Here is a 50650-nt window from a genome sequence, read left to right as displayed (position 1 = left end):
AACGATGATGGAGAACAAGTAACTGTAGCTGACAAGCTGTCGATATTTCAACCACTTGGGCATGCATTTGGTAGTTGCCGATTAAGGCTATTGACAGATCGAGAGCAAGATGCAGCACACATCCAGGCATTGTGGAGGTGAATCATAAATCCAGGTTTGGAACATATGAACCATTCATATTAGCCTCGCAAGCTCAACAAGTTTATTATACTTCATATCCGAGTATAAAAAAGTCAGATAGAAATGAATGGTGGGCAGTTTGCAAGGTGAAATCCAAACTATACCCCGAGTATGATCAGTTACAGGAAGATAAGTTAGCTGAAGACAGTGATTACTATCAATCAGATGATGTCTATGACTTCGCTTATGGTCACGATGTTGCGCATGATATGCATGTCATATCTCCATTGGCCGATGAAGCATTCATAGAGGAATGTGATCCAAATGATGTACCAAGTGGATGGGCAAACAATGAAGAAGAAGAAGAAGAAGAAGAAAGTCAAACTAGTGACGAGGAAGAATTCTCAAGCTAGTGAGCAAAATCTTATACTACAAACCTCTATTTAAATGCATTGTAATACTTGATGTGAGTTGTATTGCAATACTTGGTGTGAATGATTAAAAATTTTATTTGAATGTATTGTAATACTTGATACAAATGATTCGAATGCATTGTAATATTTGATGTGAATGATTTCAATTATCTGAATGTATTATAATTTATGCAACGAATGATTTGAATTAGTGCAATACTTGATGTGAATGATTTGAATTATTTGAATACATTGCAATGCTTGATGTGAATGACTTGAATGCATTGTAATACTTGATGTGAATTATTTGAATGTATTGTATGACATATGTTATTTGTTAGAATATGGTTTGTGGAGGTTATAGTGGTCGCTCATCCAGTAGTAGTCAGGCTCAACCTTCATCTTCACGGGCTCCTGTGATAGGTATATCATATAACTAATTGGATGCTTGATTAGTTCAAATGCGCATTCTGAGAATTTCTAATGTATTTTTTTACAGATGATGTTGCGCCTGTACACGACCCACCTACACCAGTTGATCACACAAGTCAACAGCCAACACAGGAAACAGGGTCTTCTCAGGCTGGCACAAGAAGACTCATTCGAATAGTGTATATCGATAATCGACCGTAAGTATTTTGTTTTCAATTATTGCATATCTTTTAAATATTTTATATTGATATTTACTGTGTAACAATTCATGTGCAGCACGAGGTTTGAGCCACAAGAAGTAGTACGGGAGATTAGGAATTCACTTCTTCAACATCTACCAGGACCAGTTGCTCAATGGAAAGAGTACCCAAAGGAGGTGTTAGACAGATTGTGGTCCTCATTCATGGTATACAGTTGTTCCTCATAGTTAATATGTTTCATAGTTAATTTATTTAAGCAATGTCTATAGAATGACTGAAAATATTTGTAGGCTTCGAATCGCTTCGCAACTACGGTGGAAGAAAATGATGCAAGGAAGGTGTGACAGAAGGTGGCTGTCAATCGATTTGCAGACATGCTGCACACTATGAAGACTGCAGCAAAAAAAACATCTGGCGTAGTAGATGATCCATTACTGTGGAAGGGCCATGGTCCTATTACTATCAGGAGAGATTACTGGGATGAAATGTGCGATAAGTGGGCGGGAGATGCATTTAGAAATCGCTCTGCGAAGGCTGCACAAAATCGATCGAAGATGCCCGAAGCCCATCTACACACAGGTGGATCTAAGACATTTGGGAGCCACTTAAAGAAAATGGTAACTCATCAATATATAATATTAATTTTATAAGTATTGTTGCAAAATTGTGTACTAAATCTTTTGTCATTTAACTTCGCAGGAAGCAGAAAAAGGAGGCAGTGTACCATATAAAGATGTGTTTGTAAAAACACATAAACGGAAGACCACGGGAGTCTTCGTATCAGAGAAGGCGAGAACGACAACGGTATGTATTAATTCTATTAATAATCATTGCAATATATATGCAAGTTATCATAATGTTATCATTAATTATTAATGAATACTTTAAACATTATTTTATAGGAGGCATATGAACAACAGATGGTAGAGCGATATGGCGATGATGCTACTCAGCATCCATCATTTGATCCTACAGCATGAGTGACTGCAGCAGGTGAACCCAAAAAAGGTCGCGTGTTCGGGTTTGGGAGTAATATGAACACTTCACCAGTTATTGGTTCTTCCAGTTACGGCTCACCGACTTCTTGTGCCGACATAAGCTCCAAGCAGCCGACTATTCTTTCCGGTGATGATGTACGCGAGATCATTAATGAATCACTGAATAACTACTTTCAATACACCATCGCCCCCTTTCTCCGAAATGAGATCAAGGCCGTTGTTCAGGATAGGGGATCTTCGATTCCAGGTCCCTCTCAGGTATAATCACATATTCAGTTTTTTGTCTGCCTTAGAACACATATGAGCATAATCGAATCACATATATAACTTTTTGCCTGCCTAAGAACACATATGAGCATGTTATAATCACATATAAAGTTTTTTTGCCTGCCTTAGAGCACATATGAGCATGCTATAATAACATATAAAGTTTTTTTATTGCATTAAAGCACATATGAGCATGCTATAATCACATATAAAGTTTTTTTGCCTGCCTAAGAACACATATGAGCATGATAGAATCACATATAAAGTTTTTTTGACTGCATTAGAACACATATGAGCATGCTAGAATCACATATATAGTTTTTTGACTGCCTAAGAACACATATGAGCATATTATAATCACATATTCAGCTTTTTTGACTGCCTTAGCACACATATGAGCATGCTATAATAACATATAGAGTTTTTTTACTGCCTTAGAACACATATGAACATGCTATATATCATTTATGATAGAATCACATATAATTTTTTTTGTTTTGCCTGCCTTAAAGCACATATGAGCATGCTATAATCACATATTCAATTTTTTGACTACCTTAGCACACATACGAGCATGATCGAATCACATATATAGTTTTTTGCCTGCCTTAAAGCACATATGAGCATGGTAGAATCACATATAGAGTTTTTCTAGATGCCTTAGAACACATATGAACATGCTATAATCACATATTCAATTTTTTGACTGCCTTAGCACACATACGAGCATGATCGAATCACTTATATAGTTTTTTGCCTGCCTTAAAGCACATCTGAGCATGGTAAAATCACATATAGAGTTTTTCTAGATGCCTTAGAACATATATGAACATGCTATAATCACATATTCAATTTTTTGACTGCCTTAGCACACATACGAGCATGATCGAATCACATATATGGTTTTTTGCCTGCCTTAAAGCACATCTGAGCATGGTAAAATCACATATAGAGTTTTTCTAGATGCCTTAGAACACATATGAACATGCTATAATCACATATTCAATTTTTTGACTGCCTTAGCACACATATGAGCATGATAGAATCACATATATATATATAACTGTTTGTCTGCCTTAGAGCACATATGAGCATGATAGAATCACATATAAAGTTTTTTTGACTGCATTAGAACACATATGAGCATGCTATAATCACTTATTCAGTTTTTTGACTGCCTAAGAACACATATGAGCATGTTATAATCACATATTCAGTTTTTTGACTGCCTTAGAGCACATATGAGCATGCTATAATAACATATAGAGTTTTTTTATTACATTAGAGCACATATGAGCATGCTATAATCACATATAAAGTTTTTTTGCCTGCCTAGGAACACATATGAGCATGATAGAATCACATATAAAGTTTTTTTGACTGCATTAGAACACATATGAGCATGCTATAATCACATATTCAGTTTTTTGACTGCCTAAGAACACATATGAGCATATTATAATCACATATTTAGTTTTTTGACTGCCTTAGCACACATATGAGCATGCTATAATAACATATAGAGTTTTTTTACTGCCTTAGAACACATATGAACATGCTATATATCATTTATGATAGAATCACATATAAATTTTTTTTCTTTGCCTGCCTTAGAGCACATATGAGCATGCTATATTCACATATTCAATTTTTTTACTGCCTTAGCACACATACGAGCATGATCGAATCACATATATATTTTTTTGCTTGCCTTAAAGCACATCTGAGCATGGTAGAATCACATATAGAGTTTTTCTAGATGCCTTAGAACACATATGAACATGCTATAATCACATATTCAATTTTTTGACTGCCTTAGCACACATATGAGCATGATAGAATCACATATATATATATAACTTTTTGTCTGCCTTAGAGCACATATGAGCATGATAGAATCACATATAGAGTTTTTTTATTGCCTTAGATCACACATGAGCACATGATAGAATCACATATAGTGTGTAATTTATTTCATTATATTTTATTTATCAATACTGACTGTTCTTTTCTTGTGTAGGCTGCTAGCGATAATCAGCGTAGTGGAGCTGAAGGGACAGATAAAGACAATGAACAAGAAGACGCACAAAATCTTGACGATAATTAGAGGACTGTGTTGAAGAAGTTCTATTTTTTTTATGTTTCCTAATTGTAATTGTTGAATTGTAAATAATTAAACTTCTTAATTTTAAGGTAGAACGATTAATTGTTGTAGATTCTTGTTATATGAAATTTTTTGTGTGGTTTGTTTTTTATTTACAGGAAATATAAATTGTACAGGAAATAGAAATTGCTCGGTATTTAATTTTCAAATAATTTTTTTTAAAATTTTTTTCGTGTTTGCGACGGAACCATCCGTCGCTATTTATATTAATCTAGCGACGGCATAGCGACGGAAGTAAATCTGTCGCCAAGCCGTGGTCGCCATTTAGTACCGGCGGATTGGCGACGGAATATAGCGCTCGTTATTCTGTCGCAATTAGCGACGGACCTGGCGACAGAATAATTTCGTCGCCAGTTAGCGTCGAAATATTCTCGACGTAAGCATACTGTCGCCTCGTTGTTGCTAATCCGTCGCTAACCATGTTAGCGACGGATTAGCGACGGAATGTGGTCGTCGCTAATCTACTGCTTTGTTATAGTGCATGACTAAAAAGGGGAAACTGTTGATACCATAATATTTGAATATCTACTCATAAACCAAATATAGATCAATGTAAACCAGAAATCCCTCATGTTTCCCCTAACAATGAACATGACCCTCCTAGAGTATTCGTGAACGAAAAACTAGAAATTGTTCATGATCACCATGCATAACAATGTAACAAATTAATTAGTGCAGAACCACCATGACAAAGAGACATGCACAAAGAAACATGACAACATTCAGAAAACTATGGAAAAGCAGGACAATTGAAAAGAATTGATGTAAGAAAAAATATTGAAGAAACACACATCTAAAACCTATGAATATATTAAAACTGTAATGTTGTAGCTTCTACCATGAGGATGTTACAATTTTTGTCATTTTCATATTAGATAACATGATTGTGTAAAAGAAGAGAAAAAAAAAAGAGGGAAAGAAACTGTTTCCTATTTGGCAAGAAGAGAAACAGGCCATGCAACTTCATATTTTTAAGCAAAAAAAAAGAGGGGGAAGAAAAGGGTTACTACTATTAAAGCCTTCCTGTATTCTAGCCTTACCTTTTAAATGTTAATATCTTAGCTCTTACTAATAATCGTATGTAATGAAAACTTACCCAACACACACAAAGACACCATAAACAGAAAAGAAATGTGTTAGAACAAATCCGCATGCAAATACCTGAAAAGACAGAAAATTTTCAGAAAAAAACATTTTAAATAGATCAATTTGCGAAGATCTGTTACTGAAGATACTTCCACCATAAATAACTATAATACATTTATGTGTTTGAAACAATTTGCGTTATTTGAATTCAAAATAATGAATTATTTGAACAACATCAAAAAGTTAAGTAGCTGCTTCATCATTTTTTCAAAAAATGACAGCAGTAGAGGACATCTCCTGCAGCTAGGGGCTGTCAATGGGTCAGATATCCAAACCATGTGTGTGCACCCAAAGCCGCCCATATAACATCTAATTGAGTTCAGTTCAATGTCGGGTTGCATCAAGCCAAGAAAATGGAAGCCCAAAATTAGTCCACATAATCCAAAGGCTATACCTAGACACAGGTTTAGGTTGGATATTCTATGCACTGATGCAGACGCGCGCGCACACACTCGCACACACACACACAGAGGCATTGTTCTATCTATCAGAGCCGATCCAAACATTTCTTCACACAGAAAATGTTCATCAGTGTGTCCTGTCCTTTCAGCAAATACCAGAAGGCCACATCAACTAAGTTTTAACTAAATCATTAACATGGTTGATTGGAAGCAAGCTCCCTGGCTTGCCATACAGCATGTTAAGATTGAAAGCTTTTTATGTCCACACAACCTTGCCAGCATCAGAGGCATATCCATCCACGACAAACCTAATCACTTCTTTTCCAATCAGTTATCGTCTATTTGGTCAGACGATCAACAACTGCATCTATTGAGGAGAATGATCTTAGGCAAAGAATGGAAAAATAAGAAAAAATATATCTTAGGCAAAGAAGCCCTAATATGATAGAAAGAACACAATAGACAATACAAATATCCAACAAGTTGTTGATGTTTACCATCCGAAATGTTGCCAATTTGGTCCCCCCATTTGAGGTACTCTATTTGCTTGGTGGTTATAGGATTCTGACAGATATTTATTCTTTTCTTCTAAATTGCATTACCTTATACCTAAGGCATCAGTTTATGAATAGATATTCTCATATATTGAATTTTTATTGAATATTTTGGTTTTATGCAGAGCGGGCCATCTGAAACTAACGCAACCCTTGAATTTGCTGTGAATACTCTTGAGGTAAGGACCTTTTGTTCTTCTCCCGCTATTAATTGCTTCTTCTTTTCATCATAGTGACTGCCCTTTTCTTCATGTTTGATGATTTCATTCTAAGTAGAGGTTGGGAACATATTTGTAATTGGTCATAGCCGATGTGGAGGAATTAGGGCCCTCAGCCTAATTCATTTTAATTAAGTAAACAAGTATTGGCTAGCAAGCTTATGTACCTAATATTTCATTATTTTGTTTCTCTAGTTTTAGGCTCAGCCTTATTTACTTTTATGAAAAAAAGTTATTAAAAGTTAAGATGTGTTATGAGTTGGCTAAATGAATTATCATTCATCAAGAACTTGATTTTTTGGACTGACACTGGACTTTGCTTCCACTGCCTCCTCTGATTGCCAACAGGGGGCTTTGCCCCCTGCCTTGTTCTTGTTGTCATTTCATTTTACTCGATCCTTTTTTGCAATGAGATTTGGCTTATATAACATTGTCATATTTTTTTTTCGTTGCGTAGGAATGGATAAGTTTATAACGAAAAGGTCAATCTTTGATAAATCTTCTGTAACTCGAGAAGGAGAACCAAGTCAGAAAATATGCAAAACAGAAAATGATGAATCAGAGTTACCTACAGACCCTGCACTTCGTCCTTCTATTTCTAGTTATTATCCTAATATCCAAGATAATGTTCGTAGAGCATATATGATCCGAGGTCCTTGTCAACCTCGAGATTGTATGTTTCAACTAAACCACCAAAAACGAAGGTTCATTCCAGCTTGGTATGATGAGTATAAGGATTGGTTGGAGTATAGTACAAGTAAGCATAAAGCATATTGTTTGCAATGTTATCTTTTCAGGCCAAAAAGCACAGAGAAGATTAGTGTAGAGGCATTCGTATCTGAAGGATTTGATAACTGGAAAGACAAGAAGATGTTTGATAAACATGTTGGAAGCTCTGGCAGTTTTCACAATTCAGCACGAATGAAGTGTCAAAATTTGATGCAACAAAAACAACATATTGATTCTATACTTTATCAACAAAGTGTTCGACAGAAAGATGAATATAGACTTCGCCTTTGGGCAACTGTTAATGCAATTAGATACTTGTTAAGTCAAGGATTGGCATTTCGAGGGCATGATGAAGCTGAAGAATCTCTTAATAGAGGAAATTTTATTGAGTTGTTGAAGATATTTGCAAAGATCAATGATGACATAAATAAAGTTGTATTGAAAAGTGCTCCAAAAAATAACAAATTGATATCTCCTGATATACAAAAGGATATTGTCAAGGCTGCTTCTATACAAACCACAAATGCTATTATCATGGAACTTGGAGATACCTTTTTTTCTATTTTACTTGATGATTCTCGTGATGTATCAACTAAAGAACAAATGGCTATTGTTTTACGGTTTGTTAATGAAAAAGGTCGAGTGGTTGAGCGATTTCTTACTCTTGTGCATGTTCTTGAAACAAGTTCTCTGTCACTCAAACAAGCAGTTGAAGAAGCATTCTGTAAGAATAAATTAAGCATATCAAGTTTGCGTGGATAGGGTTATGATGGAGCAAGTAATATGAGAGGGGAGTTTAATGGATTGAAAAGTCTTATATTACATGAAAATGCATCTGCATATTATATTCATTGTTTTGCACATCAACTTCAATTGGCATTAGTTGGTGTTGCTAAAAAAAATTCATTGCTTGATGTGTTTTTCAATATATTAGGCAGGTTGTCAACTTTTTTCTCCACTTCATGCAAGAGATCTGAGCTTATTTGAGAAGCAAAATTTATGCGAATTGCCGAAGCACTTGCATTGGGTGAACTTGAAACAGGACGAGGATTAAATCAAGAAATAAGTTCCAAACGACCTGGTGATACTCGGTGGGGTTCTCATTACGATGCTTTGGTTAATTTACTCAGTATGTATTCTTCTGTTATTCAAGTGTTAGATTTCATTGCAGAAGATACATATTCAGGAAAAAGTTCAGATGCAATTATTTTATATCATCAGTTGCAAGATTTTGAATTTGTGTTTTGCTTACATTTGATGTGTAAAGTTTTGGGAATAACTGATGATCTTTCACAAGCACTTCAGCGAAAAGATCAAGACATTGTGAATGCTATGAGTTTAGTCACTATATCAAAACAGTGCCTTCAAGGTCTGAGAGACAATGGATGGGACTCTCTCATAAACAAAGTGTTCATATTTTGTAAGAGATTTGATATTCTGATTCTTGATCTAGGGGACTCATATACACCTCAAGGACGACCAAGACGTAAGGTTGAAAAGATCACCACATTGCATCATTATCGTATTGATGTGTTTTATGTTATTATTGATTTTCAACTTCAAGAGTTGAATGATCGTTTCACTGAAGCAAATACAGAGCTTCTCCTTTCAATGACATGCTTGAGTCCAAAGAATTTTTTTTCTGCTTTTGATAAAGATAAGTTGATTCGTCTTGCTGAGCTTTACCCCAAGGACTTTTCTAAAGTAAACATAATTAGACTGGAAAATCAATTGGATATATATATTGCAGACATGCGAAACAGTGATCAGTTTTCAAGTTTAAAATCTTTAGCAGAGCTAGCAGAGATGATGGTAGCAACTCAAAAGCACATTGTATTTTCTCATGTGTATCTATTGATTAAGTTGGCATTAACTTTGCCAGTTGCAACAACAAGTGTTGAAAGAGCATTTTCAGCTATGAACAATATCAAAAGTCGTCTACGTAATAGAATGAGAGATGAATGGATCAATGATGCTTTGGTTACTTACATAGAGAAGGAGACATTTGATACCATCAGTGATGATGCAATTATGAATTGTTTTCAAAATATGAAAAATAGAAGATGCCAATTGTAAAATTTTCATGAATTTAGTTGTTTGTATTTCTTAAGTGAACAATTTTTATTTTAGTTTAAAAGTACAATTTAAGGTTTTATCTTATTATGTTCATAAATTTAGTTGTTTGTGTTTGTAACAATTGTTATTTTAATTCAAAGGCTTATTTAAGTTTTATCTCTCCACGAATGACTGTTCCTCTAGCAAATTTTTTTTGGCTCCGTCACTGGTTCGAATAAATGGATCGTCCTTCAAGACCATAGCATTGTCCCCGAGACCCGAAGTCTACCCACCCAAGGAAAAACTTCTGGCTCCGCCACTGCTTTAGGCTATATGGTCAGGGACGGACTCAGAAACTTTTATTGGGGGTTCAAACATGAACCATTTTTTTTTATAAGTTTTAAACAATCCTAATGTAGGTCCGTGCATATGGTCCACAATTTTTAGCTACACCTAGACCCGTAGCCCGAACCCGCATCAATTGGGTCGGGTCATGGGTCTATTTTGTAGAACCGATTGATAAGGCCCGAACCGAATAAGAGGGACAGCTCCGTCATTTAAAAAACGAAGGGATACTTTTGGTAATGGTGCCTTCTTCATAAACCCCTCCTCCTGTGAGTTGCGTCGCAAGTCTTAGGAGGGAAGAGGAGTGCTTCGCTGCTGCGGTATGTTTAGCTTTCCCGTTTTTGCTCCTCCAAATCCGACCAAATTCCTCGATTTCTTCCGTTGAATTGTTTTCTTCCATTTCTAGTTTTTCGTCTCTGCATTCTTTTCCTGATTCTCTCGTTTTTTTTTTACGGTTTTGTGACCAGATATTCGCTTTCTACTGCTTTTGACGAACGGGAAGATGTTTCTCACTAGGTAAAAAGATCTCCTTGACGCAAATCCTGAGTTGGTTTCGTGAAGGAAATCAATGAACTTTTTGATTTTTAAAACACCCGTTTTGATTCAATTATTTCTGTTATGTGATTCTTCTTTTCTTGAATGAAAAGGACCGAGTACGATAGAGGTGTAAACACATTCTCTCCGGAAGGGCGATTGTTTCAGGTCGAATATGCGATCGAGGCGATCAAGGTGAGTTTTTTTTTTACTGGGTTTATGGTAAATTTTGATTATTTTTGTAACCAACCTTTTTTTCGATCTGGGAGGGGTTTAGTAGATCTTGGTGGGCTTTCTTCGTGTGTTTGTTTTGATTTTAGTTTGTAGATGGTAAATGGATCCACTGGTGATTGATTGTTGTATTTGGGTTGATTTTTTTTCCTAATTCTTCTCTAAATTGGGTGTGTATCTTTGTTGTTTCACGAAAAGGGTTCGCTTGAAGTTAATTGTCAATTTTAGATTATCGTGTTCACATTGAGAGTTGTATTGAACTCTAAATTTGGTTTAATTTTGAGTTTGATTGTTCAACGCCTCCTCCTGCATGCATTCGAGTGTATTTGCAACAGATTTATTGCTTTTAATCTGACTTTTTTTTTTCTGGTGTAGTTGGGTTCAACTGCAATCGGAATAAAGACTAAGGAGGGTGTAGTGTTGGCCGTCGAGAAGAGAATTACTTCCCCGTTACTGGTTGGTCCTGCTTTCTTAATCTTAGGTTTTGTTATTATTCTTGAATCGTGGACTTTATTTTTTTGTGTCAATTTGCATGATATCTGGGAGCAATAAAACTATGGAAAGAAAAGGGAAATATGTTTTCTTAGAAATAACTGTCGCTTTTGGCTCCTCATTTTGAAATGATTGTTGGCATCTCTCTAGTCTCCACTAAATGGTAAAGAATATGCAACGGTACCGGTGATTCGCTGAGCAGAAACATGATTATTTAAAAGATTGAATGCTTGAAAGTTCCTTATTTTCACATATACGTAAGTTTCCTACTTGGGCCTAACAGGTGAACTGGCTAGAGTACTAAGGTTGCAATATTTTAACCAAGGGATTTCAGGTTCAAATCCAATGATGGGCAATCAGCAAGCTTGGCTATTGGAAATAATATCTGGTTTCGTAAGGATAGAAAATTGTCAGCTGTGAACCACAATCTCATATAAGTGAGCAATATATGATTTAGGTTTACTAAAGGGTTAGCTGTCCCTTTTTTTTGTGTCAAAACCGGTGCTTATATAAGGTGCTGTGACGAGGTTCCACTATATTGCAACATGTTGAAAGATATTTAATGGATATAAACGTGCCATTTCAGTGAAAAAAAAAGGTTTTCTAAATCTCCAAATGCAACTGCATATTAACGTGCTAGCCCAAATAATATGGCCAAACACCAAAATGATAGAAGCATAGATGCTGGTACAGGAAACTATGAGATTTAGACTTTGATTTCAACTGTCAAAATGGCCTGATATTTCTTACGAGGCTGGAGTCATTCAAATGCGGATTTTGCTTCAAGGTAAATACAGACCCTCTTAGCATGTGAAACTTTAATGGAGATATGGCACGTTGTTTGCTGTCCATCACTGTCCTGGTTTTTGGGTGGGCATAATCTCTATTTGCATCTGTGAGGGAATGGAGAGCTGCTCAGTGCCTCAATGTTGGACTCCTTGCATAGGACTAGTCCTTCACATAGAGTCTCCTTCATTGGGTAATCAATCTTTGGGTGCTTAGTCCCCTAGTTCAACCTTCTCTGGAACTGTGGCTGGTGGAATGCAGAATTGTAGCATAGGGCTTCTGTCTTACTGTCATATTGGGACTAAGGGGGGTACCATTTGCAAGCTATGTGATTCTCAACATTTTCTGTCTTGTTACCAGTGTTATTAAAAACGCGCCTCAAGGCGCAAAAAGCGCGCCTCGCCTCAAGGCGAGGGCCTTTGTGCCTTGAGGCGCAGGCTTGAGGCGCAAATGCACAGAGGCGTACGCCTCAAAGGCCTTGAGGCGTACGCCTCGAGGCGAGGCGCGCCTCAGGGTGAGGCGTGCACGCCTTATTATTATGGTCAAATGAGGGTCAAAGCCCTCATTTGACCATAATTAAAATCTTGCCCCCGACCCTAACGAGGGTCGGGGGCCCTAAATAGTCTCTCGCAGCCCCTCTGTCCCTCGTCTCTCACAATCTCTCCCTCTCTCTCGCAGCCTCTCTCCCTCTCTCGCAGCCCCTTTCCCATCTCTCTCTCTCTCTCTCAGACTTTTTTTTAATGACAAGGAACTCTCGCTGAGAACTGGGTCACTTAATGGGGGGATCCCACTGAAAGGTAAACCCTGGGTGGGGTCACCAACACCCAAGCCATTACAGAGCTACCGGGAATTCTGTGAGGTCAGGGGTACCCTTTACCGACCCCTTAGATGTTGTTCAGCCATGCAAAACCACCGATGGTTCTCTCAGAGGGAACTTGTGCTTACTCCATTGTCCATTTTGTATGCTCTAGATGCTGTTTTTCTAGAAAATGGATGGCTCAAAAAAAACTGTGGGATCCATAACAGTAAGGGAAGAAGCAAAGCAAGGAAGGAGAATATGTAGTCAGTGCACGTCTCCTTGAGTTGGGACGTTGCAAGTTCGAACCCCAAATGGTATGGTTGTATTAACTGGTAGGGGTCTGCCTAACCCCAACTTTCGCTGTCGATAAAGAATAAGTAGTTATAAATTGAGCAAGCAGCTGCTGAATTTGTTCAAGCAACTGAGAGTGAGCAGCTGTCATTGGGTCAGAGGAAGTCACTCTCAAAAGCATGACTTAGGACCAGTAGAGCAAATTTTCTCATTCCCAACAGTATTACCTGTGGTGGATGGTGCAGAAATAACAAATTTCTTCTTTTTTCAAATTGAGACGTATACATCATTTGTTTCAATTTCAACTCCTTATGATAGAATTCACCTTATGGTGCTCATCTCATTGTCAGAATGGTATAGAGTAGACCACCTCACTGCAACCAACACTAAATCGTATGCAACTCTACTTTATTTGTCTCTTCAGCCATAATCTCAACTAAGGTCTAAGTCAAAGAAAAAAAAGCCACTATAAACTATAGCAATTCTTACATTATCATGTTGCCTTGATTTCCTCCAGTTGATGTCTCTCTCATTGATGTTTTGCTTCAGTTTTTTCTCTCAACATTGCAAATATTCTGTGAAGTATGATTAGTTATTGTTGATATGAAATTCTGTGCAGAATTCTGTCTCCTAGTTCTGTTTCCCGTGAATTAATGTACCCCAGAAAAGATACTAATATAAACTAAGGTTTTGTCTAAATTTTTCTTTCTATAAAAAAATATAGACATTATTTTTTTTATACTAATTATCTCATATTTTTTTCCGTATTTATTTGAGATTTTTTATTTCGTGTTGGTTGGTGCTTCATCAATAAAACATTTCTTATTTATTTATAATTTTAGATAATTTTTATAGTTTTTTTAAGATTTAAAAAAAAAAATTTTTTGAGGCTTACGCTTTGCGCTTCAAGGCTTACGCCTCGCCTCAGATTTTGGTGGAGCGCCTCGCTACGCCTCAACGCTTTTCACAACACTGCTTGTTACCATTGGCAAGCTTTATGGGTATCAGTTCTTGACCATCCCCCCTCATTTGTGTAACATGTGAGGGGAGAGTCTCGTGCTTAGCACGTCCAAGAACAACATGGGCCAGCCTTTCCCATTGCCAAGTGAAATGCTTACACGGTTGAAGTATGAAACTGTGACACCCAAATTGTTTTTCTTTTTTGAACACTTTTTTTTTTCAAAAGCAAGCTCAGCTGAAGACTTTTTCCTTTAAGACCCGTTTTTGAAACACAGGTTCCAAACTAGGACCTCAAATATTTAAATACTTTGCACATCTTTGCAAAATCATCATTTTCTTTATGTACCATTACGACACCGGTTATAGGTCAATATTACTATGTTCACATGTACCATTCTGGCATTGATGTTATGCCAATCCTAACGTACCATTTTGGCACCGGGTCAATACCCAAAACATTTTCATTTCATACACAAGGTTTGTCACAAAAATACTATTCAATATTACTATGTTCACATGTACCATTCTGGCATTGATGTTATGCCAATCCTAACGTACCATTTTGGCACCGGGTCAATACCCAAAACATTTTCATTTCATACACAAGGTTTGTCACAAAAATACTATTCATTCATTTCATAATGTAGGAGTTTGCAAACCACTATTAGACAGGGCAGATATCTGTGTGTTTGTATTTGGATCCAATCTATATATGTGTAACATGTCCAGCATGTATTGGACATAGTTGTAACTTATTAGGGTTACTTGTAAAAACCATGTATTAGGTTTTGTGTTTTATATTAAAAGGAAGAGATCACGATTTTTCCTTTATGGAAAATGTGATTAGTTGCAGCCTCTTTTCTCTTTCCTCCCTGTAGCTTCTTGGTTGTCGATTTTGGAGAATTCTAACATGGTATCAAAGCAGATCTGACCCGAGGGCTAAAAGTTTTTCAAGCAGGTGTGTCTCTAAAAGATCTTCTCTTTCTTATCTCTTTTCTAAACCTTTACTCTTCTTCTCCTTATTTCATCTCTAAACCTTTTCTTCTGGCCTCTATTCTTCTGATTCTTTTTATTTCTTATCTAGATCCTTATTCTTCTAATCTCTTCATTTAGAGCTGACGTTTCTTTATTCTTTTCTGCTTTGGGTTTGCGTCAAATTTTTCTGAAACTGATTTGGGTTTGCATCAAATCAGTTTTTACGACATTCTTATTTCTTCTTTTCTGTAACAACAGATCTGTGTATATCGGATTTGTTCGTCCGATCTGTGTATCAGATCTGACGTGTAACAATCTTTCCCAGATTTGTGCATCTGATCCGACGTCTGGTTATATTCTCTCTTTTCATTTGTAATAACAGATCTGCGTATGAACAAATCTGATTATTTTTTAGATATATGTCATCAGTCTTGTTAATCGGCCACTTGATATAACCAGATCTGAAGTCTGAAGTCTGAAACTTTCAGATTTGTTTTCTTTACATAACACTCGGCTTCATCTGTGTATACAGTTCTGTAGACCTGTCATTCATTTGTATTTATCATTGCTGTGTGCAATTTCACATAAGAATTTGCAGTTTGCACTCTTGATGAAGTCAGATTAGATTTGTCTAATCAGATAGATTGTTTTTGGTTTGTGCTTTCTCCTAGTTAAAAAAAGGAGACGAGCCTCATTTTGTTGCATCGTGATCTGCGAAACTTTACATATTTATTGCACACGCAAATATTGTTTTTCTGTTTTAAGTCATGGATTCTTCTTCTCAATCATTTCTCTCATCTAATTTTCTTGGCGAACTTATTTCTGAAAAACTTACCAATTCAAATTTCTTGACCTGGAAAAGACAAATTCTTCCATTCGTTAAGAGTCAAGGTCTTTCTGGACACCTAAATGGATCAATCCCAGCCCATCCAGAATTTATCATACAAGAAACTAAGGATGAAAATGAGGTTGATTTTATACAACAAATGTCAAATCCCCAATACGAGAATTGGATGAAGTATGATCAAACTGCAGTTGCTTTTATCATCTCTACTATCTCTCAGGAGGTATTCATGGGAATTCCAGATGAGTGTTCAGCAAAAGAATTGTGGGACAGACTAGTGAAGACATATTTTCAGATATTAGAGGCTAGAATTTCATTCCTTCAGCATGAATTTCAACTCCTTACCAAGGGTTCCATGTCTGTCATTGGAGTACTTGAACAAGGTCAAGAGCATCCGTGATCAACTAGTCGTTGTAGGGTATAAAGTGACAGATAAAGACAAAGTTAGGCAAACCTTGAATGGATTGGGGCCGGAATTTCATGTCCTTTCGACCTCACTGCTATGTCTACCTGACTTATCGTCATTTGAGGACTTGCAAGCAAAACTACTTCAATATGAGATGACTTTGAAGGGGATGTCATATGAGATTGGTGGACAGGTTCTTGCTAATGGCATTTTTTTTGGTCAGGGACGTAAGCATAGCAATTCTAGTGGTGGTAGAGGACGAGGTACTCAAGGGGGGCGTGGGTTGCTGCCTACCCCGAATGTTACACCTATTTTCTATGTGAAAAATGTACCCACATGTTTTCTCTGTAACAAGCGAGGTCACATCAAATTCAATTGTTGGCACAATCCACAGAATAAAGGAAAGTTTCAAAAGGGAGAGAGCTCGTCAGGATGAAAGGAGAACTCGTCAAAGTTTGGTGGAGATGTGAAAGAGCTCCTCTTGGCCACGTTGTCTGAACTTGATCTGAAGCGCGATGATAAAGGAGTGTGGTACATTGATTCAGGGACAACTACTCATGTCATAGGTAATGCAGGTAAATTCTCTACTTTAACTCCCTATTTTGAAAAAAGTAACATAGTCACTGGAGATGGGCCACACCATCCCATTACTCACATTGAAAATGTTTCTATTCCCTTGTCTAATTTTCCTCCCCAACTTTCAAATGTCCTACATGCCCCAAATATCAAGAAAAATATCGTTTTAGTTTCTAAGCTTGTTGATCATACCAATTCTTCTCTTGAATTTACTTCGTCTTTTGTTTATGTCAAGGATCTATAAATGAAGGAGACGTTCGCTAGAGGAGAACACCGTGGAAATATGTATGTCTTCCAGGAGGATCCTTCTACTTGTGTCCGACCTATCTTGAAGTCATCTCCTCAGTCTATGTCGTCAAAGAGTATTCATGTGTTTAGTTTGGAACCTTCAAATAAATGTAATAAGCCTGATTCTTGGCATTCACGTCTTGATCATTGTAGTCGAGTCTTTGTTGAACGACTGGTATCTAATGGACTTATTCCTGAATCTAGCTTGAATCCTAGATCATATGATAAAATATATTCTAGTTGTCAACCGTGTAAGAGTCATGTTCTTCATTTCCATTCAATAAATGAGAGAGCTTCAAGGCCTTTTGAAATCGCTTGTTTTGATGTGTGGGGGTCAGCCCCTGATTCTTCTAATTCTGTTAGCATATATTATGTTATTTTTATCGATAATTTCTCTCATTTCACTTGGATATATTTCATGAAGAATAAATCAGATATCTTTCATATTTTCTGTCGTTTTCATGCATTTATTAAAACTCATTTCTCTTGTAATATTTTACATTTCCAATGTGATGGTGGGGGCAATACTCTAGGAAATTTATCAATTACCTCCAAGATAGTGGAATAAATCGTAGAGTATCTTACCCGCATACGCCTCAACAGAATGGGGTTGCAAAACGGAAACACCGTCACATTATAGAGAGCGCTATGAGCATGATGCACAAAAGTCATGTTCCCATAGGATTATGGACAGAGGCTTTTCATTCTGCTGTTCACATTATTAATCGTATGCCCATAAAGATTTTAGAAAATAAATCACCTTATTTCATTTTATTTAGGAAACATCCTAATTATGATGAACAAAAAACTTTTAGCTGCATGTGTTATGTTCATATTGACTCTTCTCTGCGAAACAAATTTCATGCTAATGCAGATTTGTTGGATATGCAAATCATCATAAAGGGTAGAGATGTTATGATCCTGATAGCAGGCAAATCAAGATATCTAGAAATGTAGTTTTTGATGAAAATGATTTTGGAGATGGAGAATATGTTTCTGCTTAAACCAATATGAATGCGTTCTTTTATGATCCATGGCTCAGTGCAGAGCTATTTTCTGATACGAATAACGAGTGCTCTTCCTCCTGTGCTCAAGGGATATCCTGTCAAGATGGAAACAATGGAATGCAGGAACTTGAAATAGAAAATCCTCTAGAGATTAATAAGTTTGCTGGGCAGGTTTATAGGAGAAGAGAGAGGGGCTCCCTTTTGACTCTGAATGATACTGAACAAGAAGCACTTACCTCTTATTCGCCCAATGACACCACTTCTTCAGTTTCTACTACAGAGGTACTTTCGATCAGACGATCAGAAAGAGCCTGGCATCCTATTGAAAGGTGGGTTAGTTATGAGAATTTCACCATGGATTTTCAACTATTTTTGTCACAGATTGAGAAAGAGACCGATCCTAGGCATTTTCATCAAGCTATTAACTCCAAAAAATGGATTCAAGCCATGGAAGCTTTGTATCAATGTCAAACATGGACAATTGTTCCTCTACCTTCATATAAGAATGTTGTTGGGTCGCGATGGGTTCACAGGATCAAATACAAACCAGATGGGAGTGTTGAGCAATATAAAGCTCGCCTCGTAGCAAAGGGATTCACACAAGAATTTAGACAGAATTATGATGAAACCTTTAGTCCAGTTGTGAAAATGGGCACAATTCGCATTGTTCTTTCATTGTCAGTAGATTATGGTTGGAGAATAAGTCAGCTAGATGTGAAGAATGCTTTTCTTCATGGGGACTTGAAAGAAGAAATATACATGGAGCAACCACCAGGATATATAGGAGACTCAAAGGAGTAGGTCTGCAAATTAAATCGAGCACTCTATGGCCTGAAACAAGCGTCTCGATCTTGGTTTGAAAGTTTTTCCCTAAAAATTCAAAGACGGTTTTTATCGATCACAATTGGATCATTCTCTTTTTATTCTTCGAGGTAAGGAGTTTACTACCTTGTTGATATATGTTGATGATATAATTATTACAGAAAGTAGTGAGAACCATGTTCAAGAGACTAAAGATCTTTTGAGTCAGAGATTCAAAATGAAGGACCTTGGAGTCCTTCGATACTTTCTTGGAGTAGAGGCGGATAATCAAGGAAATAAGCTTACTTTGACCCAGCATAAATACACCCTGGATCTGTTAAAAAAGGCTAGAACAAAGGGTTACAAACCTCTTGCTACTCCTAGTGTGCTCAATCAGAAATTAAGTACACAAGACGGAGACTTGTATCATGATCCCACCAAATATCGGAGTCTAGTGGGGATGCTTCAATATCTTACATTTACCAGACCTGATATCACATATTCAGTCAATCGAGTCTCTCAATTCATGCATGAGCCAAGGACGAGACACATGGATGCAGTAAAAAGGATACTGAGATACTTGAAGAGTACTGTTGGAGATGAACTTTTGTATACCAAAAGCAGATCCATAAATACTGCTCATGATATCATTGCTTACTCAAATGCAGATTGGGCCAGAGACCCTGATGATCGAAAGTCAGTTTTAGGTTATGGTGTTTTCATTGGTGCCAATCTTGTTTTCGGGAGTAGTAGAAAATAAAAGGTAGTGGCTAGATCTAGTACGGAAGCCGAATACAGGGCGATGGTTGCTGCTACGACAGAAGTATCATGGACTAGACATTTGTTAACAGAGTTAAATGAGCCGATTGCTAGTTGCATTCTTCTTTGTGACAACCGAAGTGCTATTCAAATATCTCTTAATCCTATTCATCACAGTAAGACCAAGCACATTGAGATTGATTAGCATTTTATTAGGCAGAAGAATGAGGACAAAGAGATTGAGCCTCGTTATGTTAGAACAAAAGACTAGGTGGTTGATTTGTTCACTAAGGGGCTCACAAAATGCCGTTTTTGGTTCTTAAAGAGCAAGTTGTTCATGATTCAAAATCATGCACACCTTGAGGAGGACTATTAGACAAGGCAGATATCTGTGTGTTTGTATTTGGATCCGGATCTGGACTGGATCCAATCTACATATGTGTAACATGTCCAACATGTATTGGACATACTTGTAAATACTTGTAACTTATTAGGGTTACTTGTAAAAACCATGTATTAGGTTTTGTGTTTTATATTAAAAGGAAGAGATCACGATTTTTTTTCTATGGAAAAACATGATTAGTTGCAGCCTCTTTTCTCTTTCCTCCTTGTAGCTTCTTGGTTGTCAATTTTGGAGAATTCTAACAACCACAACATAGACCAAAATCAACTCCCAAAAGTAATCCCAGGTTTAGTGCCACATAAATAATTGAGTCTTTCGTGTTTTACTATCCGCTCGCCTATAGCACCGGAAAACATCAAAGTGGGATGAGACTACAACATGTCTCGGTATGATCCAACACTCAACACGAATCACAAGACTATCATAACAAGCATCTACTGTTGGAAAGCCCATCATGGCCAAACTCAAATCCTAACACGAGTGAATCGACCCTCAACCACACTCAACATATCAAGAAAGTATAAGAGGTGTCGACCCTATCATTCTCGGGGTCGATCTTCACTAAGGAATCAAACATGCAACTTGACTAGGAGGAAGAGTCGACCTTGCAAACACAAGGGTCGATCCTTAGATCTAAACCACAAACTGAAACATAGAGGAGTCGACCCTTCCAACACAAGGGTCGACCCACAGGCTACGTAGCACAAGTTGGGAGTCGACTCTCATACACTGGTGTCGACCTCTAATCCAACAATCTTAAATTCAAAAGATAACTCCAAGTTAATCTCAATATAGACTTCCAAACTCAAGCCATATATAGGCGAGTACAAATCAATCCAAGAAAAGACAAACCAACAAAGGCTCGTTGGTATATGATGACACAATTCAATCACCATAATCTCACAATTATATCATAACATACATCCATGCATCATATTCTCGTGGTTAAGGCAACCCGAGCTAACGCTTCACGTATCGTACCATCACACTACCAATATCTTGGCCAAGATACAACTACCGTAATGAAAATGGCATACAACCAATAGAACAACATACATTCTTGGTACTTGCACCCTAGGTCAAAGCTCACAGTACTTCTCAGGTACGAGCCACAAGAACGTCTACATACTCTAGGCACGGACAACAAAACACCACAAGGTACCACCCCGATACCTAGGTCTAGGCCAAGATGAGGCACACACAACACTCAACAAAAAGGCCAACTCAAGATACCTGATCAGTACCATGGATCAACACCCACCACAATTCAACAAGATCACAAGAGGTGTCGACCCTGTCCTTCTAGGGTTCGACCCTCAACAAACTCCCAAGTTAAACCATAATGCTTCTTTTCACAACACAATGCACCCTCATGGCACTGACATCCAACCAACATACAACGTAACCCGCTAGGTACTAACATCAAGCTAAAATACAAACCATCACAACTCCAGTGTAAAGCCAAACTTGCACCATTCTGCACTGGCATTGTCATAGAGCCAAATCTCAACGTACTATCATGGCATCAGCATAAAGCCAACTCACATTGTACCACTATGGCACCGACACAAGGCCAACACACACATTGTACCCTTACGGTAGCTACATAAATTCGACACTCAATGTACCATCACGGCACTGGCATAAAGCCAAACTACCTCGTACCCTTATGGGTACCGACATGGAGCCAAGTCATATACGAGTCAACACCCTTCTAAATCCAAGTTATTCATTTCCAAGCATCAATCAATCCAAATTATGGATTATCATACTAGCAATATCCATTACTGAATTAGCTTCACACATTCGGCATATACACCATTCAACATGTTCATATGCAAAAAGTGCTCTAATGCACAAACCCGATCTTCTTGGACCACCACAACTTAAATCCATGCATCATCACACACACTATAAAACAATCAATCATACTCATGTGTTGATGGTATGTTCTCGTACCAACCAGGTCCCCTTTGAATCGAGCACAACTCTAAATGTGCTTTGTGCGCCAACTAAGTCCTTTTTGGACAACTCCAACTTCAAATCTAAGCTTGTACATATCAAAATCCCGATACATAGCTAGGTTTGGTCCCACGGACCCACTCCACACTAATATCGGGTTGGATCCCTCACATTTCAAGCTTAAAAGCATTAGCTCACACCCAAACTACCAAAATAAACTCTCTCACAAGCACTGAAATCGACCCACACTCAGCAGGGGTCGACCCACCCTTTGCAGGGGTCAACCCTGGCAAACACAAGGATCAACTCTGCCTATGCAAGGGTCGACTCTTGAACCCAGGGGTCAACCCTCAGGGCCAACCAACAAACACCAGAACAACAGGCTGTCGACTCCTGAGCAATAGGAGTTGACCCCTAACAATCCTTCATTCTTTTTCATGCTCCGAAAACCAAACTTTTTCAGGATTTCTTGCAACTATTGCGAGCGAAACAACACCTCAATACATCCAGGGAGAAAAACACATCAACTATAAGCGTTCTACCACGTTTTCCCCAAATCCTCTAAGGATTTGGCATCCTATCTCATCCAATATTTACAGAATCACGTCTCACATAGGGACAAATCTAAAATCAACCGAATTACAGGCATAGCAAAGCTAGAAACAACATATAAAAATTTTAAATCAAAATCCATCACTTTGTAATCACGAAATCAATATACCAGCATGCATATCCCTCAAAAAACATGATTTCTGTGGGCCCAAAATCACATATAATTTCATAAAATGCAAGATCATGCTAACTTAAATAGAAAATCTATAATTCTATTTAGTTTACCCCTAAAATCACAGCATTCAAAAGCATGATTTGATGGGATGAAACCCCAAAATACGTAGGAATATACAGACTTCTCATAATCATGCTAGAATCAAGCAATAAAGCATAATTTCCTCAACAAGACCTAATTCAAGAATCCACACAATTGCACAATTCCTAAGTCATGCTGCACACCAACAAGCAAAACGTGGGAGTACATGACCATATCTCACAATCCACGAGATTATAGCTCAAGCAATGTCCAAACAATGCCTCAAATCTACTGGAAACGCCAAATCACCAGCTCCTAAATTATTAAATAATCACCATTATAAAGGATCCGAAAATCCAAGGCATTACAGAAAGTCTCCTTGAATTCAAAGAATGCAAGGGCTTAAAACTGCGTAACAGCGAGAAAAAAAAAACAGATTTTGGCTTGATCCTTGGCATGAAGCACCATAAAATCCATGTTTGGATGGTTGCCTCTGTTGACAAGGCAAAAAGATTGCACGGTTGCAAGTTGCTACATTGGGGATGGCTCTTGGGATATTACTTTTCACAGATGCCTCACTTCCATGAGGTGGAGTACTGGCTCCTACTCTGCCAGTCCTTTGTGGAGACACGACTGAATGAAACTGAAGGCTCAATAGAATGTCTCTGTGATAAAGTTTAAACCTTTTCAATAAGATCATGTTATCTTTCACATTTGAAACCTTCCAATTCCACATTTCTGGAGAAAAACTTCATGGGGACATCACCTGAACCTGGGGGCTGTAGGTTTTGCCTCACTGGCCTCTTTGGACATTATGCCATCACTGTCCAATCTCAAAATGAGAGGGTTTGCACTAGCCTCAAGATGTTGCATGTGCAAAGCGGCGGGGGGGGGGGGGGGGGGAGGGGGGGGAGGAGGACATCTTGTCCTTTCTTAAGGCTGTGTCCTGCCTTCAAACTCCTTCACTTAGCCTTCCCTGACCGGGTTTTGTTAACTTGAGGATTTTTAATACTAACACTGTGGTCTAGTAAAAGAACGGAAGTAAAAGATGATCTGGCAGTGGTGGATATTTCTGGCATGGTAGCATATTTGGAGGAAAAGAAATGCCAGCCTATTCAATGATAGAGAGACAGATTAACACATCATCCATCGGAGAATCCAAACACAACTTTTCCTTTATGCTAGAGCCAAACAGGCTGATTAATGTAGATTGGGACCTATGTCACAGGGATTCGGCCATACAGGTGCGGCACTGGGTGCAGTCAACCCGACCCTGGGTGCGTTGACCACACCCAGGGTCATTTTGGTCCAATTTTTTGATTTTTTTTTTTTAAAATTGCCCTGTGAAATGGGCTGCGGAATTTAAAAAATAAAATTTTCTGCTGACAGCTGACTGCGCAGTGGGACCCGCCCCTTGCGGGATTTTGATTTTGGCCTTGATAGCTTCTGTCTCTTTAGAGTTGCCTATTCCCTGACGAGGACTTCCAGATTCCTCACCTCTCCCCACCCCTTGCTGGTGTAAAAGTATCTTCAACAAGATACTTTAGCCGATAACACAACAACCTTAAGAATAAATGTGTGAACATACACACCCAAGAACACTTGTGCACAACAAACACAACACACCGAATCACAAATGTGCACTTGCACCCATAAGTTTCATAAACACTAAAGAGGTTGGGCTACAATCCCAAATCCCTTGAAGAAATACAAGAGGAGCTGCCCATATAAATAGGGCTTGGAGGAGGCCTTGGGAGGGGCTCCACATAGTCGTTGGAGCCCCTCCAACGGTCACAAATGTGACCGTTGGAGGGCTCCAACGACTAGTGGGTTGGGCCCCTCCCAATGCATGTACAATGCATTAAATGCAAAAAACAAAAATACAAAAAGAAAAAGAAAAAAGAAAATACAAAAAAACATATTCTTGAAAAAGAATATGTGTAAAATTCCTAAACTACCCTTACTATGACTATATATATTTTATATATATAATTGGTAAATACATATACATATATTATATATATGTATATGTATTACCTTATATATATAAAATATATATACGAAATTACAAGTTTGATTACATAATTTAACACCCCCCCTCAAACTTAGGGCAAGATGACCGATAGTTTGCCAAGAAGGAAGTTGAACCGCGGAGCGCACAGGGCTTTAGTAAAGAAGTCGGCCAACTGATATTCGGACGTGACATAAGGAAGGTCGATAACTCCTCGGAGATATGCTTCACGAACATAGTGACAGTCCATTTCGATGTGTTTTGTCCGCTCATGAAAGGTGTGGTTCTTTGCAATGTAGATTGCACTTTTGTTGTCGCAGCATAGCTTGGTGGGTCCTTCAATTTTGATCCCCATGTCTTCTAGCAGTTGGTGAATCCAAACAATCTCCATGGTAGTAGTGGCCATGGCACGATATTCAGCTTCAGTTGAGGAGAGCGACACCTTTTGTTGCTTCTTGCATCTCCACGAAATTAGTGAGTCTCCTAAGAACACACAAAAACCAGTGGTGGAATGACGGTTATTTGGGTCACCTCCCCAATCTGAGTCAGTATAAGCAATCAATTTTAAATCAGAGGAAGAGGACAGAAAAACTCCCTTATTTAGAGTACCCTTTATGTATCTTACGACTCGTAAGATGGCACTCATGTGAACGGATGTAGGCGCATGCTGAAATTGACTTGCAGTATGGACTGCATGGGATATATCTGGTCTGGTAATACTCAGATGCATCAGGGACCCTACAAGCTGTCTGTAAGGTGTAGGATCCAATAGGGGAACTCCATCATCAATTTTCATCTTTGCTCCTACTACCGCAGGAGTTTCACACAGCTTCTCATCTGTAATACCTGACCTGTCAATGATCTCAGAAGCAAGCTTAGTTTGAGATAAGAAATATCCTCGAAGAGAGTATGCCACTTCAATTCCCAAAAAATAAGTTAAAAAACCCAAGTCAGACATTTCAAATTTATCTTTTAAGATAGATTTTATACTTTTAACCCCGTTAGAATCACTCCCAGTGATGAGCATGTCATCAACATACAGAAGTAAAATAACAATCCCTGCATTGGATTTTCTAACAAATAGAGCAGTGTCAGTAAAACAAGAGGAAAAACCATTCTCAATCATAACAGAGTTAAATCTATCATACCAAGCCTTGGGAGCTTGTTTTAGGCCATAGAGTGCTTTCTGAAGACGAAGCACCTTTCCCTTAGGAGTCTCCATTCCAGGAGGAGCATCCATGTAGACTTCTTCGCTTAAATCGCCATTTAAAAAGGCATTTTTCACATCCATTTGATAGATGTTCCATTTGTTGATAGAGGCAACGGTTATAAGACATCGAACAGTGACCATACGAGCTACAGGAGCAAAAGTTTCTTCATAGTCAATACCATATTCTTGACTATATCCTTTTGCAACCAAGCGAGCTTTATACCTTTCAAGGGATCCATCACTTTTAGTTTTTACTTTGAAAACCCATCTGCACCCTATTGTTTTCTTGCCTTTAGGAAGATTTTGGAATTCCCAGGTTTTGGCTCTTCTCAGAGCCTCAAGTTCATTGTCCATGGCATTAATCCATTCAGGGCATTTACGTGCTTCTTCAAAATTTCTAGGTTCTATATAAGAGTGGATGGCACTAAGGCAGGCTCTATATCTTGGTGAGAAAGAGTCATAGGAAATGAACCTAGAAGGAGGCCTTCTACTTCTCTCAGTTCTACGAGGGATCACTTCATTCTGAGAGGCACTGGAACTGGCATTATTATATCTGTCAAGAGCACTCCTAAAATTGTTTTGATCTCTATGAGAGTAGGTGATAGGGTCTCTAGGTAATTCAATAGGTTGATGTGACGAAGGAGACAAGGAGATGTTTTCCTCGGTTTCAAGTTCATTTGGGTTACCTTGATCTGACTCATTATCACTAGTATCATCGTCCTTATTCAGTAAATCAAATAAAAAAGAGTAATCCATATTTTCATTATGGGGGTCACAACTTTCAAATCCACTAACATTTTCCAAAAAACTCACGTTCCTGGAAACATACAACTTATCACTTTTGATATCATAACAACGAAACCCCTTTTGGGTTTCAGAATAGCCAAGAAAGGCACAAGGAATGGCCTTTGGAGAAAGTTTGTCATTCTTATCAGTAAGAACAAAACACTTACACCCAAAGACCCTTAACCTGCTATAATCAGGTTCCTTATCATACAGTTTTTCAAAGGGAGAAATTTTGTTTAAATTTTTCGATGGAAGTCGGTTTATGAGATAGACAGAGGTAAGAGCTGCCTCAGCCCAAAGATTTTTTGGAATGTTTTGAGAAATGAGCAAAGTCCTAGTTGTTTCAATGATGTGCCTGTGTTTTCGTTCGGCTAACCCATTTTGTTGAGGGGTTTTTGGACATGATTTTTGGTGAAGAATTCCAAAATTTTCAAGATAACCCTTAAATTCATTTGAGAGGTATTCTCCTCCAGAGTCAGACCTAAAAATTTTTAAACATCCATTGAATTGATTTGAAATCATCATGTGAAAATTTTTAAAGGTTGAAAAAACTTCATGTTTATGTTTAAGGAAATAGATCCAACAAAACCTAGTATAGTCATCCACAAAGATTACATAATATGAAAAACCTCCTTTAGACATTACCGGAGCCGGTCCCCATACATCGGAATAGACAATTTCAAATGGTTTTGTCGTAAACATGGATCTTTGAGGAAAGGGCAAACATTTCATTTTCCCAAGAATGCATTTATTACACAAAAAGTCACTTTTACAAAGATGTTTAACAAAAGGCAAGTACGAGATTTTAACAATATTGGGATGACCCAATCTCTTATGCCATACATGAATGTCTTTGTTTTGGACGACGTTGCAAAATTGACTCTTGGGAACTTGAAGAAAATCTACGTAGTAGAGGTCTCCTCTTCTAGAGCCTTCCCCAATCAATCTCCCGGACTGGCGATCCTGTATCCAACATTTATTAGAAGAAAATTTTATATCGCAACCATGGTCCGAGAGTTGGGAAACGGAAAGAAGATTTAGGTTAAGGTTTGGGATAAAACGAATTTTTGGAACAAAGAAGTCTTGTTTTTCAAAATTACCTATTCCTTTAATCTCAAGAGATGTACCGTCCGCGGTTGATACAAAGGATGGAAAAGCACTTTTAGAAAAATTTGAAAGAGTGCAATAACTAGGGGTCATGTGAAAGGATGCCCCGGAATCTAAAAGCCAAGATGTCTTACCGGGGGAAGAGGATGACATAGCGGCTCCGGAAGTACCTCCCTTGAGAAGAGGTTGTAGGGCTTCCACGATTTGTTGAAGAGAAAGAGACTCACTTGATAAAGGGGGTCGTTCTTCAACTTGAGATGCCATAGCCGTTGCAATCAATTTCTTCCATTTAGGACACAAGGGTTTGATATGTCCGGGTTCTTTACAATGATAGCAAGTTACTTTGCTATAGTCTCTTTTGCCATACCGATCATTTCCTCCTTGACCTTGATTCTTGAAATGAGGAGGTCTATAGGTCCTCATGTTATTTCCCGGTCTTGACACGGCATTAGCCATTTCACCATCTTCTTGAGTAGAAGAAGTAACAAGAATGCTAGGGTTAGTTTTGCCAATCCCCATACGGGTTTCTTCACCACTTAGCTTGGTGATAACATCTTCGAGTGAGGGGGATGTGAAGGCGGAGAGAAGAGAGGACCGAACATGTTCAAATTCGGGTCTAAGGCCATTTAAAAAATTGAAGAACCGGTCTTCTTCAAGTTGTTTGTGCCTTAATTCGATAGCCTCACCACTCCATTTAGGTTCAAGGATTGCGAGCTCGTCCCAAATAGAGGATAATTCGGCAAAGTACTCCCGAATGGTCATGTCATTTTGTTGGAGAGTCAAAGCCCTCTTTTGAAGAAAGTACTTGTGGGATAGATCTCTTGAGGTGTACATTTTCTCAAGATATACCCAAGCTTCGGAAGCCCTTTTAAATTTGATGATGTTGGCATTTATCTTGGTCTCAACGGATGAGAAAATCCAAGATAATATCTTGAAGTTCTTCATTTCCCAATCATCATGTTTCTTAGAATACTCTTCAAGGGCCTTTTGTCTTTCATCCCCTTCAAGAATCTTAATATCACCTCCTTCAACAATGGTAATTTTGGGTTCCGGTTCCGGTATGGATCCATAAACGTAACCCCAAAGCCCCTTTCCTTTAATATGGGCTTCCATATTACCGGCCCAAACATGATAGTTTGAGCCATTAAGCTTAAACCCAAGAGAGAAATGGGAGTCTTTTTCGCCCATTAGAGAGGAAAGAATGCAAGAGATAGTATGTACCTTAATTACTTTTTGCGTCTTTCTTGACAAAAGAAGCTCCTAAAATATTGCTCGAAGAAGATGATCCTCTTTGATTTCAAAAAACTTGAAGGCACGCTTCCCGAGGAATGCAAAAGAAGGCGAGTCGCAATTCTTCTTCTTCAACGAGGCTCTGATACCATGTAAAAGTATCTTCAACAAGATACTTTAGCCGATAACACAACAACCTTAAGAATAAATGTGTGAACATACACACCCAAGAACACTTGTGCACAACAAACACAACACACCGAATCACAAATGTGCACTTGCACCCATAAGTTTCATAAACACTAAAGAGGTTGGGCTACAATCCCAAATCCCTTGAAGAAATACAAGAGGAGCTGCCCATATAAATAGGGCTTGGAGGAGGCCTTGGGAGGGGCTCCACATAGTCGTTGGAGCCCCTCCAACGGTCACAAATGTGACCGTTGGAGGGGTCCAACGACTAGTGGGTTGGGCCCCTCCCAATGCATGTACAATGCATTAAATGCAAAAAACAAAAATACAAAAAGAAAAAGAAAAAAGAAAATACAAAAAAACATATTCTTGAAAAAGAATGTGTAAAATTCCTAAACTACCCTTACTATGACTATATATATTATATATATATAATTGGTAAATACATATACATATATTATATATATGTATATGTATTACCTTATATATATAAAATATATATACGAAATTACAAGTTTGATTACATAATTTAACAGCTGGATCCCTGCATGTAGTGATGAGAGAATGAAAGGACGGAACAGCCGAAGCGTGGATGCCTGCTTGCTGCTGTTGCTCTTGTTTTATAAAGGAGCACTTGTGTCCACAACATCTGACGAGCTTTGTTGGCATCCCATGCTATTCCTGCCTCCAAACAATGAATTCGCAGCGTTGGAAAACATACTGTTAACTTGGAAATGATGATCCATCTTCCTCAAAAATTAAAACCAAAATTCAAGAGCCTTTTGAAGTCTTTATCCTTCAACCATCCAGATCTTTCTTCGTCAAGAATTTTCTCTCTCCACAATAAATGATAATGGTGGTGGTAGCCTTGGTGGCTATTAGTATTCACTTTTCTCCTGACGAGATGGGTGCTCTAGCCGTAGCCTGGTGTAGACCTCTCTTTTCCATATGTCAAATCCAATAAATTTCTTTTAGCTGTCATCCAGAGTCCAGACCGGAGATCTGGGTGCAACTGTATATAAAATGAAATTTGAAGTACCCTAGGCATAGGCGGTGGAGCCATAGGCCTCGTGAAAACTCTCTCTCCAACAAACCACATCAAACCTTTCGCTTATATTTTTTTTCAGACATGATTGAATCATGACAATCAGCAGAATGCAGCAGGCTGGGTCGATCAGATTGCCAATCCTTTCGGTTCATCAATTTTGTCCCGTTGCGCCAAAGTACACAACAATTTTGTCCTGTTATAAGTCCTTGGAATATATATATATATATATTATATTTATATTTTTGTCGCACTCCGCACTCGGGTTTTTTTGGAAGTGCCACATCCCCGCACCCGCACCCATGTGACAGAGATTGGGACATGAAGTGAGCCAATCATAAGTCTCTCATTCCTTTTTTATCAATTTATCTATGCTACTACATTCTTTTTTTTTTGAAAGGCAAGTTGGGGTTAGGTGGACCCCTACCAGAATAACAGCCGCCCATGTGGCAGAGGGATTCGAGCCTTCAGCTTGACAGAGGATCCTGCTTACCACATAGGATACCACCTCGGTGGTCATGCTACTACATTCTTGCACATGAAACGCCAAGGTCATTTTGTATTGGTTTGGCTTCTTGTCAATGTTGTACTGTTTCTTGGTGTAGATTAATGAATTTTCTTCTCTTAAAAAGAAAATAAAATTGATAAAATATGCTGATTAATGTAGATTGGGACATGAAGTGAGCCAATCATAAGTCTCTCATTCCTTTTTAATCAATTTATCCATGCTACTGCATCCTTGTACATGGAACACCAAGGTCATTTTGTACTGGTTTGGCTTCTTGTCAACGTTGAACTGTTTCTTGGTGTAGAGTAATGGATTTTCTTCTCTTAAAAAGAAAAGAAAAGAAAAGAAAAGAAAAGAAAAATTATCAAGAAGTGTTAAGAAGAAATTCAAAACTGATCCTCCATGTATCACACAGAATCTACCTTGTCATGTTAGAACACAGAAAAGAGATTCTGCAAATGCCGGTATTGTAAAAAAAAAACACTTGCATGCCCAGGCATAGGAGAGGCCCCTAAGGTAATGTGCTTGACATCTACAGTGGTGGAGGGAAAATCAAAATACGACAAATGAGAGATAGTTTCCTAGGTGTGTCAGGGTGCATTTACATGCGCCTCTCGCTTCCACTGCTTTTCATTGGTTCAAAGGCTCAACCTGATTGGATTAGCAATCTGGCCTAGTGCATAAGTTTGCTTTGAATTTCATTAAATGCAATCACAAGCCTAAAGCATCTCCTTTTCAATTGTTGCTTGATGATAGTTATAAAACTTTCCAAGGCCCTTGGTTAGGAAGAGGAGTGAAATTTGCCATTTTGCTGTGTTAAAAAAGAAAGACGTGAATTGTCAGCTACCCTTTCATCTGACCTATCTGATGGATTTGCTTCCTGTGATCTGAGTTTCCTACGTTGATTATACTACTGATGTGATCTGAGCTTCCTGTGCATCTCTTAGGTTTTATCAGTTTCGTTAGTATCTTTTGGAATGGAACTTGTAGTGACTAAATTAGTAATTAAGTACTGTTCTCATGTACAAGTTCTTCCAAGGGTCTGGAGGATACCTTTTGCCATGAGAGAAAAGCACAGATCGTCAATTAACCAATACACCTCTTAGTTTATGTGGAACTGTACATAAGAAAAATGATGTTGCTTATTCTGCTTGTGTTTTAGGAACCTAGTAGCGTGGAGAAAATCATGGAGATCGATGAACATATTGGATGTGCAATGAGTGGACTGATTGCAGATGCTCGCACACTAGTTGAACATGCACGGGTTGAAACTCAGGTGATTTTTTCTTCATTCTGTGTTAATAGGAATTATAGAGTGCAACAAGTTTTATTCTTTAAATGTTACAAGTTGGTTATTGAATTTTTATGTATGTTACAGAACCATAGGTTTTCGTATGGTGAACCAATGACTGTGGAGTCCACTACCCAAGCACTTTGTGATCTAGCTCTTCGATTTGGTGAAGGTGATGAGGAGTCCATGGTAATAGTTACAACCTTTTTTCAGATCTATCAAAGAATCAACCATCCTAGTTTCTTATTGATTTTTGTTGAGTTCTTTATGATCAGATTACATATGTAGACTTCTATTTATTTTTATATTATTTTATGGTGCAACTCCGTCTTTAACATTCTCCGTCTTCATCTACTGGTCTATTTTTTTTAAGGTAGGGCTACAAACCCAATCCATGTAGATTATAACCAGTATGCTTGAGCATACTATGGGTGAGGGATGAGTATTGGGACCTCATATCAGTCCCAACCTTGGTGGGACTGATATAAGCTCTGAAGTCTCATAATGTGAAAACAGGTTGAGAAGAAAGACCGTGAATTCGTCATCAAGGGGAGGTTCTTCGCAAAGTGAACTTTGCTTCTATTTTCATTATGTAATTGACCCTCAATCATAGTCACCGATATCGCCAATATTTTGAAAATATCACAATATTATCACCATTTTCAGCTAGGGCGATAATATTGGCAAAATATCACCAAAATAAAAATACCATGATATTATCATGATATTTTCAAAAAAACTTGTTTTTACATAATTTTAAGTTCAAATTTTCTATTTTCGGTTTCTTTTGTATTTTAAAAACTTTAAAAACTTGTTTCTTTATATTTTTGCAAGAAAAATAATAGCAAACCTACTACTTTCCTATCTTTCTTATTATTATTATTTATATTTTTTCAATTTTTAAAGCTTCCAAGATTCTCCTGAGAAAAATCACTTTTTGAAAATATCTCCAAGAAAAAACCTCACTGATAAGTTACCTTGAACGATACGGGTGACTATGCCTTCAATCCATTAGTTCATCTGCCAAACATGAATAAATAACGGGGAGCTTGTATTTTTTAACAAGTGCTTTGTAATGCAATTTTAGTTGTAGTATTAGTTATTAATTATATTCGTATGTAATTGAATTCTTTTTGAAGATCTTTTTTCCTCCTGAATGTGTAGCTCTAACAGGATCAATTACCATATCTTATATGCAGTCTCGTCCATTTGGTGTATCTCTCTTGATTGCTGGTCATGATGAGAATGGACCCAGCCTGTAAGAATTCATCCCTATTCTCTGAGTATGGCCATTCTTTTCTGCTTCATTTTTCAAGTGTAAGGTCTATTGGCATCAGAACTGATTTTAATTTTGATGCCTAAATCATCCCAACTTTCTTCTTGTCCTTTGAAAAAATTAATGTTTATTGCTTTAACTTCAAGATGGTTGATTTTTTTTTCGTTCATTGAAAAATATTGATAAGTTAAAGCACCATAAATTTAATCTGCACTCAAACGTCTAGTCTATTTGCAGTAACCACATGCTATGTGTCTTCGATATTTTATCATACATAGAATCACAAATGAGTTGGTATTCTCCATGTAACTTAGTAAGCATTGACATTTATGAAATGAATGAAGTGATTCTTCTCTATGTGAAGTCATATGACTCTCTCTCTCTAATTTGGAAGTGGTTGTTGTGATGTGCAGATACTACACAGATCCATCTGGCACATTCTGGCAGTGCAATGCCAAAGCCATTGGCTCTGGTTCTGAGGGAGCTGACAGTTCCTTGCAAGAACAATACAATAAGGTGATGTTTATTTTCTTCATGTCCATTAATTCCGAATGAGAAAATTACAACCGTTCTACTGATGTAGCATTGAGGTCGTGTCATGATCCCGTTTCTTACTGGATAATGATTTCATGACCAAACTGTTGGGTTGAGAAATAAGCCCTTCCAACTCTGCTGCCACATTTGAAGGCTTGTCGGTTAGGCTTGAACTTTAGGTTGTTGGATAATGATTTCATGACTAAACTGTTGGGTTGAGAAATAAGCCCTTCCAACTCTGCTGCCACATTTGAAGGCTTGTCGGTTAGGCTTGAACTTTAGGTTGTACTGTTGGTCATTCTATCACCGTTCTTAATACAGTCATGAAATGAGATAGAAGACAAGCTGTTAATAACCTGCACCAGTAACACCGTTTTCATTTTATTGGTGTTAGCAGGATATTTCTCTTCTAGAAGCAGAGAAAATTGCTCTGTCCATCTTGAAGCAAGTAATGGAGGAAAAGGTAATTGCTGCATATATGATCATGTCACAGAGTTGATGTTTTGAGACTTCTTGGTGACCAAATTTTGTTGAGTTGGACATTGCTTGGTCTCTTGTTTCACACACTGTGTGATATGATTTGGACCATTTCCAAGTTAATATGGTTTGCATTTTAATGTAGGTAACACCTAACAACGTTGATATTGCGAAAGTTGCTCCAACATACCACCTCTATTCTCCTTCCGAGGTTGAGGCTGTCATTAGCCGCTTATAGAAGAATTGGCTGAATGCAAAATTTACCTCTGTGCTCTTTAATCTACATTGGATTATTCCTGTTGTCGAATGATATTTCTTCACTATGAGCATCTCCACGAAAATATTTTTTTTTTATCTTTCTTGGTATGCATATCCGACTGTTAAGTATGTTTGATTTCCAACTTGGCTATGTTAAATGCGTGTGGCGGGATCAAGTAGGGATTGCAGTGGACCGGGGTGGGTGCGGGGGACAAGCTCTCCACCCCTGCCCCATCTCAAAATTTTGCCCTCCATCCCCGGTCCATCTCCGAGATGGGTTTTGATTTTCACTTCCATTCTCCATTTCGTGTCCTCCATCCTCACCCTAAATGAGGTGGGTTTGGACGGACTCTCATTTTCTCTCTGTACAGGATTTACATGGTCCTTATTTAGAGCTGTTAGAGGAAAGAGAGGAGAGAAAATGGACCCATTTTTAAGGTTAGGAAGTAAGAATTTAGGGTTAGAAATATATATAAGTTAAATGTTATTTTATAATATAATAAAAGTATATTAGTAATTTCATTAATGGGGTGGGCGGGGACAAAGGTAAGTCCATCACCGCCTCCATCGCCGTAAGGATTTTGATTCACTTCCATCCTTGGTCCATTCCTCGTTTCGTGTCCTCCATCTCGCCCCAAGCGGGACGGGTTTGGACAGATCCCCATTTTGGCCCGGTCCATTGCCATCCCTAGGATCAAGATTGATCCACCTGTTATGTTGGTCATGTAAGAAACATCGACATTTTGAAAAAAAAAATGTGTTTACATTGGATAACATTGTGGTAAAATGTAATATTTTGAAAATAGCAAGATTTTATGTTTTTTTCTGATTATGTTTGGATAAAACCCTAATATTTTTAAAATCGCTGGTATTTGTGACTGCTATACAAAATATGGTGACAGCTTCTGAACTTGGGGTAGTTAACCTCTTTGAGCTCAAAGAAGAGCACATCGAAAATATGCTGCGACACTTTTCTCTTTTACTAAATGCTGGTATTTTCGATATGCTTTTCCTTTTTTTCCCTTGAAGCACAATATCTTTCCATGTACGGGGGTCTGAGCTGAAGGCCACGCATATCAGTATTACATTTAAGAATGGTGACAAGGTGACATCAATATCAAACCTGAAAATCAAACTATCTCCATACTATCATTTATACAAAGTTGAGATTATCAGACAATTTATAAACAGGATAATGTTAACTAACCTCGTGGGTAGGGATGCCAATGGATCAGATTTTATCATATCCAAATGAATTTGATTTGGTTTAGTTGCATTTCGTAAGTCAAATATCCGACTATAAATTGGATGTGGACATGGTTTTGAATTTTTGCTAACGAAACAGATATCTGAATCTGTTTAGCTTCTCACCATCCGAATTTGAATGTTTTTCCAACATCCAATTAGTTAAATATGGTAAGTCACCCATGATTGAGGGAGAGGGGAAACTATCCATGATATTATTTACATGATGGAAACCAGTAAGGTGGATCTCGTGCATAAAATCCAAATATCTTTGAAAGGAATTCCAAGGGAGGAATCCTGAATGAACTGATGGATATTTTGAAAAGTTTTGATAGAACCAAAATTAGGTATACCTGTTGTAAAGCTTATTAGCCTCTGACGGGCCCTTCAGAGAGAGAGAGAGAGAGAGAGAGAGAGAGAGAGAGAGAGAGAGAGAGAGAGAGAGATGATATTAGCATTGTTTATACACAAAGTACCATCTATTAAAGATGAAAAACGAGAAAACTCATTACACGGACTTGGGACACTGATATCAAAGAGATTATCATAGAATTGGAAAATATGGATGCCATGAATTTTATTCAGATTAATCAAGAAAAAGGCCAAGCCTGATAACTCAAGAAGCCTAATCGTGGAACTCTGCCATAAAGGCTTTGTGGAACTCTGTCAACCTTGAGACGACTGTTGGAAACCTGTCCTCCTGAGGAAGTATGGTACACCTGAAATGCCTTGTTCCCGACACCTTGGCAAGCCCAAACATCAGATCAACAAAACAACAATATATAAATGTACACACGAAAATGTGTGTAGGTGCATGATCACTTCCGAACTAGCGTGGTGAGAGGTTCTTCCAAATAACACCTTTAGCAGTGACATGGAAACACTTCCGCTGTAAAAGTCCCAGGGCGGAAACACTTCCGCTGAGCGTCCATTGTTTTGGTCATGTTTCAAAGTGATCATACACTTATATATATATATATATATATATATATATATATATGAGAGAGATAGATAGATAGATAGACAGAGACACAGACACGGTGCTAAATGAAACATGCTATTGGATTTTAGGGTTTTTTTTTTTTTTTTTCAACTTCATAGATGTATTCTTGATTGGATCATGCATTTTGGATGGAAAAAAATAGTATTTAGAGCCTCATAAATCTAGAAATTGTAGTCCATTGATTTTGAAACCTTATAAAAACCTATCCAAGCATCGGGATCAATTACTCCAAGTGATTCCTATAAAAACAAGCAGAATTTCAAAAAACACTAAAAATCTAATAACATATTTTATTTAGCACCGTGCCAATTTTAGTAAGTTCTCTCTCTCTCTCTCACACACACACACACACACATATATATATATATATATATATATATATATATATATATATATATATATATATAGAGAGAGAGAGAGAGAGAGAGAGAGAGAGAACATTCACCATTCAATATTACCAAAATACATCCAACAAAATATTAGATGAGAGAGAAACATAGGAGTAAAACCGCCACAATCTAGATGGTGACTGTGCACAGTTCAGAGTACAAGCATATCAAACCCCCGTCTCTACTATGTAATTGAAGAGTCAAATACACATCAGACATGACTCGTTGGCGAAGCCTTCTGAAATCGAATTTGATACCCCCGAAGAAGATGTTGTTTCTTTCAGTCCAGATCGATCACCCAACATGCTGAAAACAACCATACCTGCCACAATAATCTCCATTTTTTTTGTTCTGTAAAAACACCCACCATGCTGAAAACAACCACGCGCGCACACACACACACACACACACACACACACACACACACATATATATATATATATATAGAGAGAGAGAGAGAGAGAGAGAGAGATGTGCATACGGTATCAATTAGTTGAAATGGGCAATATCTTATTTTGTTTTTTTAAGTGAATTAACCCTACAGATATGATCTACATGGGAGTTGCATGTTGTCATGTGATTGGCTATGGCACTTAGCCATGACACATAGCCGCTCTCTGGCACTACAACAAAAACCTTATTTAGCGACAGACAATTGCGACGAAGAAAAATCATCGCAAAGTGCCGCTGGATTAGCGAGAAAATAATATTTGTCGCTAAAATATCATTTATTTCTGATTTTAGTGACAGAAAATATTCTGTCGATAATCCGTCGCAACTTAGTGATAGATTAGCGATGAATTTTATTCCGTCATCATATCCGTTACAGATTAGCGGCAGATCAATGACAAACCTATTTCGTCGCTAAGCCATCGCCAAATAGCGACGAAATTTGGTCGTCGCGAATTCATGGCAAATTTTCCCGTAAATCCCTATTTTTTTCTCTTTCTTTCTCTTTTTTGTTTCTTCTCCGTCGCGTCTCCCGGGCCTGCCTCCTGTCGCCCCCCTAGCCCGCCTCCGTCCCTCCTCCCGTCGGCCCCCGACCGACCTCTTGTTGCCCCATGGCCCGTCGGCCGTCACCCCACTTCCCGCCACTGTCGACCCCCCCCCCCCCCCCCCCCCCCCCCCTTCCAGCCTTCTGTCGGCCCCCAGTCGGCCTCCTGTTGCCCCACGGCCAGCCGGCTGTCGCCCCCCCTTCCTGCTGCCTGTCAACCCTGGACCCGCCGTCCCCCTTCCCACCTCCTCTCGCCCTCCATTCCCCCCTCCTCTTTCCCGTCGCCCCCCTTCTCGCAGCTTGTCGACCCCTGGCCTTCTGCCCCCCTTCCCGCCTCCTCTTGCCCCCAGCCCGCCTTCCCTTGGCCCCCCTTCCCGCCGCCTATCGACCCCCGGCCCGCTGCCCTCCTTCCCGCCTCCTCTTCCCCCTCGGCTCGCCTCCTGTCGCCCCCCCTCTCCAGCAACCTTGCCGAGCCTCTTTCGCCGCGCACCCGACCAAGGTCGACACCCCTGTCCGGACATCCCCTTTCCTCCTCTTTTTTGCTTGTGTTTTAGACATCCTTGACGCTTTTATCCCGTCTCCGGTGACCTCGCAAGTAACCCCCTAGCCGGCCTCCCTGTATTGTACTGTATATTTGTGCTTCACAGGTACGTTGCTGAGCCAAAGACACGCGATACTTAGTGCTAATCATCGCATGTGGCTAAAAGTATAATGCAAAATGGGGTAAATACCCATGGTGAGTAAGTGATGCAAGAGCATCACATGTTATTTAATTTATTGGATGCAACACTTTTCTGTTCACACACTCACATAGTTGTGGATATCTAGGACTGTTTTGATGGAGTTTGGAGATCATGCTGAGCATGATTTTAATGTATGAGTAGAAGTGTTCTTATTTTTGGAGTACGGATCATATGCTCAGCATGATAGTACTTAGTAGGATATTGAAGTGTGTTTGATGCAGGTACATGTTTGATATATGTTTTGATATGAATGATTTGAATGTATTGCAATGTTTGATGTTTCTGTATCCATGCTTGCACGAAGTTATTTTTCATTTGATTATGTCTTCCATGTGAAATTGTATCATGAATTTTTTGTTTAAATAAATGTATCCTTATATGTAATGTGATTTCAAATTTTTAAATATCCTCTTGATGTGTATAAATATGATGTGATAGTGTATTAATAGCACACGAAAATCTATGTATTATTAAGATTTTCTTTTAACTGGTGATGATAATATCTGTAATATTATAGGATAAAATGACTGCAAACCGTGAATGGATGTATCATAGGATAGTTGATAATAAGGTGTCGCATGAATATATGGATGATATTAACAGTTTTATTGAATTCGCAACGGCAAGTGTCAGTACAGTGGATCCCACCGGTCGGATCAGATGCCTCTGCACGATGTGTAAGAACAATTGATTTGTAGAACCTCATGACATTAGACATCACCTATATAGGAAGGGTTTTGTTAGTGGTTATCAAAATTGGACGCTTCATGGTGAATAATTTTGTAATAATTTTGACGCACGGGTGGATGTGGTACACGATAATCCATATGTAGATTTGATATTTGATGTCGCATGACTGAAAATGGGTTCTGCTGCGGGACATAGTGATGCACCAACTGGAGTAGAGGAAGAAGCAACAAACGATGCAGCTAGTACATTTTATGACTTACTTAGAGATGCTGATGAACCACTGTGGAATGGTTGCGAGAGTCACACTATCTTGTCAACAGTTCTTCAACTACTAAATTTGAAGCACGAGTTTAATTTGAGTCAATCATGTTTTGATTGTTTGTACTCTATTGTGAAACATGATTGCACAAATATTTGTGCATTAAGCACTTGATATCTTGGCGACAAGGCCGTAGTGATAAAAGTTTAAAACATAATTTCTCTGGAGATTTTCGACTTTATGAATATTTTTTGAGTTTTTTCGGTAAAATATCAAGAAAATATAAAAAATTAAATAATTTCTCAAAAATCTAAAAACACCAAATACACTAATTACACAATTAATTTTACATGCAAAACATATATAAAATCTATTTTCAAAATGTTGTTGTACCAAAACAACTACTACAATCCAGCAATTCTCATTATGTAAACACTAAACAAACATAATGCCATGGTGATATACTTTACCTCTACTAGATCTATGGCAGGACAATCACCACCACTAGGCTCTACATCTATAAAATGATCCACTTTGGGAACCGAATCAGTAGGCTTATGGTTCAAACCTAAAGGTGTAGAATTAGGATCACCAGTATCGTGGGTCTCCTCTGCATCATTCTCCTTTAAGTGAAAAGAGTTTGGCTATGACAAATCAATTGGTTCACTGTAAGAAAACATATCATAAACATTAAATATTGGCAAGATATGTCAATCATAAGGTTGCTCAAGTAGATATCATTGTTCCCTAATTTCTAGAGAATTATAAAAGGATTATACTTACGTTAACTCAATTTATCGTATGTCCCTACACAATACCTTTCAGTCGTAAGTAAGCCATGACTAAATCATGGGATTTGTATTGAGCATAACTCGCCTTAAGCTTTGCTTTGATCTAAGAGTAAATCTTCTGCATGTAATCCACAATGTTCAAAGCCACATGCATAGAATTGCCTAATCATGGCAAATGAGCCAAATCCACAATATGGATTAAGGAACACCAATAAACAATTTAAAAGTGTGAAGTGGACTAATTCACAACATTATTATAGGCAAATTCAGCTTATGGTAAAACCAATCCTAGGTTTTAATATGATCTCCTACTAAACTCAGAAGCAAATTACCCTGTGTGATTAACAACCTTTGTCTATCAGTTTAAGGATTTCATGCACTACTAAACTAAAGCTTAGTTTTTAAAAAGGTCCAAAGAGACCTTAAAGTGACCCAAAAACCTAGTATCGCAATCAAAGGTGATAGTGCAAGGAAGTCTTAAGATAATGAGTCATTTTCTTAAAATAATAAGCGGCAACCAAAGAAGCATTGATGGTTTGTTTACATGGAATGAAAACTACATTTTGAAATAACAGTCACGAACAACAAGAATCAAATCAAATTCCCTCATTCCTAAGTAACCCAATAATGAAATCCATGAACACATGCTCTCACGACTTATCAAGGATATGAAGAGGAGTGTATAAGCTCGTGTTTTGCTTGTGCCCTTTTGCTATCTAACAAACATGACAAGACTAAAACCTAATGATATATTGTCTCATCTTTGGTAAAAAAATCTCTCTTTTAAATGACCAAAAGTTTAATCCTGGTCAAGATATTCAATTAACTTAGGGTACAAACAAAGAGATGAGTTAAGAATACAGAGCTTATTCCCACGGAATAAATACCTGTCATGTATAAAAACCTATGGATCACAAATATTTATCCGAGATACAACTCTATTAAATATTCCTAAAATTTGGATCAACGAGGTACAACTCCCTACAATTCTCAAAACCAATAACCTGAACATACATGGTAGTAAGGAGGGCAGTCTGACAACTAAGTGCATCAACTACTAGATTAAGAGTTCCAGCTTGATGTCTAATCATGAAAGTGAACTCTTGTAATTAGTTATCTCACTTAGCATGTCTAGTACCTAGCTTTTGCTGACTATTAAGGTATTTCAAAGTCTCATAGTAAGTGTATAGGACAAATTCTTTAGGAATGAGATAAAATCATCTAATAGTGGAGGACTTGTACCATTGCGTAAAACTCCAAGTCGTATGTAAAATATCGTCACTTAAAGATTATCAGCATTTCACTAAAAAAAGCAACAAGATGATGATTTTGACTAAGAACGACAATAATCTCTCACACCAGAGGCATCACACTCAACCTCAAATACCTTATGAAAGTTAGAAAGAGCCAAGATGGAAGCATGGGTCATCTTGTCTTTTAAATCTGAAAAGCTTTCTTAGCTGCATGGTGTTCATCAAAACACAATACCCTTAAGGCACTTTGTAATAGGAGACATAATGGTACTGAAATTTTGAATGAACCAATGATAGAAGGTTTTCAACCCATAAAAACTTTGAATTTCTCTAATGGATTTAGGAGTATGCCAATCTACTATCTCTAGCACTTTTAAAGGGTCAACCTTCACACACTTAAAAGAGGCAACGAAACCTAAAAAATGAGACTATGTGTCAAGAAGGCACACTTTTTAGCATTTACATATAATTTCTTCCTATGTAAAGTCTCTAAGACTAGACTTAAGTGTGTCACATGGCCATCTCAATATGAATGTACACAAGAATGTTATCAAAATATACGACAATAAATTTTTATAGAAATGATTGAAACACTTAAATCATAATATTCATAAAGTATTAGGTGCATTCGATAAATTGAAGGGCTAACCATTCACTCATAGAGTTCATCTCAAGTTTTGAAAGTCGAATAACATTGCAAATCTCTTTTTCAATAAGGGTATAACAATAACCCTTATCATGGCAAGCCTCTAAAATCTCTTTGTAAGACAAATCAATTAACCTCGTGGATGGCTTACCCACCTTAAGAAATATAGTTTTCTTGATGGGTATAAGAATGATCTTCTTTCCATGAAACTTAAATGAGTAGGTATTTTTGTAACCAATATGAATGGTCTTCTTGTCGAACTGCCAAGTACGGCCCAACAGGATATGACACATATCCATGTGTCACATCACACCATACATCATTTGTATAATGATGCCCCATCCTAAGCTTCACAAGATATCTGCGAATAATTGAGACCTCGTTTCCCTTCTTAAACCCACAATATCTTATATGTATAGGAATGCTTTTCTATTTTCAAATTAAGCATTTCAACCATTTTTAAGGACATTGTATTCTCACAAGCCCCACTATCAATAATGACATCACACATATACACATATGGCTCTCACATTTGCAATGAGTACGAAAAATATTATTTCATAGTCACTTACTTTTATGCTGGTGAGGTCACCAAAGTGTGACAAAAGGAGAGGAGGTTGTTTATATAATTATCATTAAATTCAATAACTTTCTCATTTAAATCACTATTACTATCATACTCATTCACATTCTTTATAACAATATGCTCAAACTCGACATCATTTGAATCTCGATCCACCGAGTACCCTTGGTAAGTATGGGACATTGAGCTACAAAATGTCCCACCTAAATGAGTCACATGCTCACCCAAGTTGGACTGCAACCTAGTGTTGTATAGATGCCCTGAACCCTCAATTCGATTTTACCACCCTCGATTTTTCCAATTTTAGAGGAGGTTACTCCCTTGACTGGAGGACCCATCTTAGGTTGCAAGGAAGAGTCTCCTTTGGACATACACAACTCATTTTTTCTTTTTAGAGTATCCTCCATATTCATTGCATAACTATTTTCTTGATCTATAGTTTCTACTATCATGCAATTAAATGCATTAAACAAATTAAAACAGTGACTTGTTATAACTGGTGATTTGTTGCTTCTCAGTCTTTAAAACCTGAACCAGTAAGGCTAGCCGATGGAACCCCTGCATGTATTTTTGAACAAATTTAGAGCCTCGTTGAAGGTCCACATACTATTTGTAGGCCCCTTCTCGGTGATCAGAAGATACAATCCCAAGTTTGAACTTGTCCCAAGCCCTGGTTCTCTCGGGCTTTCTGTAAGTTGACCCACCACTTTTGATCCAGACCAAGCAATTGAGTAACTGCTAGTTAAACTCTACGGTGCTTTAGAATATGGTGATACTAAAAAAAGAATTGCACGCTTGGGCCTTGAATCCCCCCTAAAACTCTAGAAGCTCTAACTTGATAATGTAGGTGTTGACACACTTTGCCCTACAATCCTGACTATGATCAACAAGTCCAGGTGAGTGATCATGCCAAAATGCCTCATCGTCTAAGTTGATGAACTTAGCTGCTGGGTCACCTCACGCCGTATGTTGAGGATGGTTCTGGCCTTGAATATGAGTTGGTAGGGCATCTGGTTATACTCTCTCTAATGAGGTGTTCGTAGAGGTGCTAAAGGCTGTCTGACTCAACCTTCAAGAAGGTTGGGTCGTGGATCCGAAAGCTTATGTGGACCTGAGGCTACCGTAGGTCCCATAATAAGGTTTTGATTTATATAGGTCAACAAAGGTGGGTTAGTAGTTGTGGGAATGGGCTGGGCTTGGTTGGATTTGAGTTTGGTACATGTATAGATCATTATTTGGGTTCAGGTTTTGGTGATCGTAATGTTAGGTTGGTTAAAGTTGGGTTGAATCATGACTGAATTGGGTACATTATAAAACTTGGATAGGGTTTGTGGTATAATAGGTCTGGTCTAGACTCTAGACCATTCTAGGTCTATAAAGTGGTTGGTTATGGTTTTGACCTGATCCAAAACTAAGCTATGGCATCGCCAGGCCCGATTATGCAAGTTTGGGTTGGTTCAATATTAATTAGACCAAAATATTGGGATTCCATCTGATCTGGATGAAAAACTGAACCAAATCCGACCTAAGGGGTTGGAATTGAGCCTGAACCAAGCCCAAACCTATTTGAACGTGGTTTGGGACCCTAGAACCGGCCCAGATGGCTTGGGGGGGATACAAATCAGTTTGAAACTGATCTGGATCGCCCACCTGGTTCATTTTGTGGAAAGCCCCACCCGTGTTGTGGTAATGAAGGCTCTCCCTTGTCGGACCTATTAGGGCCCGAGGAGGAGCCATCATCGGTGGCCGGATCTCCCGCAAGCTATCACTGGCTAGCAGGTGGTAGCGCACTGGCGAACGGTCGATGCCCGACTTCTTGGCCGCTGCACCAACTTCATGGTAAGCATGGGAGCTGATGGTGATTCAGCCTCCTCCAATGGTCTTTCCCTATATCTAATTTTCGACAGCAAGGGTGTGCCCCAACCAGCCATGGCGGGCGGTTGACTGCTTGCAATGGCAGCACCTTGGGGGAGTGGCTTAGGCGATTGGTGGGTGGTTATTGATGAAACGAAAGCTAGGGCTTCCATAGTCCTCTTGATTGCATCTCCAACAGGGCCTGCTTGGGGTGAAGTTGCAGCATTGGCGACTCCAATTAAGGATGCTCCCTAGCTGGAATCAATAATCAACCCCTATCACACAGGTTATAGCTGAGTGGATGAGTGGTTTAGATCACCAAGGGTATCTTAACCCTAGGCAGATTGTCAATCATTTTGGTACGATGCATACCTTGCACAATATCTCTGCTTTCATATTCACTTGATGTTACTAGATTTTGTCTCGTTGAAGGGTTATAAATACTTGTGAGTCTTTGATCGAACTTAGCGAATCTTTCGTCTATCGTTCGATTCATGCTTTAGTAGCAGCAGGATGACCCTCGCTCACCTCTCCTCTTCCTCCTAGTGATGGAAAGGTTGAGTCATCGACTCTAGCAGGCCGATTGCGAGAAATTTATTCTTCCAGTGGCGGTAAAAGGATTACAATGGAGTCATTGGTTGTTTGTGGATTTTTCCTTATTTTTCTTGGAGGATAAAAATTATTTCATTCAAAACTTCCTGGAGATAATTCGAGAGTTTGAAGAGGCTTCTAGTCTTTTAGTGAGTATTGGAAATTCAGTGTTTATTCCTTTCAATTTACCATTTTCAAGGATTCAATACATTTCTAACGTGTGTGCAAGACAAGTGGGATCATTGCCTATTAAATACTTAGGTCTCCCTCTTTTTTATAGGCCCACTCAAAAAGTCCTATTGTGAACCGTTGGTGATGAAGTTTTGCAAACGCCTTGAAAGTTGTAGTAAAGTCTTGTCCATGGTCGGCCGAATTGTTCTTTATAAAATTTATCTTAGCTTCTTTTCCAATTTACTGGATGATGTGCTTTTCTATCCCTTGTTCGATCATTAATCAAATGAAACACATCATGTGATCCTTCTTGTGGTACTCGCATCACATTCATCTCATGTTATGGGATAGATTTAGTCGTCCCTTGAAGTAAGGAGGCCTTGGCCTAAAGGGGTTGCAAGAACATAATTATGCATGCTTATCTCATATGGGCTGGAATGTGGTTCAAAACAGCTAGTTCAGTGTGGGTTGATCAAATGGTAGCCAGGAAATCTTTTGGATGGAGGAGCACTCTTAAAGTCATTAATTTCATTCAGGATACTTTACAATGGCATTTAGGCAAAGAAAATCGGTTTTCATTTTGGCTGGACCCTTGGGCGTGTCATCAACCTCTCATTCAGCTTTTAGACAGACCCATCAACAAATCTCTATGCAGGTTTTTGGCTCCAATTAAAGTAGTGGATATGCTTCAATCGGCTCAAGATGCAGATATAGACGTCCCCCTTAATATTCAGCATCATTTATCAACATCAGGGCGACCCCTGTCCGAATTGGCTCCATTACGCTGGGATCAGGCTCCTCTTTTTCTACACATTATACTCCGCAGCAGAGACAGGAAAAGTGGCCTACACATCCCTTGGCTAATCTTATTTGGTGCAGGCATTACTTTCCCAGGTCTGCACTAACGTTGTTTTTTGCAGCTGAGAACATAATTCTGACGAAGCAGAGGCTGCAACTCCTTGGCTTTCATATGGTGAGTCATTGTGGCGCAACAAACATGGGCCTTAATTAATACTCTTTGGTCTATGGCATCGCCCCTATGGATCACTCTCTCGAGCTCTTCAGAAATGGAGTCGATGTCTTCTCCATAATATAAGGGCCCTTCAACAGGCTTGGTTATAAGTATGTTTTCAAAACAAGGAAAATTTAGAATCAGATTATGTTTGAGGACAAGTGTTTCAGGAGTAACCAAATTCTCAAGATGGGTTTTAGGTCTGGCAGAGAACAGGTTCTACGGATCTGCAACAGCGAAAACCACCCAGCAGTCTGGAGGTGGTGTTGTGCAGGTCAATAATGGACACCTCCTCCCCATCAATATAGTCAATTTGTATCGATATGGCTGGAAAGCGGAATACATCATCTGTGATTCTACCGGCCGGTTCATTAATACTGATGGGTCTGCTCTTGCTGATAGAGAGTTTAGGTGCTGAACCAAAATCCTGTCACAGATTCCAATCTCCTCAAGAGTGCTCATTGAGAGAGCTCCAGGAAAGATTCAGTTTTGGTGATTAACCGTAGACTGGAAGGCAGGGGGACGTCTCAGTAGTTTTGAACAGTGTGTGGTATCTTATGTTCCTAAAGAATATAACAGAATGGCTAGATCCCTTGCTATCTCAGACATCACAACGGGGGAACATCACTGGTCCTCGATGAACCCAGACTGGGTTCCCTCTTTGTAAATTTCTTCCATTTCTCTTTTTTTTTTTCAATAAACTTGTAGGGGTCCGCCTAACCCCACGTATGAAAAAGGGTTCAATGTGAAACGTGTTTGTGCATACATCGAGTCGGGCATGAAATTTATTTTTGTACATCATTAAGTGCTAGGTTTGAGTACAGGTCGGCTCAAATATAAATTACACAGAATTACTTGGGTCCAGCACAAAAAATGGGTCAGGTTCAATTGGTTTCAGGTTTATATGGGTCTATATTTTTCATACCTATAACCCTACTCGATTCTGAAGAAGTTTGGATTTTAAACACGACCCAAACCTATGGGTCTTAAGGGTGGGCATCAGGCTGGCCCGGGCCCTTTTAGAGCTCGGCCCACTGGGCTTTAAGTGTGGCCTGGTACTTAACAGGTTCGGGTTTGAAGAGCAGCCCATGGCCCGGTCCATTGGTCCAACAGGCCAATGTGAAGCATGCCAGGTCTGGCCCGGCCCAGCCCGACCCAAATCTATTTGTAAATAGTAATAATTAACAAGTTTCCAACTTCCCATATGCACCCAACTAATTATTTCTTAGGGGTAAGATTCTCTATATTTGATTTCAAACTTTTTTTTTGATAAATCAGCTTAGCTCAAGTGAAGCCGAGGCTGGCCCAAGTTTGAGCATGCATTAGTAAATGAGATGAACTCGAAGGGCTCAAACTTGGTTTATGAGAGTGTTTGGTTGCATGGAGTTGCATTGAAAAGCACTAGTTGGAGGTACAACTAGCTGGAATCTAGCTTGACCCAATTCCTATTTTTCAATATTTGCCTTTTGTAAGTGGAATTGGATGTTGACTCTTGGGCTATGTTTGGAAACACAGATTTCATTGATTTAGTGTCGCATTGTGGTTTCCAGGACATGCCTTGGGTGTTTGGGAGGCATTGTGTTACCAAAACCATGCATTGGGGCTAGTGTTGGCAATACAACCTCATCCCCAATACACCATTTTGACTCCCTCCTAGAGAGGTAGTTGTTGGCGACACATCAATTGGATGTAACACTAACACTACAACGATGCAGCTCTCGATGGGGCTTGTTGAGGTGCAACCTTAACATTTTCGTCTTCCTCTTTACTTATTAATCTACTTTTTCATCCTCTCTTCTTGTTCTGCTTCTAACTCATTTTCTCTTCTTTTACCTTTTCCTCTCTGCATCTGCTGCTTCTTCCTCTCTTCTACTTCTTCTACCTTCTCCCTCTCCCTCTCTGCATTTGCTTCTTCTTCCTCCTCTTTTTCATCTTCTTCCTCATTATCTTCTTATTCTTAGTTTACAGATGTAGGCCAAATTAGTCCAAATTTTACTTTGGTTTTGACTCTCACAAACCACAACCATGTTAAATTGTCGACTATTTTTTGTGTCAAAAAAATATGCACTTGTTTGGAAGCCAACATCAATTCATGAAAATATCAAAACCACTCAAAATCCCCAATCAACTCCCAAACATCTTGTGGAGTTGGAAATACCATGAATCTCAATTCCTTGTTTTGGCAACACATGGAAACCTTGTTTTCATCCCAATAGAAGGCTCCCAAACATAGCCTTACTATGTCTTAGGAACAAGAATTTTTCTGGTTCTCCACATCCCACTTCTCTTTTTTTTTTTAATAAATCAGCTCGGACCATGACTGCCTCATGTTTGGCCCAGCTCAAGCTCGAGCATGCACTTTAGTAATTCTGTCATGTTGTTTCATCTTTCACCATTTGAATATATCCTAGTTTATCTGATTTAAGTTCACCATATCATTCCTTTAATAACTTTTGTTTTCAATACTTAAGGCATATTGAATATCATTGTTGTTGATATAAAAAAAATTCAAAGATGCAGGTCTATGTACGGTGGAAGTTGTGGCTTATTTTTCAAGGATGGAACCCTGGCATATTAAAGGGAAATTTTATGATTTTTTACTGTAAAATTTAAAAGCATGAGATGGCATATAAGAAGCATGGATGAAACATATGGAAAACATACACCTGAGAATCAAAGTTTCCATTAAATTTCAGAAGCAAGGAGTATCGCACTTTCGAAGTAAGTTTCTAGGAAACAAGCTTTTCCCCTTTCCTGTAACTTTGTTTTATGTTATACAACTTATTCTATGTTGCATCAAAGCTAGTCTTACTAGGATTTACCAATGCAAGTGAATTGCATGTTGAATATATTGAAATCATTAAGATAAATTCTGGTTCAACCTAACATGACAATATTCTAGAGGATAAGTTTGTTAATATGTCCACGAGAATGTTGATAAGTATATGGGTAATAAAGGTAACAACTATTGATTTTTTTATTAATGAAAGGCAAGACAATTCATTTTGCGTAGGAGGAATTGAAACATGCTAAAGTATATGGTGAATTTCGGTCAAGAAAGACTCGGTTATGTCACATGTTGTGCGTCACTTGCCAAGTATTCAACATTTTGGTTGCATGTGTTCTAATGATAAAAATAAGCATTCAAATTGCAAGTAGTAGTCAACAATGAATAGTCTTTTTTAGAGCATTAAAATGATTCTAATAGGAAGAAAGGTTATAAAAGTTATCTAATCAGTAGAAAAAAGGAAAACATTCTTAATTGCACAAGTTTTATTGTTGTTTTCGTAGTGTGCAGAAGATATTTATTGTCAATGAACTTGGAAACTTAAAAGAACACTCACACGCACACAACAAACCACACAAAGACAATGCAACAAAAAATAATGTGGTTTGACATAATGGAGTCTACATCCACGATAGAAAGGCTCTCTCTCTCTCTCTCTCTCTCTCTCTCTCTCTCTCTCTCTCTCCTTGAGATGAAAGGTTCCATATATCTTAGAAAGATTAATACAAATTTTCGGTTGCATTGTCTTTGTG

General features: G+C 38.3%; 1 protein-coding gene across 1 annotated transcript; it reads left to right on the top strand.

Annotated features, from left to right (window-relative positions):
• The first annotated feature begins 10281 nt into the window (after nt 1-10281).
• Nucleotides 10282-34963, top strand: LOC149834306 (proteasome subunit alpha type-5). Its single transcript, XM_090010063.1, has 10 exons — nt 10282-10362; nt 10510-10558; nt 10690-10771; nt 11183-11263; nt 32213-32326; nt 32429-32530; nt 33541-33599; nt 34031-34133; nt 34549-34614; nt 34774-34963. Exons 2-10 carry the CDS (start codon nt 10545-10547, stop codon nt 34864-34866), a joined length of 714 nt encoding a protein of 237 aa, XP_089866189.1. The 5' UTR covers nt 10282-10362; nt 10510-10544; the 3' UTR covers nt 34867-34963.
• The last annotated feature ends 15687 nt before the right edge of the window (nt 34964-50650 follow it).

This window comes from Nuphar pumila, chromosome 6 (assembly GCF_984573655.1).
Source record: "Nuphar pumila chromosome 6, dmNupPumi1.hap1.1, whole genome shotgun sequence".
Taxonomy (NCBI): domain Eukaryota; kingdom Viridiplantae; phylum Streptophyta; class Magnoliopsida; order Nymphaeales; family Nymphaeaceae; genus Nuphar; species Nuphar pumila.
Note: the sequence above shows the minus strand (reverse complement) of the source record. Positions and strands in the feature narration are given on the sequence as shown.

What these genes read in the sequence shown, in the direction of transcription:
- LOC149834306 (XM_090010063.1), top strand. An exon ending in ATGCACGGGTTGAAACTCAG is followed by an intron (nt 32,327 to 32,428) that starts GTGATTTTTTCT and finishes TGTATGTTACAG; the next exon opens with AACCATAGGTTTTCGTATGG. An exon ending in AGCAAGTAATGGAGGAAAAG is followed by an intron (nt 34,615 to 34,773) that starts GTAATTGCTGCA and finishes ATTTTAATGTAG; the next exon opens with GTAACACCTAACAACGTTGA.